Source organism: Zingiber officinale, chromosome 5A (assembly GCF_018446385.1).
Source record: "Zingiber officinale cultivar Zhangliang chromosome 5A, Zo_v1.1, whole genome shotgun sequence".
Taxonomy (NCBI): domain Eukaryota; kingdom Viridiplantae; phylum Streptophyta; class Magnoliopsida; order Zingiberales; family Zingiberaceae; genus Zingiber; species Zingiber officinale.
The window spans coordinates 29,948,660-30,020,748 of record NC_055994.1 but is presented as its reverse complement, the minus strand read 5'-3'; the positions used below and the strand labels follow the sequence as shown (position 1 = coordinate 30,020,748).

Sequence of the window (72,089 nt, the reverse complement as noted above, 5' to 3'; positions counted from 1 at the left end):
GAATATGATCAAAATTCCTCTTACTCGGATTCTAGGTGCGAACTTAAAACAAGGTAGCCGGGTGGGCAACACGTCTAGTAGTTCTAGCAGCAGATTGTCAGTGCCTCCAACCCCTCGGAGTGAGGATGAGATTTTGAAATCATCAAATGTAAAGAGTTTTACCTTCAATGAGCTGAAAACCGCCACCCGAAACTTCAGGCCAGACAGTGTCTTAGGCGAGGGAGGGTTTGGCTCAGTTTTCAAGGGGTGGATAGATGAGCACACATTTGCACCAACCAAGGCTGGAACTGGTATTGTCATTGCAGTGAAGAAGCTCAACCAGGAAGGATACCAAGGTCACAGGGAATGGTTGGTTAGTATTAGTTTCTTCTTAATCTCTATTACTTTGATTTTACTTTAATAAAATCAAGGTTCATATAAGCATATATATGCATTAAAGATGGTACTCGGATGTGGTTTTTGCTTATGTGCTTACCCTTTTTTTTACCTGATCATGGTTTTTGGAGATGTACATACATTTTTTGTTTCCTTGGATATGATTTTTTCCCCATTTTACTTTTAATTTTGATCACTAGTTCTTATGTTTTGCAGACAGAGGTTAATTACTTGGGTCAATTAACTCATCCTAATCTTGTAAAGCTAATTGGATATTGCGTGGAGGACGAGCAACGGCTCCTTGTCTATGAATTCATGCAATGCGGCAGCTTGGATAATCATCTTTTTAGAAGTATGTCCTTTTATTTGGTCAGACTGGCATACTTTGTCTTCTTTTCTTGTTGATTGTTAATGAGATTATTTATTATTCTCTGTGTATATATTAAAATGTCTACGGAAATGCTGCCTTAGGGAGTTCAAGCATTCAACCACTATCTTGGAACATTCGTATGAAGATTGCTCTTGGTGCCGCTAAAGGACTTGCCTTTCTGCACAGTGAGAAAGCAAAAGTCATATATCGTGACTTGAAAGCCTCTAATGTGCTTCTGGACTCGGTAAGTTAGATTATGGTTTGTTCTAGGCTAGAAATTCGATGAAAATTCTATTTGATCAGTAATCATATCACCATATGCACAGAACTACAATGCAAAACTTTCAGACTTTGGATTAGCGAAAGATGGTCCAAGCGGCGATGATACCCATGTCTCTACAAGGGTCATGGGTACCCATGGATATGCAGCCCCTGAATACCTTTCAACAGGTAAATCAATATAGTTTCTGTCCATCTCAAGTGTTTATGGTTTTTTGAATTTGAATTGAAGTGTTTTTTATTATTGAAAATATAAGTAAAGTGCACTTCCAGTGCATTATAGTCAAATCATTTAAATCGAGTGGCAAAATTTGATAAAAGAAAATATCTTCTGCTAAGACTTCATAGTGCATTCCATGCATGTAGCTAATTTGAACTGGCACTTATCTCTTATCCTTTAATTCATTAGCATTCTGATACCTAATCGCAGTACTAATGATAGAATTTATGAGCTAGTGTGTTTTACCTTAAACAAATTCAACGAGAATTGGATCGTCGCTTAACACTTCAAAGTGTTGTCATCTTTTCGCAAAATCTAGAGGAGTGTAGTGGCTGGAGAAGGTTAATATTTCTGCATCTTCTAACCTTAATCATTTCCAATTCAATTTTAGTGACCCTAGTTTTTTATTTGATTTTCTAGGTCATTTGACTCCCAAGAGCGATGTCTATAGCTTCGGAGTTGTCCTACTGGAAATGTTGTCTGGATGCCGTTCCTTGGACCGGAACCGTCCTATTGGACAGCACCACCTGGTAGAGTGGGCGAAGCCTTTACTAGCAAGCAAGCGGAAATTTTTCCGTGTCTTGGATAGTCGATTGCGGGGACAGTATCCGCAGCTGGCTGCCCAAAAGGCTGCCCTTCTCGTACTCCAGTGCCTATCAGCTGAAGCAAAGTACAGGCCAACCATGGACCAGGTGGTTTCTGCACTAGAGGAGATACAAAACATTAAAGATCCCAGCCGAACCGTCAGTTCAGAACATAAGTCACACAGCCAAAGCATGAACAACAAAGCTGGAAGGCCTCGGGCAACAAGTATAGAAGAATCTGGTAATAGAAAAGCTACCTATCCGAGGCCCTCAGCCTCCCCACTCTATACGTAATATACACACTCCCAGGGAAGCTGTAAGTAAACAAATTGAACAAGAGAATGTGTTTTTAGTTATGTTTTGTACAGCTTCTCTTTTTAATCATACTTGTTGACTCTGTTACAAACATATTTCATCATCTCTTGCCTGGTAAGTATTGTATTTTCAGTGAGTCGTAGGACATTTACTCATCTAAAGGCATATCTATCTCCCAAAGGGACAATGCTTTACCCTTTAAAAATTATAGTACTTTTAGTGGTACACTGGTATCAACTTCCAGTATTATAATCAATGTTATCCGTTGGTTGTTGAGTCATTATCGTAAAGTGTTGTGGGCAGGTATTTAAACATGCCCCTTAAAATAGGCAGGGCGATGGTTAAATAGTTTAGTTTTTTTATAAAAAAAAAATCAAAAAGGCAAAATCAACAAGGATGCTCCTCTTTCATTTATTTATCAAAATAACATTTATTTATTATTAAATAGCTATTATATATTTTATTTTCTAAAACTGTCTTTACTTTTTTATATGACTGTAGTAGTTATGAATTTATTTTTTATATTACTGCAGTAGTTATAAATTTATAGTTACTATATAATTATAGTAATTACAATTTTACAGTTGTTGTAACTATTATAAATATAAGATTGTAATTTTTATAATATAATATTGATTGATTTATAATGTTGATCAATGTTAACTGGTGCAGTAGTTATGTACTATAATTGTTAAAAGATAATGTTATTATTATTGTTCTGAATTTAAGATTCCAATAAAAAAAAATGGCGCTTTTTTAATTTTTACACTTTTGCTTTTTTCATTGTTAATGATTAGGAGTTGCTTTACTTGTAATGGGCTATGGATGCGATCCGTCTATGTTGAGACGTGGCACATTTGGAGCTGCCACGTGGTGCTTTATTTTTCACATTCTCATATGATCCTGTCTTAATATGTGAAAGTCTAACAGTAGTTAAATGTTTGTTTAAAAAATTATCAAAATATAAAAAATAAAATAACTTGTTACTTAAGGAAATAGATCATCTTAAGTAGTAAGTTAACTTGAATGACTCGACTAATCAAATTTAAATCGAAACTTCAACTCAAGTTAAAAAACTTGAGGAAGAAAATTTCGACTTGAAAGGTCAAGTCGAGCGACTCAAGAAAATGTTTGAAAAGTTCGAACTGGGATCCAAGTGTCTAAATATGGTACTTGAATCACAACGAGCTGTGTACAACAAATCAGGACTTGGTTACAATCCTAAACAAACAAACAAATCATACTTGTCATTAATTAGTCAAAATGTTAGAAGTCAAGTCCAAGCATGGATCCAAACAAAACATTTAACCAAATCAATTAAACCAAATCTATACTTAATCCTTAAAAGTCAAATTCATTACTTAGATAGACCTTATCTAAGCTATGACTCAGGGGGAGTAATTAGAAAGACAATTCAACCAACATGATTAACTGAACCCATACACTTAGGATTAAGTTTATTTTTTGCTTAGACTGGTTAGATAAAAAATGTTTACCAAACCCTACAACATAGCATCAGAATGGATTGGAATGATAGTATGTCAAGGAAGCTTTGTCAAAGGGATATCTAGGTTGAATCTTGTGTATTCTACCTGGTGCACTAGACTTAGTGGATCTGACCGAAGCTACTCCAGTCAAACATGGGCTAATTATACCAAAATTTAGTATTAAGTTTTTTTAACAGAAACAATTTGGAAAGTCTTCAGCAAGTGGTCCACCGTTAATACACAAGAAGGTAATATGTCTCGTCACTGAACTGAAAATTTATCCTTAATAAGCATGCTTGATTAACCCAAAGCTAAGTTTGAATCTCACATGGGTTCAATAACCTTTTTCAATAATTCAAATTAACTTCAAACCTAATTAACATCAAACCTAATTTAATTATTTATAAAAAATATTTTAAAAAACAAAATTTAAATTATTGTAAAAACTTAATTAAAATTATTTTTTAAAAAAACTTAATTTAAAATTATTTTTTTAAAAAAACTTAATTTAAATTATTTTAAAAACTTAATTAAATTATTTTAAAAAAACTTAATTAAATTATTTTAAAAACTTAATTAAATTATTTTTTTAAAAAAAACTTAATTTAAATTATTTTAAAAACTTAATTAAATTATTTTTAAAAAATACTTAATTTAAATTATTTTAAAAACTTAATTAAATTATGTTCCGGTGGTAAGAAAGGGGGGCCCGCCCGGATGATGGTCAACGACCCTGTGACGGTCGTAGTCAAAGTTAACCTATCTGAGCGATCGGTGTGGATAGCGCCCGAGCCGGCGCTTTGACAGCTCGGCCGTTATGCTGAGCCACCAATAGCAGTAGGTGCTTCGCCACTCTCACCTTCGTGTGAGCCGACCGGCACAATACCAAGGTCGGTCATCTCCTTAGCAGCAGCCGCTTCAATCTTGGTGACCCTCAACCTCATCCGCTCGGTAGCGCGAGCGCACATCATGATGTCGCTGCAAAAAGGGAAAACAAATCAGTTAGACCAAAAGGAAAAAAGGATCGCGAAAGCTCTTACCCATGCTGCTCGGAAATTCGAGCGGATTGGATTCAGCATGAACATATATAATACGCCCTCGCAGAGCAGTTTGTGGATGTTGAACTTTTGGCCGGCCAGCATGTTGGCTGCATGAAGGTAGGCTGGCTGACTCTTGTATTTACCGAGCTCTGGCGGAGAGGGTACAGCGGTCTGCCACTTGGTTCGGAAGGGCGGCAACTCGGGCAAGTGCAGAAAGAAAAAGTATTCTTTCCAGTGTTTATTAGAGGTGGACATTTTGTCGAAGAAGACAATGCCGATCCAAGACTGGAAAAGGAAAGTACCCCACTCGGACTGTTTGGGATAGTAGAAGTAATGGAAAATCTTGGGAACTAAAGGGATGTCGTGCAGCCTAAATAAGACAACTACGCCGCACAACAATCTAAACGAGTTTGGAACGAGTTGGCCGAGCGGGAGGCGAAAATAGTTACATACTTCAATGACGAGCGGATGTAAGGGAAAACGCAGACCAGCCACAAACTGGTCTCGAAAGAAACAAGTAGTGTCGGTCGGCGGATCATGAGGTCGATCGGACGAAGTAGCTAATATTAATTTATGGTCAGGGGGAAGTTCGAAGGTGCGGACGAGGCTCACCGCATCACCTGCATCAAACCGGCTCTCCATGGTGGTATACCAGAGGTTGGGAGCAGGGTCATATGGTTGTGACGAACTCGCCATCACCGGAACAGTGGAGAAAGCGAGAATATAGGAAGGTCAACGAAAAAGACGGCAGGGAAACACCAAAAGCTCAAAAAGGCGAGAGAAATAGAGGCAAAGATAAGAAGAAGCAATGGCCTTACTCGGAGGAGGGAAGGGAAGCGTGAATCTACGGAGCCCTGAGCGCAAATCGTCGACGGAGCGATGAGTATCGAGTAGCTGGAGCACCAAAACGCGAAGACTGTGAAATGAAACAGGAACAACGCTACGACTTTATAAAAGAGAGGATCGGCCGAGCGGAGCCGTTCGATCTAGGTCGCAAGCTCTAAGGCGCAAATCGCACCGTTGAATTCAAACCGCCATAGGTCATATCGAGCATGTTGCCTCGTGCGTGCGATGACAGCGGCGGTGCCACGTGGCCGTCAATCATAGGAGGGTATTTAATGAACGCCATTACGAAGGTGTGGCCGCATGCTTTGCCCTAATGGACGGGATTTGCGAGCATTCCGAGGAGAACTGAGGCAGGTCATCGCTGACCATCTTCAGACAGGCAGACCAATCAATAAAAATTCTGCCAAGTGATAGCGGGCACGCTTCCGTTCGGCGGTATGAGGTAATGTTATGGCCGCTCGGCATCCCTGACCGGTCGGTCCTGTGTTGGCATACTAGTCCAGTCAGTCGGACCTACAACCTCCTTCGACTAGACTTAAGCGGGAGGCACGTGATCCGGTGGTAAGAAAGGGGGGCCCGCCCGGATGATGGTCAACGACCCTGTGGCGGTCGTAGTCAAAGTTAACCTATCTGAGCGATCGGCGTGGATAGCGCCCGATCCGGCGCTTTGATGGCTCGGTCGTTATGCCGAACTTCCGACGCTCACAAGCCAAGCAGGACTCCTTTTGTTCAGAAGACTGCGCCAGTCGCCCTCAGCCGAGTGGACGACCCGCTCGGCTCAGCCGTGATGTCCACCGAACTACGGGTGATCGACGGGTCGAGCGTCTCTTCTGTTCAGTCCAGTACATATCCCTTCCCGGACGACAGTGAGTCCAAGCATCTCTCCCGTTCAGACTAGTAACAGACAAAGGGTGCAGAAGAAGACGAAGGGGGCAACTGGTGATATCCTTCTCGAGACATGTGTCGTCGACAAACAGCATGGTCGACGGCCGGGCCGGACAGAGAATCGTACGGTGGAAGTTTCCACTGCCCTTTCAGAGATATGCTCGGACGATTGCGGTATGACGTCAGACGTACTTTTCTGACACATACATTTTAAGATATATCTTGGGAAGCGTACACACCTCGAGAAGCGTGCACGCACCTCCTAGGGGTCTTATATAAAGACCCCCAGGCTTCGACGGGGGTATGCATTCTCATCACTGTAGCTATTCTTCATGCTCGTTGTTCTGCCTCAATCTCTTCTCGTCGGAGCTAACTTGAGCGTCGGAGGGTCGTCGTCGGGAACCCCTCCCCGCCTCGGTTTTGTGCTTGCAGGTTCTCATCGGAGGCTCACGCTAGTCGGAGGTTCATACGCCGTCAACGAGAGCACCACGTCCCCAACGTCTGTCGACTCAGCACCCGGACAAGATCAAATTATTTTTAAAAACTTAATTTAAATTATTTTAAAAACTTAATTAAATTATTTTTAAAAACTTAATTTAAATTATTTTAAAAACTTAATTAAATTATTTTAAAAAAACTTAATTTAAATTATTTTAAAAACTTAATTAAATTATTTTTTAAAAAACTTAATTTATATTATTTTAAAAACTTAATTAAATTATTTTAAAAACTTAATTAAATTATTTAAAAAAACTTAATTAAATTATTTTTAAAAAAACTTAATTTAAATTATTTTAAAAACTTAATTAAATTATTTTAAAAACTTTATTTAAATTATTTTCAAAACTTAATTTAAATTATTTTAAAAATGTAATTAAATTATTTTAAAAAACTTTATTAAATTATTTTTAAAACTTAATTAAATTATTTTAAAAACTTAATTATATTATTTTGAAACTTAAATCAACTACAATACTTACAACATCTAAAAATTTACCCACATACTTAAACTCATCCATTAACCAAACTTTGGCTTAAATCCTACGTTTTGTGTAAGAATTCAAAGCTTTGGATAAATGGATCTTGGACAGCGGCTGCTCCAGACACATGACTGGGGATCAACACAAATTTACCATTATCAAATTTAAAAATTTAGGGTCAGTTGCCTTTGGAAACAATGACAAACTAAAGGTAATTGGTACAGATGAAATTCAATTATAATCTAACATTTCAATTAAAAAAGTTTTACTTGTTGAATATTTTCATTCTAATTTGCTTAGTATAAGTTAACTCTGTGATTCAAGATTTAAGGTTAAATTTTTGTCTTCTAAATTCTTGATAAGTTACAATGACTCATCTAATATATCATTAAAAGGCTTTAGAGATAAAAATATATATTCAATTCATCTACCTAAAACACTACCCAAATGTTTTTTTATCAAATCATGATGAAACTTGGCTATGACATAGGAGATTAGCTCACACCCACTTTAGAAATTTACTAAAATTAAACAAATGTGGATTAGTCAATGGCTTGCCAAAATTAGAAAATCCTATAAATAAATTTTGTAATTCTTGTCAACAAGGAAAACAAATTAAATCAACTCATAAACTTACTAATCAAATTAGAAACAATAGAATTCTTGACCTTTTACATTTAGACTTATTTGACTCTCATGGAATAAAATCACTAAATGGAAGTCTTTATTACTTAGTCATTATTGATGACTACTCTAAATATATTTGAGTTAAGTTCTTATCTAATAAAATGAAACTTTTGAAACTTTTAGAAACTTCTGTAAACAAATAGAAAACGATAAAGAAATTAAAATCAAGAAAATAAGAAGTGATAATGGAGGAGAATTCAAAAATCAAAATTTTACTAATTTCTGCCTAGAAAATGGTTATCACCATGAGTTTTTGTGCCCTAAAACTCCACAACAAAATGGCCTAGTTGAACGCAAGAATGGAACTTTACAAGAAGTTACACGAACAATGTTAAATGAATACAATCTACCTAAATATTTTTGAGTTAAAGCTGTTAATACAACTTGTTATGTCCAAAATCGAATTATAATTAATAAAGATCAAAATAAAACATCTTATGAAATTTATTTTAACAAAATTCATAATATAAAATATTTTAAAGTCTTTGGTTGTCATGTGTATATTTTAAACCTTAAGGATTACTTAGGAAAATTTACTTCGAAAACTGACCAAGGAATCTTTCTTGGCTATTCATCTACAAGTAGAGCCTATAGGGTTTATAATAAATCTACTTTGAAAATTGAGAAAACCACCAATGTAACCTTTAATGAAAATGACAACATTTCAATTAATCAACATGGTTCTGTTGATCAAGAAGAAGAAGAAAAATTAACACAAACCAAACAATCTAAAAATTCTAATCCACGAATTTTTAAATCTAACCCTAATCATCCAGTTGATCAAATCATAGGAAATCCTGAATTAAGGGTTCAAACCAGATATGCTTTTAGAAACCTAAGTCAAATAGTATTAATATCTAAAATTGAACCTAAAAACATAAATGATGCATTAACAGAACCTAACTGGGTAATTGCAATGCAAGAAGAGTTAAATCAATTTGAAAGGAGTTAGGTTTGAGATTTAGTACCTCGACCAAAAGGTAAGACAGTCATAGACACCAAATGGATATTTAGGAATAAATTAGATGATCAAGGTGAAATCTTAAGGAATAAAGCTCGTTTAGTAGCCAAGGGATTCAGTCAGGTCGAAGAACTAGATTACGACGAAACTTATGCCCCGGTAGCCAGACTTGAATCAATTAGAATGTTGCTCACCTACGTAGCATTTAAAGGTTTCAAGTTATACCAAATGGATGTTAAATCCGTTTTTTTAAATGGACATATTAAGGAAGAAGTGTACGTAAGTCAACCACCCGGTTTTGAGGATATAGAAAACCCAACCTATGTCTTTAAGCTAAAAAAGACATTATATGGACTAAAATAAGCACCTAGGGATTGGTATAAAAGACTATCTAGTTTTTTAAAATCTAAAGGGTTTAAAGAAGGGCAAATTGATCCTACACTTTTTATTAAGACCTTTAACTTAGACATTTTCATAGCTCAAGTTTATGTTGACGATATTGTATTTGGTTCAACCAACTCAAAATTCTTAAAGGAATTTGTAACTTTAATGGAAAATGAATTTGAAATGAGTTTGGTTGGTGAATTAACTTATTTTTTAGGTCTTTAAATTATATAAACTAAAGATGGTAACTATGTACATCAAACTAAGTACACAAAAGACCTTCTTAAAAAATTTGGTATGGAAAACTCTAAAGAACTTAAAACACCTATGGCAAGTAACATTAATCTTGATAGTGATGAAAATGGTACACCCGTTGACTTAAAATATTATAGAAACATGGTAGGAAGTTTACTCTACTTAACTGCAAGCAGATCTGACATTTTATTTGCAGTAAGTATGTGCGCCCGATACCAAACTTGTACAAAAGAGTCACATTTATCCTTGGTTAAACGAATTTTTAAATATTTAAAAGGAACTATTAGTGTAGGAATGTGATACCCTAGAACTTCACAATTTGACTTAGTTGAGTATTCTGATTCGGATTATACTGGATGTAAGTTAGAAAGAGTACTAGTGGAGGATGTCAATTGCTAGGATCATCTTTAGTTAGTTGGTTTAGCCGTAAGCAATAATGTGTGGCCTTATCTACCACTGAAGCTGAATACATAGCGATGGGCGAATGCGTAGCTCAATTGCTATGGATGTCCCATACATTAAAAAACTTTAATTTAGATTATAAGAATGTAAAAACCTACATTGATAATATAAGTTCTATAAACCTAACTAAAAATCCAGTTCATCACTCTAGAACTAAACATATAGAGGTTAAACATCACTTCATTAGGGATCATGTGTCCAAAGGGAATATTGAACTTAATTATATTGAATCAAAATCTAACTTGGCAGATATTTTTACTAAACCATTACCTGAAGCAGAATTTAGTAACCTAAGAAGACAATTAGGGTTGTGTTTTATAGAATAGGTTTCTTAACATGCTTTCAAAATATTACTTAGTAGTTTTTCAAATTATTTTTGTAAACATTCCCATTTCAAATTTTGTTTTCAAAACCTATTTCAAACTTTTTTTCTCTTTCTGGAATAGCTAGGTTCTACCATAGAATTGCATGATCCTATAGTTCTAAGAGCCAGCATCTCACAAGCACAGTAGGATCCCTTGCTTGATAAATTTATTGTTGTCGGTATAAATTTTTAGTATTGCACCTATTGTAATACGTATTTGTAAACAATTTGTGTGATATAGTTGTTGCCCACAGTAAGCAATCAACGATCGCGGGCTTTGGAGTAGGAGTCGCCCTAGGCTCCAAACCAAGTAAATTCTTGGGTCGTTCTGTGTGATTGTTCTTTTGTTCTTTTATTTCCGTTGCTTAAACTCTCGAATGATTTTCGAATACGAAACGAGTGAAAGCCACGAGTGCTATTCACCCCCCTCTAGCGCATCTCGATCCAACAATTGGTATCAGAGCGGGGTCGCTTCGATTTGGTGTAACCACCAGTCAAGCAAATTTTTCGTGGTGTTTTTAAATTTTCAGAGTCGATCAGAATTAGTATAATTGCTATATTCCGATCTAGTTTTTTTATTCAAATCGATTTTTGCTCGAAGTTGGTGCAATACCACTCGAGTTCGTTCTTTTTCTATTTCATACCGCACTGCTAATCCAGGACCAAGTCCTGGGACATTTTTTTTATTTTTTCTTTGTCATCGATTTTAATGGCTTTCCAAGAAGGTCCTAGCACTGCTTGACCCCCGCTCTTCTCCGGAGATGATTTCGGATATTGGAAGAACCGGATGGAATACCATCTCAAGACGTAAGTCGAGATGTGGATTATTATCCAGACCGGTCTCGAGCTTCCACGCAACGACACCGGAGAACTGGTTTCCTGCATCAACTGGGACACCAGCATCATGAAAAAGGTGGAAGCTAATGCCAAAGCGACTTGCATGCTACAATGTGGTTTGACAAAAAAAGAACTGAACAGAGTCGGACCATTCTCAAGTGCGAAAGAGTTGTGGAACAAACTAATCGAGCTGCACGAGAGCACCTCCGATGCTAAAGTAAGTAAGCGCGATTTAATTTTAAATAAATTATACAATATTAAAATGCAGGAAGGTGAGACGGCTAGCCAACTCCATGCGCGCATCCAGGACCTCCTAAATGGCCTTCACGCAATCGACCAAAGAATAGAAAACCGCGATATAATAAGGTACGCGCTTAGCGCTTTTCCGAGGAACACCTTGTGGGCATCCATGGTTGATGCTTACAAGGTTTCTAAGGACCTTTCTTCAATCAAATTAGACGAATGTTTTTCTGAATTAGAATTGCATGAGCAGACTAATGCACGCCCGGTCGAGAAAGTGTTGCTTTGGTTGCAGGTACCAGCAGAACGCGCGAACCGACGTCGAGGCGCAAAACAAAACCCAAGTCCAAAGATGAATCAGACGCAGAGGATGATGACAAAGTTGTTTCTAAACTGATAAAGCTCATACGAAAGATATGCAAGTCGAAAAAAGCGACTCAAACAAACACGAAGGACAAGTCTGGAGTCACCTGTTACGGCTGTAACTAGAAGGGGCACTACAAGCTAGATTGTCCAAACAAGAAGAAAAGAAGGAAGGTGTTGAAGGCGACTTAGTCTGAGTCATCAGATGAATCCGAGACTGATGAAGAAGAACCGACGAGCTTCCTCGTGTTACCAGTGCAAGCGAACATTATCGAAACCGATTCAGAAATCGAGTTCGAGCGAAGCCACGGATCCGCATCCGTTTTCGAAAGACCGAACCCTACTGTAAGTGCCCTACTCGCCAAAACTCATTTAGATGAATTGTAAGAATTAGTACCTTACTTGTTAAAAAAGTTGGCTAAATCCAACGTTCAGGTCAAATCACTCTAAAAGGAGGTAACAACCCTTAAGGAAGCGACTTACTTGAGTTTTTTAACTGAGTCAGTTCAAATTGGAAACTCAACTCAAGTCGAACAACTTGAGGAAGAAAACTCCAATTTGAAAACTCAAATTAAAGAACTCAAGGACACGTTGGAACGGTTCACCATGAGTTCCAAGAATTTGGATCTGATTCTTGGAAAACAGCGAGTCGTTTTCAACAAGTCTGGACTTGGATTCAAAATCAAAAGTAAATATAAATCATATATATCCTTAGTTAATAGAAATAATAGAAACATAATTCAAGCATGGGTCCCCAAGTCAAACTTGGTTAATCAAGTTGGACTTGGGCAATATTGGGTCCCCAAGGATCAGATCCATTACCTTGATAGACCATATCGAGGCTATGATCCAGGGGGAGACAATAGAAAGACCATCTTTACCAATAGATAGAACTGATTGATGTTTGTTTATTTATTTTTTTTATGCATGTTTAGATTTAGGATAATTTAAGGACCTAGGCATAATTTACACTTGTTAGTTAAATCTAGGGGTTTCAAAAAGAAGATTAAATATGTAATTTCTTTGAGTGACTCTGTCTAGAAAGTGGTGGATGTTTTCATACCCAAGAAGGCCTAATGCATCGCTACTGACTGGGAACCAATCTTTGAAATGTATATTTAATTGACTAATTGAAAACCTAAGTTTAACTCAAATATAAATTAATCCTTAGACATAACCTAAATTAAAGATAATCATCTCACAAAACTACTTAAGATTACCTGATTGATAACTTAGAATCGGGTGAGATAGATCTAGGTTGAAATTAGTAATTAATTTAATTAATTCAAAATATTAACTCAATTTACTCAATTAGTTTAATTAATTCAACTTATTAATTAACTAATATTTAAAATTATTTGAAAAATCTTTAAAAAAACCTTAAAATTATTTGAAAAAACTTTTAAAAAATCCTTTAAATTATTTAAAAAATCTTTTAAAAATCCTTTAATAAATTGTTTGAAAAATATTTTAAAAATACTTTGAAAATTACTTCAAAATCATTTGAAAAAATTATTTAAAAATACTTTAAAAATTACTTCGAAATCATTTGAAAAGAAGTTATTTCAGAATACTTTGAAAATTATTTCAAAATCATTTAAAAATTATTTGAAAATACTTTTAAAATAATTTCAAAAATTATTTGAAAATTCTTTAAAAAATCAATTTCAAAAGATTTGAAAAATCCTTTAAAGAGCTCAATTTTTCAAAAGGCAATTATTTTCAAAAGCTTAACTAACCGGTATTGTACAAATTTAACTAAGTATCTTTTCAAAAACTGCTCTTCAAAAATTTAACTAAGTGTTTTGATATCACAAAATTAGCTAAGTTATTTTTCAAAGTCAAAATAATTTTATCTTAGATGAAAGTATTTCTCAAATTTAGAGAAAAAGTTATGTTTCCAAATATATGGTGAATTTTCTTCTCTAACTTAGCTAAAGGTTTACAAGAAAGTTAATTTTAAAAAGCTAAGTGTTTACTTCTATACTCATTTTTCTCTCTTATTTATTTTGATATATGGCAAAGGGGGAGAGTATAAGGCAATTCAAAGGAAATTAAAGAAAATTCAAAATAAAAAGAATTTTTTTTAAAGGGGAGCTTCTATTAAGGGGGAGCTTTAATATGCTTATGTTTTATTTATGCTTGTGCTCATTTATGTTTATCTTTATTGCATTTTTTACTTAACTTTGAATTTCGGTTGCCATAATCAAAAAGGGGGAGATTCTTGGTGCGAGAAGCATCCGACGATCGAACTCAAGTTTTGATAATGACAAAGGGATTCAAAATTAAGTTTAATTGTGATCTAATGTGTATGGATGAGTGTTTCAGGAAAGTCCTAGCTGCGGTTAGGCAAGTGGAAAACTCTAGGAGGTGGTAACCCTAGGTCATAGGGGGTGGTAACCCTATGCGTAAAGTCTTGGCGGGTCGAAGCTTTGGGCAAAAATCCTAGGGGTCGGTAACCCTAGGTTGAAATTCTGGTGTCGCGAACCGGGTAGAAGTCTGGAAGGGTCGTGGACCGGATGTCTAGCATGAAGACCGGAAGCATCGGACGCTGAGCAAAAGTTCAGTCGATTTGGAGGATCATATTGGCAACATGTAACTCTCCTTAGAGGAGTAGGTGAGAGCGCGTTCCCCGGAAAAGAGAACAGTAGGCGTCGGTTCGACCTAGGGTTTCCGGTCGGAAATTCGAAGTCAGAACCGGACAGTCCGACGACTGTCAAATATTTGTAATTATGTATTTATATGTGTACTAACTTTGTCTTGCAGGGTATGTGTGTATTTTGTAGACTAACACATTTTGCAGGGACAAAAGAGTACACTTGGCCTCAGATGAACAGTGTCCGAGGCGCCTCCATGGTGCTTGGAGGCGCCTCGGGTGCAAGCCAGAAGGAGTCTATGAAGCAGACTTAGAGGCGCCTCAGACAGAGCTGGAGGCGCCTTGGACCAATGCTTGGAGGCGCCTTGGATGGGTATGGAGGCACCTCCAAGTGGATCAGAGAAGAATTCTTCAGCGCTGATCCACGCATCTAACTCGGGGTATTGGAGGCGCCTTGGATGGTGTTGGAGGCGCCTCTAGCACTATATAAAAGAGGGGTTCGAGCAGCTCCTTCTTTAACAAGTTAAAAACACGATCTTTCATCAACGTGCTGCTCCAAAAGACGCCTTAAAGTGCTATTGCAAGTCCCCGACGACCCGAAGCTCCGAGATTCCGATTATTGTCGTCGGTATAAATTTTTATTATTGCACCTATTGTAATACATATTTGTAAACATTTTGTGTGATATAGTTGTTGCCCACAGTAAGCGATCAACGATCGCGGGCCTTGGAGCAGGAGTCACCCTAGGCTCCGAACCAAGTAAATTCTTGGGTCGTTCTGTGTGATTGTTCTTCTGTTCTTTTATTTCCGCTACTTAAACTCTCGAATGATTTCTGAATACGAAACGAGTGAAAGCCACGAGCGCTATTCACCCCCCCCCTCTAGTGCATCTCGATCCAACATACTCGACGCTTGGCGGTGTGATTGAGAGGTCTGGAGGATCGAAGATTAAGAGAAAAGTCCTGGCGAGTTCATCAAAGCTAAGTGAAAAGTCCAAACTAGATCTGGAGGATCTAAGTTTGGCAGGTAGGTTGAGGTAAATAACTGGAGGAGCGACAATAAGGTCGGCTTCCGAAGTGAACAACCTTAGGTCGCTGATCCAACTGAAGAAACTGGGAGGGTTTTCAAGTTGAGATCAAGACAGTTCTACTGTCTTTTATATTACTCATGCATTATAATATTATTGTGCTAACATCTGTTTTGCATGATGTTTTGTCTAACACTGTTTTATAGGTCCGGCTGGATCGGTCGACCGAAATGGTGAATAGGTTGACCGAACAAGGAGAGATCAAAGCAGTGATTAGATCAGACCAGAACAGACCGAGTCCGATCAAAGATTGATCGGTCGACCGAACAGTAAGATCGGTCGACCGAAACATGATGACTCGGCACAGGCCAGTTCATCAGCATCGATCAGAAGTAAAAGGAAAAAGAGCTGATCGGTCGACCGAACAGTAAGATCGGTCGACCGAACAGTAAGATCGGTCAACCGAACCAATCAACATTAATGTCACATTAAATGTGGATCTCGACAAATTTTGACGAACAGGGAAGGAGTCTGTTCGTTCGACCGAAAAAGAGGATCGATCGACCAAATCCTTAATGGACAGCTAATGCCGAAGATCAAATCAGCATCGGATCTCAGCCAGGAAGGAAGGGAGTTGGTTCAGTCGACCGAACATCAAAGATTTTATAAATTGAAGCTCGAGGTCTGAGGCTATACAACACTTACTGATCATCTCAAAGCTCTTCTCTGCAAGCGGACCGTGCTACAAGTTCTCTACGACTCTTCAAGCTACTCCGTCCGGAAGTACCGACCGAGCTTTAACCTTCACTTACGATTATCGGTATACTTTATTTGTATTGCACTTAAATTCATATAAGATAGTAGGATTGTTACTATCTTATATCATCACATACTGTACGCATTGCTTCTTTTCGAGGTTTTCGGGAAGAAGAATCTTAGTGGATTGCCCATCGGTGCGGTCAAAGATCGCGGGCCTTGGAGTAGGAGTCGATCTAGGCTCCGAACCAAGTAACCGAACGAGTCTCTTTTTACTTTCCATTGCACAACTCTGTTTTCTAGAGTAAAAGAAAAGTTTTAAAAACACGATATTCACCCCCTCCCCCCTCTATCGCACTCATCCGATCCAACATTTTGGACTAACATATCTTACAGGGAGCGAAAAGGACATAAAATGCTCGGATGAATAGTATTCAAGGCGCCTCTAGGGGTGCTGGAGGTGCCTCGGGAGGCTTGGCCGAAAGCCCACGGGGAGAGGCATGAAGGCGCCTTCTAGGTGTCTTGGAGCTGAGATGGAAGGTGTCTTCCATTCGTTTGAAGGCACATTTGAAGAGATAAAATTTATGGAAAGCAGATGTTATCGACGACCAAAGTTATGGGGATAAGATCTGAGCTGAAGGGGCCTTCAAGGAGGTTGAAGGCGCCTTAAATAGCTTATAAATGCCCTCTTCGAACAGTGCATCAACAATAACTCATTCTTATGTTTCTTCTCTTGCGCGCTGCTTCAAGGATGATCCTGCGACTCCGCGACGCGACTCTGATGACCAAAAGCAAGACTCTCTAAATTCCAAAAGTCATCAGTATAATTATTGTAAAACATTCAAATTATATTTTTATTGTACTCATCCTTGTAATTGGAATTTCCGAATTGATTGTGAATTGACCAACGGAAGTGATCAACGACCACGAGCCTTGGAGTAGGAGTCTTCACAGGCTCCAAACCAAGTAAAACTAACACTTGTTAGTATTTATTTTATTTTACTTTCTATTTCTGTTGCGTGATTCTGATCGACTATTTTCCAAAAAGTACAAAAAAGTTATGAGTGTTATTCAACCCCCTCTAGCAAGTATCGATCCTATAATTGTTGGTAGCAGAGTAGAGCCACTCTGAATCGATACAACTACCGTTCGAACATTTTTCGTCATTTTTTCGTCTATTTTTTTAAAATTAAATTCTTGTGCCTTTTTTATATTTTTAAATTTTTACTATAAGTCAGGATTGGTCTAATAATCTCTACTGACAAATTTGTTAATTCATTAATTTTTTTTTCTCGAAATTGACACAACACCATTTGAGCTGATTTATTATCTTATTTTCTTATTGCACTACTAATCTAAGACTGGATCTTGGAATAAGTTTCATCATTTTTATCTTTGCAAGATTTTTTTTTCTAAATGACCTACCAAAAATACTACAACACTGCAAGGCCACCACTGAGCCTCATCTTCTCAGTGAAGTACATGTTATAAATATCTTTTGCTATTATCTTCCGTGAAGGGATTCACAACATCGGGCATGCAATGGACATGAAATATCTAAATCCAGCATTATCTACAGTTTGGAATGCTAGCTCATCTGCAATTAACCAATGACACAATGCTTCTCTAATTTTGCTTTGGTCAAATTTCCAAGGCGCCATATGCATGGGTCTCTTTATACCCAATTCTTGCTGGTTGAAGTGAAATTCAAGTTTGACCAGTTGTAATTTCAATACTTTTCATTTTACAAGACTCAAAATGGTTCTTGGTAGGTTTAGTTCCATGCATATTTTTTGGATCAGCCTTAGTAACTCTAGAACAATACTTGCACCTAGCCTTTTGAACCTTATTCACTTCACAAAAGAATTTCGCGAAATGATCCCAAAATTGTCACTTAACCACATATTCTTTCTTACTTTTTTTTTATAGAGTTAGGATCAACTTCATCATCCTATCATTGCAATTATTTTCAAGTTCTATTGTAGCATCAACATTTTTATCTATGTTCTCACAATCAGCATTACTAATCAATTGAATTTTCATGGAGGATATCACATTTATCTTGCAAATTCAACATCTGAAATTTACACAAATTTATAAGTTGATTATATTAAATAATAATAATAAGAAGACAAATAAAAGTGTGGAGTGTGTTTTCCTTTGATGATAAAGAAAAAGAAACAAAAATGTTTGACCCCTACTCCTCAACAACAAAAAAATTTTATACAAAAATGTTTGTTCCTTGTGAAATAAGAAAGGTAACATATAATAACGAGCGGGCATTCGATTAAATTTTAAGTAAGAAAAATTTTATTTGACCCCTACTCCTCAACAACAAAAAATTTAGTAATATCTGAACTTGACTTTTTAAAATAATTATCCGACTCAATTGGGTAATACTCGATCGGGTCGGATTGAGTTTTAGATATTCAAATTTAAATTTCCACCCCTAATTCTGAGTCTCCTATATAAAGTTATAGTTCTTTGGCAATTTAATGAAACTGATGCTTTAGGGCATACTGAAACTAAGGGATAATGCAAAAACCCCATACCTTTGAATTGGATTCGGAATGCTATGGTTTGCGAAATCAAAACTAGTAGTGCTGATTTTGAAGGTTCAACAAGATATTAGTATTGATTTTTAAAGTTTAGCACTATTATATTATGTTGTTGGGTTTGAGAAATTAAAATATTATGGTATTAATTTTGAAAGTTTAATACCAGTTTGGTGTTGATAATTTTAAAGTTCAATAATAGTATGTTGCTGGGTTCTAGAAATCAGAATACTATACTGCTAGTTTTGAAGGTTCAACAGTACGTTGGTACTGATTTTTAAAATTAATACTATTGTGTTAATAGGTTCCAGAAATTAAAGCATTGTGATACTAGTTTTCAATATTCAGTATCGTTTTGGTATTGATTTTCAAGTTCAACACCATTATATTGCAGGTTTGAGAAATGAAAATATTAAAGTACTGATTTTAAAGGTTGAACACCACTTTAGTATTGATTTTTAAAGTCCAACAATATCGTGTTGTTGAATTTGGAAAATCAGAACATATGGTGTTGATTATGACACCATTTTAATGTTGATTTTCAAAATTTAGTACTATTGCATTATTGAATTTGAGAAATCAGTAGGATTGATTTTGAGAGTTCACAATACATTTGTTTGTAGTTGGCATCAAATAATTCTAAAATTATCAATTCAGTCCAATAATTTTTTTTATCAATTATTAAAATAAATCAAAAAATATTCATGAAAGTCTATATAAACGGCCATCATTATTAGACCCATTTCTTATTAAAGAAAAAATCTTTTAACAATTAAGATTCAAATCTTAAATCTTTTAATTATTAAAAAACTGGTACCATAATCGGAGGATAATTCAGACTCCAATGTTCAACGTTATTTTTTCGCTCGGATAATTAGAAAAATGAATTGATAATATAGCTGCTGGTGGAAGGGATAATATTGAAATTAGGCGTGTCTTTTTGATAAAAAAACAAAATATGACGGCAAATTTCAGAACTTCAGGTGCGCCATGTGAAACGCCGTACATATGTTGTTCAGCTTTCCCGATTTGCTTTTTTAGTAATTCGTTTCTAAACATTATCATACTTATCATATGCGATCGAACGCCTCGTCGTCTCTCCAGTTTTCCCAGCCCAATTCCTCGAGAAGACCGCCGACGGAGTAGAATCTTCCGGTGACGCTAAAGCAAATCCTAGGGCTCTTACCGTCCACCAGTATATCCGATCCAGGCGAGGCGGCCATTTTTTTTTTTCGATCATGAAGAAGACGAAATCGAACAAGGCTACTTCGCTGGAGCAGCAGAACGATCACACCCCATCCTCCAAGTTACTCAAATTGCTCGATCCCGAGGCCTCCTGGGATAAGGTACCCGGTCAAATTGCTCTGAGTCTCGTGTCTCCATAAGCTTCTAGGAACTATCTGATCGCACGGGATTTAGGGTCTTCTGCGAGATCTGGTCTTGATTGATCGTGAAATACGTGCCTCTCTTTGTTGTAGGATAATTTGGGGGATACCCTGCACTGGATCCGCCAGGGATTGGGTATTTTGTCCGGGTTGTTGTGCGGCGCCGTACCCTTGATTGGGGCTTTCTGGATTGTTGGGTAAGTACTGCGATTGTCCACTCCCTGAATGACTTGCTTTGATTTTCTGCAAATGATTTTCTTTGATTATCCTACTATAGTCATCTGAATAACTAAGTCCACAACTCCTCACTTCTATGTGATATTTTTGTTCTCATACTCGTTTTTACCAGCACAATCGACATTTAGTTCATTCTTATTTTTCCAGAAAAAAAATGAAAGAGGAAAATTAATTTAGTCATTTCTAGGGGCGGTAACAAATACCTTAGAGTAGAGTATCTGCCTGTACCCCTGACCCTATTATTTCAGATTCAGATAGTTATTACTATATTTGTAATCGTGTTCAGGTTCAGGTAGTTATATTATTTGTAATCAGTTTCAAGTTTGCTAACGTATTTGGATAGGGTTTAGGTAGTAGAATAAAGACAAAAAAGTGAATATTTAAATGGATTTGAATAATAGGTAGTTGTTTGGGTACAAGTAGTACCTGAAAATTTGGGTACTTAATCACCTAACCCACTCTTTTATTGACATTTTATAAGGGTAATCAAGTTCGTACTCCTCGCATCATCATCAAATTGTGTTTGCCCCAATTATTTGGGTTCGCCTTGTTCCTCCATTGAGCTTAATATAAGGGTATATCAAGGTTTTAAATATAGTTTTGTGCTAGTTGGCACGGATGGAACAAGATGTTTTGCTTCCCAATCGACATGTGAAAAGCCCAAAACCCTCATTACACAACTTGCCTTGGTCTTTATAGACTTCGGATCACATCATGCTTCTTTTGGGAGAAGTTTTGAACCATTATTGAGGGATGCTCCAAATCAAAAGCTTATCCTTCATTGTAAAAAGCTTGAATGGTTCATTTATCATGAAGGGGAAGCTTCATGTAAGCTTCCTCGAACAACGACCATGTGAGCCCTCACATAATGCATCTTTGAGGCTTTCATAGGGTATTCAACGATGACCCACCTCCTTCATGTAGTTTATGAAAGACAAAAGCATTGCGACGATGCAAGACATGGTGAGGTTTTCGATCATTCCATGATACTTCTAGAAATGTGAAGTTTTCATCCTCTGTATTGGGTTTTCTCCTCCCTTGCCACTCATGATCCTCCTCCTCCTCTGCATCAAGTTTTCTCCTCCTTCACCTAGGGGGAAACAACCACTAGTACTCTCACCCATGCTAGTTGGCACATCATGTATTTGGATCAATGGCCTTGTCTGGAGAAGACTGCAACTCGACTAGAGGGGGAGGGGAGCATAGTCGACACCCCTTAATCAATATTTTTTGCAGAACAAACACAAATAAATGCCAATTTCACATAGGGTCTTCGTGTGCGTTTGGTTGTTCATTTAAGTATAGATTACTTGTCAGTGAGTCACATTTGAAAGATTCCATTATACCTACCCCTTTATAAGAGGTAATGGGGCAATCCTTTTATAATTCATACAAAGGATATTTACACATAAAACTCTCCTCTCAAAGATGATAAAATATAAAGCTAAGAACGATAGGCTTACTAAGATCTTGAGTTGAAGCATTCAACCTTGTTCAAGCCTTGGAGGCCTTTAAGCAATGTAGACACTTGTTTAAAGCAATTTTAATAATGATTTTATGGGCTCTTCAAAAGCTTTTATGAATAGGTCTCTAATGACTTTATTTGACCTACCTTCAATTGTCTGATTGGGCAAATGCAATCGTTGATAGCTAACTACTATATTGCCAGTTGACTGGATTAAATTTTAAGTTGACTACTCATGCCTCTAGTCAACTGGAAACTAATGTAGTTGACTATTGCTTAGACAAAAATATTATGTTCATTGAACCCTCACATTTGGCTTTACTAAACTTCCATCATTTGAGTTCGCCCTCCAGTCGATTGGATTTTGTGGACTTCCACTCAACTTTTTGTGCCCTTGTTAGCCTATCTAAAGTTCCGGGATAGAGCTAAGTTGCAAACTTTGAATCAGGACCTGATGTTCCTTAATCGAATGCTTCAGCTAAACCACTAGTTAATAGTCTACCCCTACCTACTTAACCACATCATCCCCAATGATACTACCCAAAAGCAAAAGCCCAAGATTTTACGTCACTCTTAATTCCTCACAAATTTCATGCCTTTAGGTCTCTTTAACTTTATTGACGTGCCTTTTTGCCCTTGAGTTCACCTCATGTCAATCCTTTAGTTTCTCAAATACATTAAGCTCCACCTTCTATTCTTCTTCCCTCGCATGCGAGACTACTTGCTTTGGGCCACCCCAGAGTACACCTTGTGTTAAGTAATCAGTACCTCGGATGCCCTAAACTACTTTCTTGATCCATATGTCATCCTTCTTTCCTTGCATTCTGAGTTTACCTCAGAGTACAACTTGCCTCAGGTCTTTAGTCCCTCAAAAACGCCAAGCTTTGTGAGTTTGTTTCACATAACCTCTTTCTCCCTTTGTCTTTTGAAACTACCTGTGTGTGCCTTTCGAGCCATTGAACCTAAACCAACAAACTTGACCACATCAAATCATTTAACAAACCAACTTGATCACATTGAGTTATCAATTGAAGTTTCATTTCCCTAACATCTTGTTCTGGTTGGAGACTGAAACTCAATTTGGAATGAAATTTCAAATCTTGGGTTATATTTCTTTGCTCTCTCTTTTACAGGTTTATGTGCTCTGATAGATGACTCTTCTATATATAAGTTATTCGTCACCTTTGAATATGTTTATACCATGTAATTTATTTTCTCTCATGTTATCATCTGTTTGAACTATACCTAATTGCTCTTGGATATTAATTTTTTTTATTTTTTTTAGCTTTACATACTCATTTTAAGTTATTCTCATCTTTGCTACATTAAATTTTTGTGTGTTATGTCTTAATAGGCCAACACTCTAACCCATAAAGTATGGTTGGTTTCTCTACAATCTTATAAAATTTTCCTTTTAGCCTAAAAATCATTTAGCAATCGCAAACCACTTAGTCTTACTCCTATTAATATTATCTTTACCATTTTTTTTTTTGCTGAATGATGGATCAAAGATATGTTAAACTCTTAGTTATCTGAATTTCTTGACTATCCATTTTAAAATTGATTCATTTCTTATTGCTGAAACTATATTTTATGTATTAAATTTTGGTTCTACTGATTTTAAGACCTTTAGCTCATAAAATTTTATCTTTAATTCAAGCTTGAAATTTTAATCTAATAACACTCAAAATATAAAAAGTTCTATAAATGACTTACATTAAAGAAGCTTATCTTTTATGTGGTTGTCTGGTTCATTTATTACTAATGCAAACAAGTAGACTTAGAGATGACTTTTAATATAAGCCCATAACTATTGAAAAATCTTTTATTCTCGCTATCAGGAGATTTACCACTAGTAATAATATTAGGGTATGTTTCTTTTATGATATTAGTGGAATTACTAGAGATTCGTATCCTCTCTAAGATCCACCTTCTAGAGACTTTATAAGAGTTTGCTAAGTCAATAGAAATTATAAGATCCGGTTCTATATTTTCTTATTTGTTATCTTATTGAATAAATGACTACTACGGTTAACAACAACAACAACAACAACAACAAGCCTTATCCTACTAGGTGGGGTCGGTTATATGGATCCTTCTATGTCATTACGCCCTATCCCTTACTATATCATCATTTATATTTAAATAAATTTTATTTTGTTCTATTGTTGCTAACCAAGTCTATTTTAGTTTTTCTCTTTCTCGTTTGATGTGCGTATTTGTCATAATTTCATATCGCTTAATCGGATATTTATTGGCCGTCTAGGTACATGTCTGTATCATCTTAAACGTGTCTCTCAGAGTTTTCCTCAATAGATGCAACTTTGACTTTCTTTCTAATGCTCTCATTTTTTATTCTGATTTATCCTTATATGTTCATACATCCATTTTAATATCATCATCTCTGCTCATGCCTTATATGTCCATACATCCACCTTACGCTAACCTCCATTTCAACCATCCTGCTTGTATTCTATGTAAGATATCTCTTTCAATCCCTCCATCATTTTAAAAAAAAGATCCTAAATACTTAAACCTCTCAATCCAAACAACTCGTCATCTTCTATCTTAACAATTATCTCATTACGTCTAATATTGCTAAATTTAAATTTCATATATTCTGTCTTTACTTTACTAAGCCTAAAATTTTTCATTTCTAGTATTTTCCGCCAAGATTCTAGTTCAACATTTACTTCTTCACGTGTCTCATATACTAAAACAATATCATCTACAAATAAAATGCACTACGGTACTAAATGTGTTGAGTCGTCCATGTTTAGTGTAAAAGATAGAGACTTAGAGCTGATCCTTGATGTAACCCTATTGGTTCAATATATGTTATGTTAACACCTCTCTTTTTTAGAATTCTCCATATAATTTCTTTGAGACTTTATCATAAGTTTTTTCTAAGTCAATGAATAACATGTGTAGATCTTGCTTTTGCTCCCACTACTTTTCAATTAGTTGTCTGAGAAGATGTATAACTTCTATTGTCGACACTTCAAGCATGAACCCAAATTGATTTTTGATCATGTCCTTAATCTTTTTTCTACTATTTCTCAAAGTTTCATGGTGCATACTTTAGAATGGTGCATCTAGGTGTTGGGTTAAGCCTTGGTATGCCATACACACGGTTGTGTCCTTAAAATTGACGATTGGAGTTATCAAATTAATGCAGTCCCTCTTATGAACAATTTGAATGCTCATACTTAATCCATAGTTTATGCTTTTACTTCAAAAGTGAATTAGAATGATAACCATTCAATTTCTTTTCTATTTATTCTTTTTTCTAATGCTATTCAACGAAATTCTAGTAAATAAACAAAAAAAGACCATAGATTCACTCTACCACTTCCTTATTCGGTCTTTGCATAATATAGTCTTTTTAAGCTTGAGCTTTTGCGCAATTTTGATTTGGCAAGGTTTTGAACGAGAAACGAGAATTACACTATTTAGCAAGACAAGAGGCTTAATTATTCAAATGTTTTAAGGAGTTTAAAGCTATGGTTGACTTAACTAATTTTTTTTTGTGTGTATACTATTTGATTTTTATTGTATATAGCCTCTTCCTCAAACGCGATCATTGTTGAGACCGACATTTCAAACCTTGAGCCATGGCAGTTCGCACAGGCAAAACTTTTCGTTCTGTGCTGACCGGCATGCAGGAAGGTCTCAGTACCTTGATACATTAACAGACAAATCTTCTTTCCTCCATGTCTTCAACCATTCAACACATCTTCTCCCCTTTGATAGACCTGGAGATGAACTCAACGCTCACATGCCATGTGACACCATTGCTCAACGTAGAGCAGACATTGATTTCATTGTTTGTGCGTCCTTTTCGAAGCCCTAATGCCAAACACATGTGTTTTGCCTTCCACACAGCTGTTGCTCCTGCAACTTCCACTCATATGGGATCTCCTTCCACTGCTAGGAAGCTTATTTTTCTAGTTTGGCCTGCTCCTTCTGCATCTGTCCACTCATTGGGTTCTGTACACTAAGTTCGTCTTCCTCCACCTCTACTTCTTTCTCCTCATCCTCCTTGGAGCGACCAACGCTTGGCCACTCTTCTTCCTCCACTGCCTTCTCTTATTCTTCTTTTCTTCCTTCCTTTGGCATACTTCTGACACTGATGCAACACCGATGACACTAACTCGAGCCATTGAGGATCATAACCTCTGTTCAGTTCGAGATTTCAAACATTGTTTGAGAAATAACCACTTTCAAAACCTTACCAGATTAACCAATTCAACTAAAAGCAGTCCTGTTCAAGTCCAAAAAATTGTAATTATACTAAATTTGATGGACCCATGTTACTTCACCTATTCTTCCTTTCCCAATCTTGTTGAGAATAAAAAAAAGCATTTTATTAGTCAAAGAAAATAAATAGAGAAATATTACGTTTGTATAGCTAAGAACTACTTGGAACTTCATGGATAAATATAAAATGTAAAATTATATTATTAACTCCAGGCTATGGTTACCTTAAAGAGAAGGGATAAAGAGAGGAGGGAAAGAAAAGGAGAGAAGGGGATGAAGGGAAGGAAGGCATAAGTGGATGAAGCCATAAGATTGATTACTTGATGAAAAAGAAAGGTGGAAAAAGAGATAAAAAGGTTGGAAAGGACCGATTATCCTTGTTATCTATCCATCACATCTCTGCCAAATCCATCTTCTTCCATCACTTCTTCGAAGCCACCCGATTGCTAATTATAACCTTCAACAAGCACCACATCGACATTATCACAAACATCTTCCCCCTCAACCTCCAATCTGTCACTTGAGGTCACAAGATTCCTTGTGGTCTCTTAATTCTCTCCCCCTTGTCTTTGACCCTTTACAGCTCGTCGATCTATTTAAATGTTGCATCCTTGGCTTGTTTGTTGATCATAACAACATGTAAGAGACTAAGAGTAGAGATGCCCTGTCCATCTTGAATATATTTGGAATGACAATGCCGGTAGAAGTTTTGGTTTAACTTCTCCAGTTGCTACAACTTCACGTGGTTGAGTCTCCTCAAGGACATTGGCTGGCCGTCACCCTTGCTACTTTGGGTGGGACTTCTTTGGGTTTTTCAAGGTGGCCATGCTGGTCACCTTGTGTACCAATGTATTGATGTCTATATAATGTTATGAATGATGAGCATCATATTGGGTTATAGAGGTGAAGGACATGGTGGTCTTTTATCATTTGCAGACTACAATCCATCAGAGTTTTCAACAAAGAAGGGGTATGTAGTTCTCTCCCTTTTCAGGAAATTAAAATCCCTCAAATAATCATACCCCTAATGTTCTTCCTTAAACTGGGGAATACACAACAATTGAAGCATAGTTTGTCACATGAAATAGAAAAAACATATAAGATGTAGCACATGTGATATGGTTGAGTGCTTTGGTGGTGGTCTGGTGCAATGTTGAAGTCATTCTATTTATGTGTTACATAGTATAATCTTCTCCACCCCACAAGCCAAAGATGCTACATGAGTTTGAATTTGTGATGATAAAAAAGGGCGCTCTGGTGCATGGAGCTCTTGCCAATGCGGGGTCTCGGGAATGGTCGGACCACATTGGCTCTATTGTTCCCACTGTGAGAGAGAGAAAAAATTTAAAGGTTGTAAATGAGAGATATAAATTGAGATTGAGATCACACAAGATAGAGGTGAATTTTGTGTACAAAACATTTTAAGATGAACTTAAAAATTTTATTCAAAAATCAAATTAGATGTTTTTATTTTGCAAGGATTGAATAATGGTAATCAAAACAATCCAGCACAAAATAAGATCACTGTAAATCCAAAATATTTATATTTAGACCTCCAATGGCCCACCCAATTTTATATGAGTTTAGGAATTTTTATCATGGTGAAGAATTAGGATATAGGATACAAAAATCCCACATTGTTAACATCCAGAAGGGACCACAATTGCAAAGCAAATAGTGGAACAAGGAAATTACACTTGCTCTTCTTAAGAGCACTTACAACACGTCTAATCAAATATATAGAAATAACTTTACAAAACAGTAAAACAAAATGCCATAGGAGAAATAAGTAACACAGAATTTTACTGTTCCTTCAATCACCGCTAGATGAATATTAAAATGAACACAACAAGTGATTCTTCTATTTGAAGTTTCTCTTGCACTGTAGTACGAGGAGGATATATGACAGTATTTTTTAAAATTTGTTTTCAAATCAAGGTTCCAATATTGGTATAGAAGGAGGTCTCTTCTTTCATACCAAATTAATATAGCACCAAATTGAATTCTCAAATCACAAAAAATTCGGAATACTAGGATGAAATTGTGAAACACTAGATAACTATCATACATAGGAACAAGCGTCATACAGAGAATTAAAGAGGAAATTTTATTAATCGAAATTTGATTACTACATAGAACATGCCACTTTTATAAACTCAATACCAACTAAATTTGAAAAGAAATATCATTAATTGGGAAACACGATATTCCAATGTACTCTTGTCAAATTAAGAACTTCTATCAGACTAAAATACACCCATTAAACTCATATTATATAAAAATTGTTAACACCTAAAATAAGACAATTACTAAAATCAAATACAAAGGCAAATTTTATATTTTAAACAAAATGAATTTGATTTTAGTAATTGTCCTTTTAATGGTAGAATTATTATGCTTTTCAATTCGTAAAATTTCTTTCTTGTTTTCGTTGAATCTATAAAAGTTCTGTGTATGTACCATACTAGTGTATATCCTGATCAATTCTCTATGTGACATCTCTTCCCTGTGTGACATAGTTATTCAGCGCTTTATTAAGTTTTTTCCAAATTTTTGTGTGATTTTAGGGGTCAATTTTATGTTGAATCAATTTGGTATTAAAGTCGATTCCTATCTTTGTATTCTATCCTCTGCCATCACCTAAATTGCCTTCACCTTTACGAATCTACTTATCCATCACCCCCCCAACTTCCGCAAGATGTCACCACTTTGTCCGTGACACCTTCTTAACCCAACGTCATCATCCCTCCCGTCCGTTTGCTCTCTCGCCGCTATCCCCTTTAGAAAACACCCTTCCTTTTGATTCTCATCATCATCCTTATTCCTTATTCTTACAGCCAGAAGGAATGCTCACTAAGCTTCAATAATAAGCTTCTGCTAAAGAGTGAAGACTTCGGCCTCCCATGCCTACTATGACCCTCCAGTTTTGCATGTTGCAAATGACCCTCAACCTCCAATAAGCTTCATAAAGTGCTTCCTTAGGAGTTAAACTTCCATTTGTCCTTATTTCTAGAAAGAGTTTCTCTTCTTTTTCTTTCCCATTTCCAAAAGAATGAATACCATATTCACATTTCAAATAGCATAGATACAACATCTATAGGATAACTTCCATCTTGAGAGTAAATTGTTGGTTTTGTCCGCAATCCCTCCTTATTTGTAATCCAATACATAAATCAATTGGTTTCATCAGATTAGCTATATGACTCTATATACCTTTAAGTTGTATGGCATGATTTGTGGTCCTCTTTGCGAATCCAATGCACTTACTTCTCCACTGCTCATATTTGATTGCTTAAGGTATGTCACGACTCCTCTTCATCATTTCCTTCACGATTTTCACCTACCATCAATGAACTTTTAATTAAAATAAAGGAATTGAGCTTAAAAACTCTATTATAATTTAACCCTACAAGAACTCTTACCAAACTAAAAGATACCCATTAAACTCTTACCATATTAAAAAATACCAACGCCTAAGATAGAAGAATTATTAAAATCAATTATAATTTTAAGATTAAATAAATTCTTTTTGCAATATATATATATATTCTTAAAAAATATGTGCCATTGGGTTTGATAAAGCTTATTCAACAATTAGAAACGGTATAAAAAAATGAAATTCAAATAGTTGTTTTCAAATTATTGTTATGTGGTTTCTTTTATATATTAAAGAATTTTCTAGTTCTACAATTTGAAATCATTTTAATATTAATAAAGTTATAGCATTAGCAAATATTAGAAAGCGTAATCACATAATATGGTTAGATTTAATTAATTTGAAATGCTTGAGTTAAAACTAATTAAGGGTTAGAGATGCGCACTTAGAAAGAAATGGAGGCTCAAGCATCCCCCTAAAAGGGAACAGAGGTGCTTGAGAGCTCCTCATGATAGCTTTGTTTGTGTGCTTCAGGGGGTGCAAGGAAGGATGTAGCGAGGAAGGGTAGTAACACCAGGCTAAAGTTTGAGCTCAACCTGAATGAAGAGTGTTAGGCAGATGAATGCCATTATTGTTTTCTCCGATGTTTTGTCTGCTTGATTTATGTTGAACCAAACAAGAATAATAAAAACACCTCTTCTTCCCTCTCATCAACTTTCCTTTAAAGAAATGATCAAGTTTTAACTATTCCAGATTTTGTCAAACATATTTAAATTCTCGTCTAAGCCTAAGGCTATGGAAACTTCTAGAAATACAATATCCAAATTGACATAATTTTTTTGGGAAAAACAATGACCCATATTAATAATAGCTTTAAGATACAAATAAACAAATATCATTGAAGCTCTTATTTCAAAAAGAATCTATTTCCTAAAACCAAAAGATTTTTCATCAGAAGTCTTAGCAAGACTAGATTGGACCCTCAATTTAGAAACTTAACCACAAATGCTTCAACCGATAGATTCAATAATCTATAAAGATAGATATGGTGGCCTAACTACAAACCTTCTACTTCACAAAATGAAGAAAATGAAAACTTTAACTTAATGAATATTGAAGAACTTGAAGATGAAACCTTACCAGGAATACTATGCAAACATTACAATAGCTAGGCAGATACAACAGCTAGGCAGAAGACTCAGTTAGCCGACCAACTCTTATACCCGACAAATAACACAGATTGTATGTTTCAGCAAGATTTACAATAAGGATTTTTTGATGACTTAGACGAATACTTATATATAATTGCAGAAATAACAACTCATATAATCCCAGAAGAATTAATAGAACAAGAAAAATTTGATAAACAACAACAAAACTTGATATATTTTGGTGAACAAAAAAATACAATTGCTAGAAAACAATTCAATGAGATCAATCTCATGAATCTAGCACAATCTACCACTACATCTGCTACATCCAGGCCACTAATGATCCAGGATCCCGAAAGTTCTATGCAAACTATGGATTATGGACATGGCCACCCACCAAGGACAGAAATAACTCCATACGCAAACAACAATCCTTTACTTCGAACTATAGGGTAAAGAAGGCCACTTGAAATTACTTATTTCGGGAAAAACTTAGTACTAGTGAATATAGCTGAGTGCGACAACCCCTAGATGTATGATACTTATTTAGAACAATGGATTGTCTCTGTTCAATGAGATTACCTAGCTAGGCATGAACTTGATATAGAAACAGGCGAGGCTATGATGCACATAGGAGAAAATTATGTAGATGACGTAGCTAGAGTTGCATGGGCAGTCTATACAGAGGAAATTGTTATACCATTCACAGATTTCTAACAGCCAGAGATGGCAATAGATGATTAGATTTAAGACAGAGAGAAGCAATGAGAGATTTAGAACAACTTCGACTATTTAATTGGAATTAGATTAAACCTTTCTGCAATGATTTCCTAGCACTTACTACCGTCTTAGGAAATTATTGTAATCCCGAATTAGGTGAAAAACTATTCAGTAAATTACCAGGAGACTTAGGAAAAGAAATTTACAAAGCCTGGATAGACATGAAGTAACACCCCAATTTAACAACATAAGGGTATGAATACAACATATCATCTAGGTAATCAAGGAAAAATGTACTTATCCAAATACAGAAGCAACTTAAAAACCAATAATATGTTTTATGTAGTCAAATATATACTCAACAATGTGGATCAAACCAACATAAACACAAACAACGAAGAAAGCCAGAAACGACTAGCCATCCAAGTTACTACTTAAGAAAAAGTAAGGAAAAGAAGCTTTATTTAAACAAAGATAACCATGTCAGGAGATTTAAACCAAAGAAAACATATACCAATACTATAACATGTTTTGCTTGTAATGGACATTTATCCTCAACATGTCCAAATAGGAAAAACTTTTATACAAGAGAGACTAAATTAGTCTCTTATACCAATTTAGACTTAATAGAAATACAAGAGGATATATCTGATACTTCCTCTATCTACTCTATCATTTCAATAGAAGACAGAAGAAATAACGACCTCCTCTAATTATAAACTAATCAACTCGTTCATAGACATCTCATATACCTTGGCAAAATAATATGGAATCTCTAGTAACCCTTTCCCACTATAACTTGACGACTTAACAAACCAATGGGAGGACTTAGATGACTTCAACCTTATGTATACCACAAACTACATCAATAAGACTTGACGTGCCCAAATGTTCTCATGATTGGATGTTAAAAGATCCTTGTTTTTTATGCAGATTTTATGTAGCCATAGACAAAAGAGGAACTTGTAAACTCTACAGAAAATAAATCTACAATCTATGCTTACAACAAACTTTTAATAGTCTTATACCTACTACTCCAAGTACGAGACACTACACAAATGTGCTCCTTGAAACCAGAGTCTATAGAAGTTGAGCTTGCTAATCGCAATGAAAGCTCTGCCCCTACACCTGATCATCGAGGCAAAGGACTTGCGATAAATGAACCTACCTTTGAGACTAACTTGGTTTTCATTAAAAAAACTCAGTATTTGCAATATTGGATGAACTACTAATATAAGATTTTATTGTTTAGTCAAATATTCATGGACATAAATTTACACTTCATGCTTTACTTGATAGTGGGGCCACCAATTCCACCATTATACTATCAATAGTCCCTCCATAACTCATCAAAACTGCTACTCAACTATTGATTAATACCCAATTTGATCATGAACAACTATCATGCTACAAGTTTGTAACGAATACTCACAATTTTATACCATGATGATTTTGGTTCCTCTCTTTCCCTCCCTAAGCTTTGGATAAAACCTCTCCTACATCCAAATATTCACTTAATCTTTGGATTTAATTTCCTTATTGTTCAAGATAGAGTATTATTACTTACAAAAGACTATTCTATTTTTCTCTCTACACCCATAGTCTCCCCATTTGTTTCTGATTACCCTTCTACAATGTGTAAGTGTGGTGACACCCATAACCATAAACCACTAAAACAACACCTATTCCTACAATTACTAATAAGGATATCAACTCTACATCTACCTCTACCACTAAGAACAATAGATGTACACACAAAACCACTTGTAAAGGTTCTTGTTTACGAAACCAAGAACTTTTCTATTCATTAGCATTGTAGGAAAACTAACACTACTTGGTTGTACAAACCCTTATATGGGAAAACTTGTATAAAAGACCTTAGTAGCTCAGACTTAGCCATACCAGAAGATTTATTTACTCCCACATATTTGTCTCACTCGATAAATATCCAACTAGACTTGGACTCTCTAATATTTTGATTTTTAAAAAAAATCATAGGCAAAAACCCTACAAAATATTAGGAACGGGAAAGATCTATTATAGATTAACAATCATAAACTCAGATCTTACCATCAAAGCTCAAGACTTAAGATATACAAATTGGGAAATGGCAGAATGCACTATTCATATCAAACAATTACTAGCCCTTGGTGCAATCCAAAGATCCACTCGTAGGCATAGAAGTCTAGCCTTTATTGTAAACAAAGAGTCAGAACAGAAACACGGACAATCTAGGATGATTTTCAACTATAAAAGATTAAATGACACTTTCTAGGAGGATGACTATAAAATATCAGATAAAAATCAACTCCTAAATAAGATACAAAACTTAGAATGATACTCAAAATTCGACATGATTCTGGCAAGTTAAAATGAACTGTGATGCTATAGAATGGGCAACCTTTTCGTGAAGGATACTTCGAATGAGTAGTCATGCCATTTGGACTTAAGGTAGCATCTCAGATCTTCCAAAAAAAAATGAATAATATTTTTAAAGATGTTTCTCTATTCACATGTGTGTATATTGATGACATTCTAGGTTTCTCAAAAACAAAAGATTAACACTATGCTTATCTCCACATGGTCTTCAACTTATTTGAAAAACATGGCCATATAGTATCTCGCAAGAAGATGAAACTAGCCACTAAACACAGAATTCTTAGGTGTAGAAATCGGATAAAGAAAATTTTCACTCCAACCTCGTATTACTTCTAAAATTCTTACTTTCCTTGACAAAATGGAAGAAACAAAAACTCTTAGAGCATTTTTAGGACTTCTTAATTACGCTCGACATTACCTTAAAATTATAGGAAAAATCAGTGGACTATTATACAACAAAATGTCAAATACGAGAAAAATATTTTAGCCATATTGAATTAGTCAAACAAATTAAAGAAATGGTTAAAACTATTCTAGTCCTAACTCTTCCACTAGATATAGATTGTATGGTAATTGAAATGGATGGGTGTGACTCAGAATGGAGAGGAGTGTTATTAAGAAAAACTTCAAAATATGATCCAAAAACACCTGAAGCTCTACGTAGATTCGTTTCATGAAAATACAAAGAAAAATGTAACTTAAATTTTCCTAGATTATGGAATTCTAGCAGTAATTTATTACTTTGATACATTTATGTTTTTTATCTGCAACAAGCAAGAGATTACAATAAGAACCGACTGTGAAGCGATAGTTAAATAGTAGCAGACAAAGGGTTTAAGGAAAAATTTAAGCACAAAAAGATGACTTAAATTTAGTCATAAACAGAGGATTAAAAATTCACTAGGAACATATAAAAGGAATAAATAATTCTCTTTCTGATACTTTATCTAGACTTTTATATTAACATCACTTAAATATATTACAAGACCTATGGATAGACAGAAGAAGGTAAGAACGTTCGCAATGAAAACCATGAGATTTGGGAATCAAGAACTCCAGCAGTTTACTAGACATGAGGATCAATTCCATTTTATCTCAGGTATACATATATACCCACAAAGACTTAATTAGATGGAAAACAAAAAACAGATTAGTATAGTTACCCTAACAGTTAGTGCTCACTGTTAAAAGGGGTTAAGAGTCAAGATAGGTGGGTCTGGTTGGGAAAGGTTTTACAGAAAAGCTTGACCTGCCCAGTTTTATTTGGGGTTATACAAAATTTTCAAACACCAGTGCAGACTCAATTTATCAAAAAAATCTCTGAACATAACATGTTCAGGTCGTGTCAAATCTGATCTTGGTTTGGTTTTTTTCTAACTTGAAAATTCTCTGAGTTTCCTGGATGTGAAATATTAGGTTTCGAGTTCCGGGTCAGACTTTTGAGCTTTATATATAAAAGATGAAAATAAAAATTCCAAATTGGTTGGGTATATAATTATTAGATAATACACAAATATATAATTATATAATATGTAGTTATTACTTGACAGCAGTAAAGAAGATTAAAAAATAATGAATGAATCAGCATTGGTTTACCCACATTGAACATGAGTAAATTTTCCATAATTTGGTAAGCATAAAATCCCAAAAATTCATCAAACCTGAAAAATCAACTCCTTTAACAGCTATGCTTAAATTTGTATATGGATTCGAGGTGGCAATGTTTACATATGCATGCCATATTAGATATATTATATATACATATGTCCACACCAGGTAAAACATTCTTGTTCAGTTTGGTTTACAAACATGCATCTGTCCACACCAGGTAAAACATTCTTGTTCAGTTTGGTTTACAAACATGCATCTGACTGTTGGCTTAGCAGTTAATTTCTTTATCATATATCTTCATTTCTTAAACATGATTTTTTTACAACTTGACACTCAATCTCATTAAAGTTATCCTTATTATCTCCAGATTTCTGGTGATATCGACCAGCATTGTATATTGTTATTACACCTATGTACTAAAAATTGATGGAGAAGATTTTGGAGGTCATGGTGCATTGCTTCAGGAGGGCCTTTTTGCTTCATTTACCCTATTTTTGGTACGATTCCTTGATCATTTGCTTTAGTCGATTATTATCCGATTCACCTATTTGAATTGTCATGGCATTTTGATGCCACATGACTTCTGTGATGCCCTCAAAGGGCGATAACAATTTAACACAACAATGTCTTGTTGGATGCAGCTCTCATGGATTGTCGTATACAGTTTACTACATTTTTGAAGACAGTCGTGTACACACTTCTCTATGGAATCTGGATTTAATGCCCCATCGTTTTGGCATTGGAGTGATTGGAATTCTGTTAGGTTACTTTTTATCAAGAATTGTATGGACAGGTGCGCACAAATGCATCACTGCTTAGCGTGATTCGTTTGGTGTGGTGACTTGGGTTGTCGACCTATACTTTTGTGTTTGACTATGCTCGACGCCCATGATTTTGCAATAATAAGGTGCAGGAGTATTTAAGAGAGGTTCTTGAACTAGAACGGGTACCATTTGCAAAATGTGGCCATCTGCATCATCTTTGTTTTTAGCTTTTATTTTTTATATGGTAATAGTGTGATTCAAACATAGTTTAGCCGTGACGTTTTACTTTCAGGACCATGATGTATGATCATTTTGCTTCAAGAACTAAAGAGTTTTAACTTTTTCCTACCCCTGCAAAATTGTTTTGAAATGCCCATTGTTCTCATGATCGCAATCAGTTGCTATTTTTAGTCATAAATATGAATTCCGAGTCTTAAATTCCCAAATTTAAGGCGTTTGCTAATATTCGAAAGTTACCACAAACCGTCAAAATTTGCTTGATAACACAATCTTGAATATTCCAACACTTTCAAATAAGTGAGCTGCAAATAGGAATTTTACCAATGTGCAAACAAGCAAAATTTTCTCAGGAGAACGTCTCCATCGGTCACAAAACACAAGTTACACCTTGCTACTAAATTAGCTTCAATGAGAAGTACAATTGAAGGAAGAAATCGCTGCAGTGCAATTGAAGAAGTCAGCATGCGCTAATCCTTTTGATTGTATTTTGGAGGTCTAAGAACATTCCAGTCCAGTTTTTCACGTTTCTGTTGCTTATGAGAACCTGCTCTATTGCTCGACGATGAATGTTTACCCTCTTCGCCATGGATTTTCAGTATCTCGTTGGGTGTTGTTTTGTCGCTATCCACTTCTAGTTGCTTCCTCTTGAGGTCTGTATCCGAAGCATTGTTTGATCTACCTATTCTCGAGTCCATAGAACCTACTGATGTGGTTTCACCTGGTCTGCAACAGCCAAAATAAATTTATAAAAAAGGAGACAGTCCAATGCAAATGGGAAGCTGAGGTCCGGACTATAAAAAGTTTGGAATTACATTATATCCGACTCCTGACCATCAATACAAACAATGCAAATCCTCATGAGCAAGAATCTTTATTGTATCGAATAATTGAACAGCTATTTGAACTTGAGCAGTTGCAAAAATAAAATATCAAATGCAATAATGAGAATCCTAAAATATGTAGACCACGAGTAGTACCTAACTGAATCTCTCTTATTATTTGAAGCAGTGGCAGCATTTTGTTGATTATTTGCAGCCACTTCATTTAGTTTCTGCAAGGAGAAAATATATTAAACGAGGAGGTGAAATAGTCTAACTTGCAAAAAATGTAACTCACGTCTACTGAGGGATTGAAACTCTGGAAAGACATTCGACCTTTTAAAGCTCCTGGATGAGGATCACCTTCCATTATAACAATGCTGTGGGAAGAAATATAAGTAGAAGAGGTTCTTCAAATGTTAAATAAAGAGGATGATAATACAAAAAAAAGAAATGGATAGCACAACCTCAAAATTGAAGAGGGAGTCCTAAAGACTAGAGAGCACAAATATGTTAAATTGAAATCATAATGAACAAAATTGAACAAACTAAAAGGTTAAGCAAATAGGCATAACAAATATAATCGCAATGTTGGAAAAATAACATATATTCAATTAAAGGATCGACATAATATACAATATGGCTATGAACATATAACACCATAGGTCATTGAAACGTATAATCTAAAAGCATTATTGGTTCACAGGTTAATTATTTCATCATTCATGAATTCTAAAAGAAGAGAGCTATTCCTAGCACCCTACATATAATTACAAGATGAAACTTGTTGGAACCCCAAGGTGTTTTGATATGATCAAACAAGCTAAGTTATGTCCTGCGTTTGTTTAACCCTTGTGTCTAAGTGTGTAGGAGCTTAGGAACACAGGAAGTCGAGCGGAAGACGTGACTAGTGAGAAGGACGGCACGGGAAAGAGCTGACGGGCTCGGTGCGTCCGAGGGACGAGGTGTCCGCGGAAGAGTACACTGGTGGACGAGAAGAGCGTGCGCGACGCTCGAGGGACGAGAAACCGGGAAGGAAGGTTACTCGAGGAGAAGGCCGGAACATGGGTTCGGGTGAGCCCTATTCCGGAAGGCCGAGATCACCCAAAGAGCCGGAGCGAACAGACCCGGACCAAGACGAGTCGAACTGAGACGAGCTGAACCGGAGCAGAGAGCCTGGACCAGAGTCAACTTTGTTGACTTGACAGGTCCAGGCGCCCGGGGGTTCATATTTGACCAGATCGAAGCTGATCGCGAGCTGACCGTTGGGGGATAAAATTTATCCCCCCGGGGGGCGCCCGGAACCCCTTCCAGGCGCCCGGACCAGTACTATAAATAAAGTACTGATCCGTACATTCAAAACAACGAACTTGTAATCAATTCCTTCTGTGCTTTCAATTTTGTTCTTTTCACTTGTGTTGTCAACGTTGTAAAGAGGCTACTCCGCCCAGAGGAGAATCAGATAGTGCGCTTACATTCCTTGGATTAGCAATCCCCTGATTGCAAACCAAGTAAAACTCTGGTGTCTGCTTTTCTTTACTTAGTCTCTTTTATTTATTTATTACAAGTGTTCATTATATAATTGAAATCCGAGAAAGGTTCGAGTTTTAGTTTGTAGGGCAATTCACCTCTCCCCTCTTGCCGGCCTCCAAAGGGACCAACAAGTTGAAATACCCATTCTGAAATAATTGTCATTTCTCTTAATCTTGTTTAGGTATCCCTTTTATCAATTTTAGAAATATCTTCGCTATTCCTTTTATGAATCTGAAAAAAAAATATTTATTTTAACATAGTCAAGTTTAACTGACGGGGTATTTTGATCTTCCCAAACATAGGAATGAAATGAAACATCCATTCAATAAACCAAACTGAGAGGTACATATTCTTATTCTATTCCTACTATATTCTTTCTCCCAAGAATTACTATTCGACTCATTGTCAATTCCATTTCTGCAACCCAACTTGCTATAAGAGAATCACTATTATACATCAAATCTGTACACGCTTAAATTGCAAATGGTTTCACTAACTGGACAGCAAGATTGACATACATTATAGCAAGGGTTAACTCTTAATGATGGCCAAAGCAACAATAACCAACAATATTTCATCAAAATTTTCAGTTCACACCCATATGATAAAACAATTATGCAAATAGTCGATGAATTAGTGAAAAGGAATCCATGTGGGTCATTAAAACTATCGTCACAAGTTAATTAATTACTCATTACTTGCAACAAAACTCCAAATTCTTCAACCAAAAGCATTCATGTCACCTGAAATGAGGTTTGCACACAACCAAAAGCCTATATGAGAAAATTCTTTATGGCCCTCACATGTTGATACGCTTACAAGAGGACTAAAGAATAAATATCCATTGTGTAAGAACATAGGTCCTAAACGAACAGAACAAAGGTAAAATCTAGAAAGAGAAGGATAAACTAATACACCAGCGGCATAATACTAAAATAGAAACCTGATAAGGATCAATTCATAAGCAAAGAGAAGTTCTAATAGCAAGAGGGGAAAAACCCTAAAAGTGCACAGTCAGCATACCATCTTCTTGAAGGGGCTGGGGCGGCGGCGGAGTCTTCGACGGGCTTGTAGTTGTCGACTTCCTTAGACTTATCTTCCTTCAAGGAAGCCCTTTGCATGAACTGAAAACCGAGAAAAAAATAGATCCATGGCTGACAGATTATCTCGTGGAAGAGGCGTGAAAGGAGAGAGAGTTTGGTGGTGGCGGAGGATATCGAGGACTCACCTTTAGGTTCTTAAGGGTGCCGGAGAGCTCACGCTTCGCCATCTGATTTTCTCGCCGCCGGCGAGATCCACGAGGGCAAGAAGAGGGGCGCGGTGGGGTGGAAGCGGCGGAGAGCAGCAGCCCGGAGATAGCGAGCCGTATTCCGATTGGATTTGGATCAGCGCATTCTTATGAACACCGATCCGAATGGGTCTGTAAAATCCGGAACCGGGAAATCTTGGGGCCGGACCCACTGGAAACCGAACCCTCTCACTTTGGTGACCAAGGCGGTAAACCAAGCAAGTCAAGTTAAATTTTTGGGAAAAAAATAAAACCCACAGACCATCTGTTTTATGAGAATGATAGAGGGCGCCCCTTTTTAATTTTGCAGACCTTATTCCATTGTGGGATAATATAGGGAATTGTGGGATAATATAGGGAGAGAAATTTAAGAGGAGAAGAATGGACCTGTACAAACTAGTTTTAATTTTTAAATATTATTTTTATTTTTTATTTTTATAGAGCAATACTTTAATATTTTTATAATTTTATACCCATCTAAAATACTTACAAAAAATTAAGACCAAAATTATACATGACTCCGTCCCTGATAATGACTCTCCTCATAAACAATTAATTTAATTATTTATATCAAATATTAAATTGATAAGAATAAATACTACACTTAATCTTAGCTAAGAGATCATCCACAAATTGGGTAAGGGTGTATCAGACTCATGCGGTAGTGTAATGCTAAGGCGACGCTCGAGAATCCTAACAGCAAACTACTAGAACAAACTCTCCTTTATAAAAAAAGTAATTTAATATCATAATTGATTTTAGTCAAAAAGCTGAGAAAATTATATTTTTTAACATCGCCGACTCAAGGTATTTATGTGAGACTAAAGAAAACTCTAGATTTTTAATTGATTAATGGAAAAAATTTTCAATAATAGGCCACAACTGAATCTCAAACTCTAGATCCCTGATTGATTAATGAGAAAAATTCTTAATAATACGTCGTAGTTGAGTCTCAAACTCTAGATCACTGATCAATGAGAAAAATTTCTAATAATACACCGCAGTGAAGTCTTGAACTCTAGATTACTGATTGATGCGTTTTTGAAAATTACTAATAAATTTTGAAATTATTTTTGGCATAAAAATAAAAAAAAGATATTAACATAATTTTATTTTGGATTTTATCAAAATTAGTTAGTAAAGGAGATAATAAAATAGTAAGATTAAAGAGAGCCTTATTTTTCTTTTTATAATGAGCACCTTATTTGATTATTAATATTTTTTTCTCTATATTAAGTAATATTATATGGATAAAAATTAAAAGAATTTTTTTAACAAATCATTATAAAAGGATTCCCCTACTAAAAAGTAATAATTTATTCCTATTATTATCTCTCTACTATTTTTCTTGTCTAAATTGGCATATTGTAACCACTACAAATCCGTATCTGCTACACAATTGTAATAGGTATGGTATCGTAGTTGTTACAATTGAGCTGTCACACAGTTGCAGCAACTATAGTTCCATAGCTATTACAACATGGAAAACAAATTTAAGACAAATTATTTGGAGCGTCCAAAAAAATATTTAAATGATATTTTTTGAGCTTGTAACTTGGTTGCTACATGCTCCACCCTATAACAAGTTGTATATATTTGAACGAGTTTTAATTTGATATATTGTGCGTCCCGTAGTCCAACCTGAGTTAAAAGTTATGATCTGTCAAAATTTAAGGTTGAACATTCAAGTTGTAATAGTTACAGTTTTGTAGCTGCTATCTTCAATTTGATATATTGTGCGTCACATGGTTCAATCTGAATCAAAAGTTATAACCTCTCAAAATTTATCCACTATTCACGTAGTAGTATGAACTGTAGTTACTACAACTACAAGTTCAACTTTAAGATATTATAACTTTTGATTCGGGTTGAATAACAAGATGCACAATATATCAAATCAAATATCTTTAAACAAATTTTGATTTGATATATTGTACGTCTTGTGGTTCAAATTGATTAAAAAGTTATGGTTTCTCAAAGTTATAACTTGTAGTTGTAGCAATTAGGATTTTGTAGATGCTACAACATATATAGGATAAATTTTGAAAGATCATAATTTTTGACTTGATTTGAACCACGAGATGCATAATACATCAAATCAAAATCTCTAAATAAGTTTCAATTTGATATATTGTGCATCTCGTAATTCAATCTGAATTAAAAGTTATGACTTTTTAAAGTTGAACTTGTAGTTGTATTTTGAGAGGTCATAATTTTGACTATGATTGAACCACGAGACACACAATATATTAAATTGAAGATCTCTGAACGAGTTTTGATTTAATATATTGCATGTCTCGTGATTCAATCCGAGTCAAAAGTTATTGTTGGTGCATTTAACACTAATAGTAAAACCTAAGTTTTGATTAATAACAAGTGATTCAGATTGGATGTCGAAGCCTAGTAGTTCAGATGTGTGATTTTGGTAGGAAGACCAGGTGGGTTAGATTGGATGTCGAAGTAGTAACTCGACATTTGGTAAGTGGGTGTAAGTCACTGGAGGAGAGTGACTCAGTGAAGACGCACTCCTTTTGAGGGGATAGTAGGCGTCGGTCCAGTTTAGATATATTTTAGAAACCTAAACTGAGACCATGAGTAGATCCAGGTTTGGCGGATAGGATCTAATTAATGCTATTTTTATTGTGCTAACTTTGTCTTGTAAGGTATGCTTTGTTTATGTTAGACTAACACATTTTACAAGGCAAAAGAGCACAAAATGTCTTGGGTGAATAGTATTCGAGGCGCCTTCCAAGCGACGGGAGGCGCCTTGAGCTAGGCGATGGAAGACGCCTTCATGGGCTTGGAAGGCCCATTTAGTCGGATAAGGAAGAAAGTTTCATCGACGATAAGCGTTAGCTTTTAAGGGGTAGATGTTGCAGTTGAGGCACCTTCAGTGGTGTTGAAGGCACCTTCAATCCCCTTTAAAAGGGTTATTCGACCAAAGCTTTACACACACCTCTATTACAAGCTTCTACACAATCGTGCGACGTTCTGACTGCTCCAACTTTGCGCTGCTGCTCTACTATGATGCTACTGCACCCGACTACTGCTGAGGAGCTGACCAACATCGAGTCAGATCTGACCATCTACAAGTGTTGGGTAACGAAAGTGATTTTGTACTTAAATATTGTTTAAAAGGAAAGTGTAGCTTGCTACATTCATCCTCATCTTTTTGTACTTGAAGACCCTCTTTTGGCGGTTCTGGAAGAGGTCTTTAGTGGATTATCCGTCGATAGGTCCATGAGACCTGAGTCTTGGAGTAGGAGTTACCAAGTTTATGTACTTGTAATTTTTACTTTTTATTTCTATGTTTAATTCCACTGCGTATTTTGATTTCAAAAGGAAAAGATAAGTTTTTGAAAACTATGTGATTCATCCCCCCTCCTCTTTCACGTGTGTCTTAATCCAATAAGTGATATCGAGCCAGGTTAACACTGAATTGGTGCAACCACCAATCAAGCAGGGGTTTAATTGATGTTATTTTTCTTCTACTTTACTTTTTTGATTTTAAGTTTTTCAAATCAATTTGAATTAGTACAATTACCTCTTTAGATTAGTTTTTTGCCACGATTTCTTCGAATTACTCGAAATTGGTACAACACTACTCGAGCTTTATTTTTGTTTTATCTTTCTCATCCCACACTACTTACCCTAAGACCTAGTCTTGGAATTTCTTTTTAATTGTGTTGTGCAAGAAAAATAGAGCACAAAGAGACGCTCGGGTGAAATGTCAATGAATCACCTCTATACGAAATGGACTACTACAGAGTATAGAAGTATTATATGGAATGTTTCATAATGATGAATGACTTCGATTGCAGTATAGCACTAAGGAGATCCACTCAAGACATAGAAATAAACACAAAGGTAATAAATTTAATTTTAAGTTTATTACTTAACGAAATTACATACAGAATTGGAGAACACCAAGATGACTACAAGTTTTGGACTCACATGACCAAGTTTCATGAGGATCTATCAAAACTGAAAGATCAAGTCAAAGTTAAATCCAAACACGAGTTTGAACCAATATGAAAACTTACAAAATTAGGGGTCGCGCTTAAAGTTAATAATATTTATCAAAATATCCTTATCAGTAATAATTTAAATAATGTAATGATAGCTTAGAAAATTTTTCTATAAATATGATAATTTAGATATTTATAAAAATACTCCCGTAAACATATTAATAATTTAGATTTAATTAATTCAAAAAAAATCTGAAAAATTCATATTTAATTAATTCAGAAAAATCTAAAATTAAACCATTTAATTAATAAAAATTTAGATTTAATTAATTCAAATATTCAAATTAAATAAATTAATTAATAAAAAAAATCTAATTTAATTAATTCACCAAGTCTGAATTTGAATTTAAATAAATTAATTAATAAAAAATCTTAAAAATTCAAATAATATCAAAATTTAAATTTAAATATATCTAAAAATTTAAATAATAATTCAAATTTAAAAAATCTAAAAATTCAAATGATAAAATTGACGAACTTAATAAAGATTTTGATAAAATTACTAAATTTCTTAATAAAATATTTGATAATCTAGATAATGTCAATTTAGACATTTCTATCCAAAACAAAGATAATAATGAAACTAATCTAATAAATTTAATTAATAATATAAACTTAAAAGATAAAGAAAATATAAAGATAAAATCAAATACTTTGATAAATTAAAATCAAATCTAACAAATTTGGAATTAAATATCAAATATAATATTTTAAACAAAGATAATTTAAATAATTTAATAAATTCAAAATTAAAAGAAAACTTAAATCTTGAATACACTACTTTAAATAATAAGGAAAATTTAAACAACTTAATTAATTTAAAATTAAAAACTTGAACTTAAATTATAATTAATTAAATATTAATTAAACATTAACTAAAAATTTATTAAGCTTAATTAAAACAAAAATTAGATGATTTAGGGGAGACTCTAAATTAGTTGTCACCTCTAAAATAATAGTTTACTCGTCTGGGTAATTAGGACGAGTTGAGATTCTCTGTCCCCAAAATGGTATGTCCCCATGTCCCCTCGTCGATTGGGCGGTCATGATAGCCTCGTGATGTGCACTGCATCCTTGAGATATGATTTAACCCGTCTGATCAGCGAGGGGACATGGGGACACACGATTTTGGGGACAGAGGATCTCAACTCAATTAGGACTAAATAAAAAGATAATTTGACTTTTTATCCAACCTAGTACCAGAGTATGACGAGATGATAGTATGTTAGGGAAGTTTAGTTTAGGGAGTCAAGTAGGTTAAGGCGTACCCTGCTTGGTCTACTTAGCTAAGTGAAACTAACCGAAGCTAACTCGTCAAATGCTACACTAGTTAGACCAAAGTTTTTCAATAGGAAAATTAAATGTAAAATTTCTTAAAAAGGTTTTGTCTAGAAATGGTTATTGCTCCGATACTCAAGAAGACCCCTATACCTCGCCACAGCATGAAAGCTGATTTATGAAATGTGCATTTAATTGACTGACAGTTAAACCTGAATCTAACACAAAATCAAACTATCTTCAAATGAAAATTTAACTAATTTATCTCACGAAACTATAGGAATATCTTGGCTGATAAATTAAACCGGGTGAGATGATTAAGGACGTAAATTTAATTTTAAATATTAATTAAACGTTAATTCAATTCCACTTTGAATATTAATTTAATTAAATGCTTATTTAATTAAACCTTAAATATTAATCCACTTAAACTTTAAACTTTAAAATTAAGTTAATTAAACATTCCAAATTAAATTAAAACTTAAAATTAAAATAGAATTAAATGTAAAGTTAATTAACTTATTACATTAAAAAAAATTTAAAATTATTTTAAAAAATCTTTTATTTTTTTAAAAATTATTTTTAAAAATTATTTTTTTAAAAAAAATTTAAAATTATTTTGATTTTTTTTAAATAAATAAAAAATTATTATCTTAAAATCTTAGTTAAAATTTAAACACTTAGTTAAAACCTCAAAATTTAATTAAAACTTATAGTTAAATTAAAACATTAATAAAATCTAACTTAAAATAAAATCTAAAATCAATTGCTCATCCTAAAATTCCTCAACGATAGTTAGTTTTAATTAATTAAAATCTAAGTTTAAACCTTTTTAAATTTATAAAATAAAAAAAAATAAAACTTTAACTACAAACTATAAAAACTTTAATGAAATCCTAAATTAATTAAGCTTAAATTAAAACTTAATGAAATTAATTTAAACTTAAATTTTAAGTAAATTAATTAATTTAAAACTAAAATTAATTAAATAAATAATTAAAATTTAATTAACTTAAACTTCTAACTGAATTAAATAATTAATAAGTAAATAATTAAAATTAATTTAATTAAACTTAAAATATTAATCTGACCTTAATTGATAATTTAGGATAACCTCATTTAAAAACTTAATTTATTAATACCTTAATATAATTTATCCTAATTAAAATATTAAACTAACTTAATTCAAATCAATCAGATTACCAGTCAATTAACTTAAATCTTAATTAATAACTAAGTATTGTTAATCCAAAATAAATAAATAATTTAATTATTCTAAAAATAAATTAATCAATTTATACTTAAATTAATTACAACGTAATCATTAATTAATCTAAATTACAATATAATGAAACTTAACTTAATATAATTAAAATTTTAATAATAATTAATCAATATTGATAATAAACAATCTAATTTAGTTTCAAGTAAACTATCAATCCAAACATAAACATATTAAATACACTTAATTTGAACTTAAAATTTTTTAGCTTATCTTATCTTTAACTTAATAAAATATTAGTAACCAATTGAATCATTTAGTTTGAAAATTAATTAACTTAATCCTAGATTAATTCTCTAGGAATAATTAATTAACGATTAATTTAAACAATCTCAAATTAATCAAACTTAACTTATATAGTTTTTCAAAGTTACATATTTTCTAAAAATCAGTATTCTAACACTAAGCCCCTTAAACAATTAGATAGAGCTTCTTAATAACCATAGGTGTCAGGTTAAGGGGGAATGTTAACTTAAGAGAGTGGAAGAATTAAAAAAAACTTAGAAAAACTTTATAAAACTCTTGAAAATATTTTCAAAATTATTTTACTGAATCTTTTTGAAAAATGCTTTGAAAGTCACTTTATAACTTTGAAAATTGTTTCAAAAATTATTTTGAAAAATCTTTTAAAAATAAAAATACTTTAGAAATTACTCCTTGAAAATACTTTCAAAAATTAAGTTTTATGAAACTTCGTTTCACAATATTTTGAGAATTACTTTTAAAAAGTGTTTTAAAATTTACTTTGAAAAAATTAATTTTCAAAAGTTGCTATGAAAATTATACTTTAAATCACTTTTAAAAAGTGTTCTAAAAGTTGCTTTGAAAAATTAACTTTCCAAAGTTACTTTGAAAGTTAAACTTTAAAAAAATTATTTTGCAACACTACCTTGAAAATTATTGTGAAAATAATTTTTGAAAAGTGTTTTGAAATTTGTCTTAAAAAGTAATTTGCAAAGTTTATCTTTACAAAATGTTTTGTTTTTAAAAACTTTTTTATTTTTCCTTTTATTTGCTTACTTTGCATAATTTTTTTGATGAATGTCAAAGAGGAAGAATTTGAGTTTAAGTAAGAAAATCAACGAAAATCTAAAATACTTAACCCTAAAATGATCAAGAGAATAAAACTTATCTATTTCATGTTAGTTTTCTCTTAAAGTTCTTTTTTGTTACTATATATGCTTGTATATTTTTTTTCTAACTTTAACTCAAATTGTCATTATATCAAAAAGGGAGAGATTGTTGGTGCATTTGACACCAATGGTTAAACCTAAGTTTTGATTAATGACAAGTGAATTAAAGTTAAATATATTTGTGATCTAACCTTATTGCCGAGTGTGTAGGGTTGACTAACTTGACGAGTCAAGAGGTGTAACGACCCAACCGCTCTACTACTCTCTAGAGGTGGACGCTACTTAACTACTAACTCTACTTAACTGGTATGATCACAACCCAGAGAAGTCCCTACCGAAAAATTCCGGCAGCATCTCCCCTGTACCAGTGACCATAAACTTTAATACATACACAGTATACATCAGCCACAGGTGGCTGGAATATATATCAAACACCCACGCAGTTAAATGGAAGAATTTTAAAGCATAAAAACATTCTATGAACAAATCAATAATATAAAAGGATAATTCCAACAGTGCAAGTAGGACTTAATCCACCTAATTTCACTAACAATCTAAATACAAAAATCTTAATGAACTTCTTAGCAAATCCCCACATCTCTCTCCATAGTCCAGGCATCACACACTTCTCTTGCATCTCCTTGTCACCTTCCTTCTGGCTATAGCTTTCCTTTACTTTTATCTGCAGTAGGAGGAAATGCAAACTATAAGTGAATTGCTTAGTAAGCGCTATCTAACTCACAAAACTCGAAAGTGCATGTAAATACAAATGATACTGAAACTGAAATGCTAAAAAGAAGGCTACTCATGCTCATCTAATAACAAAGAACTAGAAATAAGAATCTATACTGCTCATGCTAGAATCAATAGCAAATGGAATAGAACTAAGAACTCAATACTGCTCATGCTCGAAATAGCAAAGAAAAGCCTAACAAGAAAGGAAAGACTAAACAACAAAGGAAAGTCTAAACAACATAGGGAAGTCTAAACAACATGCTAGAAATAAGACTAATCATGCTCAATAAACTAATAAGGGAAACAAATAAAACCAATACTGAATGCTTAGAATTCTAAAGAACTAAACTTACTGATTCTAAGCATCTTTCAAGCTTGTTTCATTTGTTCCAAAAACTTATACTTTAATACTTCAAAATAATAATAAACTTCTTCTTGGGCCCAGGCGTAGTACCATCTTATGCGCGCTCCCTAATAGAGACTGTGGTAGCTAGTCACCAATCCTACGAGGGTAAAGACCTTGGTCTTACCAGGGCCAAGACCTTGGAATTGGTCACCTGGATTTGTTTAACGACAACCTTGGAAGTCGGGTACTAGCCTCTTCAAAGTAAAATATCTTAATTATTTTTTCTTTAAATGTCTTGACATTTTAACAAGCACCTTGTGTGCAAAAATTCCTAAAGTCTTGATTTTGGGATCTATTTAAGGCCTTGGCATTTTTTTTTCTTTTCTTTATCTTTCTTATACTTTTCTTAAACTCAAAATACTGTTAGGGTATTTTTTCCATATGCATCTATAAGTGAAATCAACTAGGTAACACATAATCATGCATATTTAAGGGAAATCTAAGCCTTGTTCTACAATGCTATCCATAAACTATCTATTAGCAAATCTGCACTACTAAAGAAACTAAATACTTAAAGCAAATCTACACTACAATGCTTAACAAAATTCTGTACTGCAATGCTTAACAGAAATCTGCATTGCAATGTTAAATAAAAATCTGCACACTAATGCTTAATAAAATCTGCACACTAATACTTAATAAAAATTTGTACTAAAATTTTGCACTACAAGGAGATCTAAACTGCACTAAAATTCTGCACTACAAGGAGATTTCAACTGCATTAAAATTCTGCACTTCAAGGATATCTAAACTGCACTAAAATTCTCACATGGCAATTATTAACCTAGAATTTCATATTCTAGTAACCGGCTAAGACCAAATGGAATCCTTGATATTGACACATCCAAGTACTTTAATTCTGAACATCAATTATGCCATTAAACTTATGGTCAGAAAGGAATTCTCAGTATAAAATCTATATTGATCAACATATAAATATCTTTTCTCATCTTCTAAACTAAACTTCTACTCTGAACTTACTACTTGCATATCTAAATTACTCACATACTTCTCACCTGTTAAATTCATTACATCAATTCAAATCATCCTTAGTCTTAATACATGATACTCACCAAAACAACATATTACATATGCTCATCTTCACTCTTTCACCCACACTTCTGCACTAAAGAGATTACACTACCTACTTCATCATAAAATAAACCAAAATCACTGCCGGATCAACCTCCAATTAGCCTAATAAACCAATACTTAATCCAAGCCATTCTATGTTCATTGCCTAATAGCAGAACAAAGGGAAACTAAAAGCTTAAAGAAAAATCTAACTATATACTTGGAATAAAAGGCAGTTCGTTGCATATATATATATATATATATAACTAAAACTGAAAATCTACATCTGAAATGTTTTCATGAAATCTGAAACTAACATGCTAAACTTAAACTATAACTACAGGTTAAAGGATCACTAACAAAGAATCTAGTAGCATCTTAAACAATTGATAACAAAAGGGTCTAATTAAGCCACAGGGAACCAACAGAGCACTCCCAAAGGTAAAGCTATTCATGCCTTTTGCATAACACGACTCAAAGCTCAAAACTCCTGTTCAGTGCCATTGTAAGAAAACAAAAAGGAACCGAGAAGGCTACATACTCAAACAACTATACCCTTCCATGTTAAAATCCCAAACCTACTAATCTGGATTAGGTTTTCATGGCAACAAACTCCAAACAAACCGAACCACTACTCTTCCTCCCTTAACTGATCAGTGCCACGCAAGGAAACCAAACAAGGAACCAGATACTACACCACATACAATGACTCCAAACCGTATGTATAAGGAGACTAATAACAAAAGATAACCATATTTCAAACTAAGCCATCCCCTTTCATTTCCTTCATGAAACTCACGGCAGTAAGCACAACATCTTTACTGCATGCTTCAGAATCAAGAAGAAAGCAAAATCTGAAATAATACGAGGCTACATAGACTAAACTAAAGCACTTCCATAATTGAAACATGCACCTTTCATTAAAATCGAAATATCTTAACAAGGAAACAAACCTAAATCCCTTTAAGCTTCTAATTCTTTAAGCATGCTACTGCCGAATTAAACAGGAGAAAGCAAATCTCAGAATTTCTCTTAAATCCCTAGCAACAGTTCTTAAAGCATGCTACTATCGAACGCAAGGAAGAAAAACCAAAACCACAATTAATTCTCCTGTTCTGTGCCACGGCAAGGAAACCAAAAGGAACCAAAACCAGTCGAAAACCAATCGAAGGAACTACTCTTACTGCAGGTGAGAGCACTTACCTTGCGTTCTTGAACTCACAGCCGAACAAGAAGCTTCTAGGGTTTCGGGTGAGCTCCAAAACTCGGCGATTCCTCTGTGTCCACGTGTTCTCTTCGACGGGAGGGCTCGGATCCGAGAAGAGCTTGTGGAGAAGTCCCTTTGGCCGGCCGCCGGAGAGGCCCTTGCTTTCCCTCTTTTCGTTTTCGCCCAAGCAGCCGTCGCCGACGCCGTTCGTGAGGGAGAGGAGAGAAAATTAGGTCACGACAATTAACACCTAAGTTTTCCTTTTAATACTCTAATGTTTCTGTTAACTAGTACTACTTAAATATATTTCACTCTCTATTTAATCAGCACCGCCTGCTTGGGCTCCTGGTTAGCCGAGACAACTTAAGGCTTTGCTTAATCGGAGGTCTCCGGTTCGAATCTTGGCTTCACTTTTTATTTTTTTAAACTCCTTCCTTTTGGTAAAAATACCAAACGAACTCCAAAAATTACGTAAAAATACTCTAAAAATTTCTAAAAATCTCTAGAATATTTCTATGGCATTTCTAAGTTTTTATAAGCATGTTTAAAACTCCAAATGATGAAATTTGGGGTGTTACAAGAGGACCAGACACTAGGTAGGAAGTCTTGTCAGGATGTGAGATTTCCAATTGGCAAAGTCCAGATATAGGATTCTGGTAGGAGATCGGGATGTTCAAATCCCGATGGGTTAAACTCCAGATGTGCAATTCTGGCAGAAGGTCGGGATGTTTGATTCTCGATTGATGAAGTCCAGATGTGTAATTATGGTAGGAAGACCTGGTGGGTCCGATTGGATGTCGAAGAGGTAACTCGACATTTGGTAAGTGGAGGTAAGTCGTTGGAGGAGAATGATTTAGTGAGGACACGCCTCGTTTGAGGGGATAGTAGATATTGGTCCAGTTTAGATCCATTTTAGAAACCTAAACTGAGACCATAACTAGATCCGGGTCTGGAGGACAAGATATAATTAATACTATTTTTATTATGCTAACTGATCTTGTCCGAAAAGCTAGGGATGTGGCTGCTGCGTTGACTGGATGTAGACCACACTCCGATTTGCAAGCACAAGAAACGTCAGTATCGAGCCAGGGAAGGAGTCCCCAACGTTGGCCCTTCGACGCTCAAGTCAGTCACCGGTACGAAGAAGAAGAAGCTGAAACAACAGTAGCACAAGCGTAACCAGTGAATAATGCGTACCTCCGTCGGTGTATGTACCCCCTTTATATAATGCCCTGGTGGGCAACATGCACTCTTTTCGAGGCATGAGCATGTTCTCTTATTGGTTGTGGACACGTTCTCCAATTGGTCCTGGGCACGTGGTCATGGACACGTTCTCTAATTGGTCGTGGACACGTTCTCCAATTGGTCTTGGACACATTCTCTAATTGGTCTTGGGCACGTCCTCTGATATATCGTAGTACGATCTTCTTGTTGACCATGCCCCATGTCGGCGGTACTATCTTCCAAAAGGATATCCCGAGATAAGTCAGTGATTCCATTGATTGGCCAAGCGGGGTAGTCGCTTGGCTAGGGACTCCTCTACTTGGTCGGCCTCGGCTGTTCTCCTTTGCAGCAATTGGATATAGTAGACTGCTGCTTCCTGATTGGACAAGCGCTTCAGTCTTCCTGGCATTCTGCCGCTCCATACGGATGTCTGGCGATCTTACCATATTATTCTAAACTAGACTAGCGTCAGCTCGGACAAGCCTATTGCCGATCAGACATTATCTGGCCCGACCGACCATTGTAGTCGACCTTTGCTCGACATCCATAGACAGGCTTGTTATCGACCGACCAAAGGTGGTGACCTCCTCTCGACCTCCATAGAAAATCCCTTTGACACCTTGGCATTGACCACCTTGACTTTGACCTTTACTTGGGCAGTTGACCCATACCGAGCGGGCCCCCTTTATCACCACATCACAAGCCTTTCTCTCAAGTCTAGTCGAAGGAGGATACAAGTTCGACTGACTGGACAAGTAGGGTCTTCGGTGACCTCTATGTCCGATCGGACCATCTGTGCCCTCGAGTTTCTGATCGACTTACATATCTTCACCGTTCAGCTTCATTTCGCTGCCCTGGGTTGGTAGTTGCCGCTCGGGTCATACCTCATAAGACTGATGGTGAATCGGTCGTTCAGTTGTGTGATAATCAAATATTTGTGCTGCTTAGGATGGTTGATGACTACACTTAGCGAAATTTCTCTTTTCCCTGCGCTCTCTCGGATGAGCGCCCTGTGATAGTGGCTGACATTCTCTAAATTTCTGGGAAACTGTGCAAATCCTCGATAATTATGGTCGAACACGCGGCCATATCTTTTAATTAAGTCTCATTAATGCTTTCCCATAGCAGACTACCACGTGTCCCACTTTCTACTGCCGCACGTTTGACATGATAGGCAGATATTTGCTGATGATGTGACAGGCGCCTTTTCAAATTCTACGGCCAGATTTCATCTTAATTTTGTGCAACCCTTGATCGGACGACAATGGGTGATCGACCATGAGGTTTACAAACCTACCTTTTGCTTGTCGTCGTCTTCACCATGCATTGGTCCTTCCTCTTCAAGCAGTCTCTGTGATGCTTCTTATCCCCTTCTTCTTCAGCGACCTTTCTCAGTAAGGTTCTTTTCTCCTTCCTTTGTCGAATCCTTGTGTTGTTTCTTCTCACTTTCTTTGTTTTTGATGGCTAGTTCTTCGCAACCCCCTATGCTCATCCCTAGGCTCTGGTATACTTCCACCGAATCTAGGTTTGACGGGGACAATATAGAAAAGATGAAGTCCACATATCATTTTCCCTCTGCTTATCAAGTTGCTATCCCCTCTGCTTACAACTGGCCACATGAACCACCAGTCGACTTTTTAACCTTTTTCAAGGACCAGTTTAGTGCAGGCCTCCGATGAGTGAGGGTAGAGCGAGTCGGATGGCAGCTAGTGGGGCCGCTACAATTGACCTTCCTCTAGAACAACCTTCAATGCTGTTGATCGCGGTGGCTTTAGAGTTGACCACTTCCAGCGAACCCCTACAACAATGCAAGAGGTGTCGTGGGGAAGCTGTAGGACCGTTACGGCCGGCTAGAAAGGGGGGGTTGGATAGCCTACAAAAATAAGACTACCCTTTCTCGAACTCTCAACAGTACACTTGTATAAAATTAAAGCAGTAAATAAAAAGCAGAAAGAGAGAGGCAGAAGGTTTTTACTTGATTACAACCAAGGAGGTTGTTAATCCAAGGAATGTAGCACTAGTATCTCCTTCAGGCGGAGAAGTCTCTTACAGCAGTGAAAGCGTAAAATAGAGAAGCTAATCTAGAATAGTAGCGTACAAGTGTTGGAAATGGAATGCACTGAGTTGATCAAAAGCTTCTGGACCAAGGCTATATTTATAGCCTTGGTCGGGGCGCCTGGAAGGGTTCCGGGTGCCCTAGGGGGGGATAAATTTTATCCCCCAACGTTCAGATCGAGTCAAAGCTCGATTTAGCCAAAAACTCACTTCTGGACGCCTGGAAGGGTTCTGGGCGCCCCGGCTGGTTCGGGAACCCTGGACAGTTCCGGGCACCCCGGACAGTTCCGGGCGCCCCGGATGCTTAGTCAACTCTAGTTGACTTTCGTCCAGGTCCTCTGCTCCGGATTCGCTTGATTGGGTGATCTCTTCTATCCAGAATAGGGCTCACCCGAACCTAAGTTCCGGTCTTCTTGAGCGGGCTTCCCTCCGGCTTCTCGTCCCTCGGAATCACCGCGTGTTCCCTTCTCGTCCATCGGCATACTCATCTGCAGTTTTCATCCCTCGGACGCACCGCGTGCCGTCCTTCTCGCTAGTTGCGTCTCTTGCTCCTCGAGCAATCTTTCGCTCCGGCTTTCATCCCTTGGAACCACCGCGTGCTTTCTTCTCGTCTGTCGGTGTACTCTTCCACAGCGGCTCATCCCTCGGACGCACCGCGTGCCGTCCTTCTCGCTGGCTGCGTCTTCCACTCGACTACCTGTGATCCTAAGCTCCTGCACACTTAGACACTATGTTAGAAACACACATGACCTAACTTAACTTGTTGATCACACCAAAACAACCTTGGGATTTCAACAATATCTTCCTTTTTGGTGTGATCAACCCAAGTTAAGCTTGTTGGATCGAGACGCGCTAGAGGGGGGGGGGGTGAATAGCGCTCGTGGCTATTTTGATCGTATCGGAATCGTAAAACTATCAAAGTAAATATACGCAGCGGAAATAACGAATGCAATCACAGAGGGACACAAGAAGTTTTACTTCGTTCGGAGCCTAAGGCGACTCCTACTCGAAGGCCCGCGATCCTTGATCGCTTTCCGTGGGCAACAACTATAAGCTCGTAAAATGTACAATAAGATATTACAATTGAAAGAACTAAAACAAATTATACCGACAACAATAAAGTAGCAGAATCTGAAGCTCCGAGTTGTCGGGGACTTGTAACAGCACTTCTGGGTGTTTCTAGAGCAGCTTGTAGCGTAAGGATTGCTTGGAATTCGTTGTACTGGTGCTGCTGCTCGAGACCCCTTATAAAGGGTGTTCAAGGCGCCTTGAAGCCCTTCAAGGCGCCTTAAACAGGCCGAGTCACCCGCGGAGATCAGCACAGACTTGGTCGAACTTCATCCAGTTCAAGGCGCCTTCAGCCTACCCAAGGCGCCTTCGACCTTCGACCCAAGGCGCCTTGAACTTCATCTAAGGCGCCTCCAACCTTCTGCGCTTTCTCTGCACCCGAGGCGCCTCAAGCTCCATGGAGGGCGACACTATTCATCCGAGTTGTAACTTGCTCCTTTGTTCTCGCAAAATGTGTTAGTCCCAAACACATACCCTGCAAAACAAGTACAGAAACATAATGAATGATAATAATGAAAGTTTTGACAACATTCGAACTGTCCGGACTTCGGGTTTCCCCGAAACCCTAGGTCGACCCGACGCCTCTGTTCCTCATGGGAACACGTCCTCACCTACTCCACTCGGAAGATACTGTTGCCGGTCGATCCTCCGGATCGACTGGACTTTTGCTCAGCATTCGACGCTTCCGGACTTTCTGCTGGACATCCGCTTCCCGGCTAGTCCAGTCTTTCACCTGGTTCGCGACACCAGGACTTTCCACCTAGGGTTACCACCCCCTAGGACTTTTGCCTGAAGCCATCGACCTGCCAAGACTTTCCGCATAGGGTTACCACCCCCTATGACCTAGGGTTACCACCCCCTAGGGTTTTCCCTGTGCCTAACCGCAGCTAGGACTTTTCCTGAAATACTCATTCAACATGTTAGATCACAACACACCTTAACTTTGAATCCTTTGCCATTATCAAAACTCAGGTTCGATCGTTAGATGCTTCCCGCACCAACAATCTCCCCCTTTTTGATTATGGCAACCCAAATTCAAAGTTAAGTAAAAACAAATGCATAAAAAGGTTTTAAGTGAGCAAGCTTAAGTATATAAAATCAAATCAACGCCTAACTTAAGCTAACACTTAAACTTTTGTGAAGCTCCCCCTTAATACGGGGTTTCCTTTTTAAATTTTTACATTTTACTTTTAAAGTTCACTTTTGAATTTTCTTATTCTCCCCCTTTGCCTTTATCAAAAAATAAGCCAGTTTCAATATTTCTTTTTGAAAAATAAATTAGATAAAGAAACAGGATAAGTGCTAAGTTGAAAAATAACTTTTCACCTAAAATTTTGAAAGCACTGAGTTAAAATTTTGCAAAACTATCTGAAGGGTAACCTAGAAAATATCTTAGCCATAATATATAACGTTAGATTTCAAGGTTGGCTAAGTTTGAAAAAAAATTTGAAAGTTGCTCTATGAACCACTTAGCTAAGCCTTTTGCAAACAATGAATTTTGAGAATGTAGGTTCAGTTTAAAAGGTACTTAGCGTTAAAACTTAATTTTGAAAAGATAGGAGTAAGAATTTGTTAATACAAAGAGGGAGTGACTAAATGCTTAATTTAGGTTATTTATTTTAGCTGGTCTTTAAGTCCAAGCATGAGGTTAAATAGATTTTAAGTTATCCAGATTGTTTTGTTCAGGTATCAGAGCCCTAAAGTATGAGCATGCTCAAACTTTAAATCTCCATTTTCTTCAGGGCTAATTCCATGTTTTTGTAAGTCTAGTAAATTTAGGGGAGCAAAGGATTTTGAAATTAGTTTTCCAAATATTTTTCAAAGGATTTTGAAATAAGTTTTTCAAGTATTTTTCAAAGGATTTTGAAATAAGTTTTTCAAGTATTTTTCAAAGGATTTTGAAATTAGTTTTTCAAGTATTTTTCAAAGGATTTTGAAATAAGTTTTTCAAGTATTTTAAAATGATTTTTGAAAAGAATTTTTAAAAGATTTTTCAAATTGATTAATTGATTATAGAATTATAGTTATGAGTTTAATTTGAATTTTAAATTCCTTAGTTATCTCACCCGATCTAAGTTTTTAATCCGGTAATCCTATAATTTTTGTGAGATGAATTGAGGTTCAATTTCAGGGTTTGGTTTAACTTTGTGTTAGATTTAGATTTAGTTTTGGGTTCAACAAGTAAGCATTCTTTGGATAAACTTCTAGGCTATGGTGAGTCACAAGGAACTCATTAAAGTAACCATGCCTTCGAGGTTTTCCAAATAGTCCTACCCACTGAACTTAATACTAAACCTTGGTCTAACTAGTTAGGATCCATTTAAGGGTAGCTTCGGTCAGTTCCACTTGACCAAATGCACCAGGTCGAAGCCATATCTTCCTAGACATGCGATGCCCAAGCTTCCCTAACGTACTATCATCCAAAAACTTCACCAGTACCGTGGGTCAAGTTAAACCTCGCCCATTTATCTAACCTTAATTACCCTGTCGGGTAGTCTACTCTTGTTTACCCATTTCGGGTAGATTAAGTTGGGTTACCCTGTCGGGTAGTTCAGTTGGGGGTGCCAGCTAGTTTGGATCCTCCAGCTATTTTTCAATTTTTTAATTTAATTTCGAATTTAATTTTGAATTTTGAATTTGTAATTTAATTTCAATTTTTTAATTTAATTTTGAATTTCAAATTTCAAATTTTGAATTTTGAATTTTGAATTTAATTTCAAATTTTAAATTTAATTTTGAATTTTAAAATTTGAATTTAATTTCAAATTTTAAATTTAATTTTTAAAATTTTAAGATTGTTTTTCTTTTTGCTCCCCCTGGATCATAGCCTCGATCTGGTCTATCGAGGTAGTGTATTTGATCCTTCGGGACCCAATATTGACCAAGTCCAACTTAATTGACCAAGTTGGACTTAGGTACCCATGCTTGGACTACCTTTATATTATTTCTATTAACTAATGATAAATACGATTTGTATTTCGTTTTGGTCTTAAATCCAAGTCCGGCTTTGTTGTAAACGGCTCGCTGTTTTCCAAGAATCAGATTCAGATTCTTGGAACCCAAGGTGAACCGTTCCAATGTGTTCTTGAGTTCTTTAATTTGAGCTTTCAGATTGGAATTTTCTTCCTCAAGTTGTTGGACTTGAGTTGAACTTCCAATTTGAACTGACTCAGTTAAAGTACTCAAGTCAGTCGCTTCCTTGAGGGCTGTTACCTCCTTTTGGAGCGACTTAACCCGGACGTTGGATTAGGCAACTTCTTTAATAAGTAAGGAATTAAATTTTCTGAATCATCTAAGGTAATACTGGAAATTAGAGCACTTACAGTGGTTTTGGGTCCTTCAGAAACGGATACAGATCCGTGGCTTCGCTCGGACTCGGTGTCTGATTCGCTCTCGGTTTCTGAATCGGGCTCGAACTCGGACTCGGTTTCAACAACATGTGCTAGTACTAGTAGAGCGAGAAGGCTCGCTTGCTCTTCTTTGTCCGATTCGGATTCATCTGATGACTCGGACCAAGTTGCCTTTAGTGCTTTCTTCGTCTTGCTTGTTCCTGCAAATACCGCAACACCTTCCTCGGCCGGAATAGCATTAGTCTGCTCAAATAATTTGTTTATTAAAACATGCTTACCTATTTTCGTATCACGAATACCTTCGTGTAGCTCAATCAGATTCTCCCACAGCTCCTTGGCGCTTGAGAATGGGCCGACGCGATTTAGCTCCTTATTCGTTAAGCCACACTGAAGTGTATACGTTGCTTTTGCGTTTGCTTCTACCTTTTTGATAAGGTTCGCGTCCCAGTTCTCGTACGGTAGTGGCTTGTCAGTTGGCAGTTGAAGCCCGATTTTGACGATCATCCAGACTTCAAAGTGAGTCTGGAGATACGCCTCCATCCGACCCTTCCAATCTCCGAAATCATCTCCGGAGAAGAGCGGTGGGCGAGCAGTGTTATATCCTTCTTGTTGGGCCATTTAGATCTAAAAGAACAAAAAACAACAAGATCTATTCCAAGACTGAGTCTTGGATTAGTAGTGTGGGAAGAGAATAGTAATAATTACGAGCTCGAGTGGTGTTGCACAAACTTCGGGAAAAAATCGATTCGTAAAAAGAAATTAGAATATAGCTATGAGGCTAAATTCTAATTGACTCCGAACAAAACCACGAAAAGAAAATTATCTTGAATAGTGGTTGCACTGATTCAAGACGACCCCGCTCTGATACCAATTGTTGGATCGAGACACGCTAGAGGGGGGGGGGGGTGAATAGCGCTCGTGGCTATTTTGATCATATCGGAATCATAAAACTATCAAAGTAAATATACGCAGCGGAAATAACGAATGCAATCACAGAGGGACACAAGAAGTTTTACTTCGTTCGGAGCCTAAGGCGACTCCTACTCGAAGGCCCGCGATCCTTGATCGCTTTCCGTGGGCAACAACTATAAGCTCGTAAAATGTACAATAAGATATTACAATTGAAAGAACTAAAACAAATTATACCGACAACAATAAAGTAGCAGAATCTGAAGCTCCGGGTTGTCGGGGACTTCTAACAGCACTTCTGGGTGTTTCTATAGCAGCTTGTAGCGTAAGGATTGCTTGGAGTTCGTTATTCTGATGCTGCTGCTCGAGACCCCTTATAAAGGGTGTTCAAGGCGCCTTGAAGCCCTTCAAGGCGCCTTAAACAGGCCGAGTCACCCGGATCACAGACTTTGTTGAACTTCATCGAGTTCAAGGCGCCTTGACCTACCCAAGGCGCCTTCAACCTTCACCAAGGCGCCTTGAACTTCATCTAAGGCGCCTCCAACCTTCTCTGGCTTTGCACTCGAGGCGCCTCAAGCTCCATGGAGGCGCGGACACTGTTCATCCGAGTTGTAACTTGCTCATTTGTTCTCGCAAAATGTGTTAGTCCCAAACACATACCCTACAAAACAAATTTAGCACGTAAACATAATGAATGATAATAATGAAAGTTTTGACAAGATTCGAACTGTCCGGGTCGACTTCAGGTTTCCGAACCCTAGGTCGACCCGACGCCTCTGTTCCCTCTACGGGAACACGTCCTCACCTACTCCACTCAGGAGATTTACCTGTTGCCAGTGCGATCCTCCAGATCGACTAGACTTTTGCTCAGCACTCGACGCTTCCGGACTTTCTGCTGGACATCCGCTTCCCGGCTAGTCCAGTCTTTCACCTGGTTCGCGACACCAGGACTTTCCACCTAGGGTTACCACCCCCTAGGACTTTTGCCTGAAGCCATCGACCTGCCAAGACTTTCCGCATAGGGTTACCACCCCCTATGACCTAGGGTTACCACCCCCTAGGGTTTTCCCTGTGCCTAACCGCAGCTAGGACTTTTCCTGAAATACTCATTCAACATGTTAGATCACAACACACCTTAACTTTGAATCCTTTGCCATTATCAAAACTCAGGTTCGATCGTTAGATGCTTCCCGCACCAACAAAGCTAGGGTTAAAAAAAAGATATAAAATAAACTAACTTTGCAATTAAGTGCAAAAAATAACACAACTTAAAATTTAGTTAAAATTTTGGTCTACCTTCCCCTAGACTTATACTTTTCCTTCTCCCCCTTTGATCACAAAAAAATGGGGTTCCAAGAAAAAACAATCTAAGGGTTAAAGATTTTGAAAAAACATTCCTGAGTCAAAAAGTTCTAAGTTTAAAAAAATGAAAAAGTTTTTCTACATAATTTCTAGTTTCAGGAAAAAAATTTGAGTAAATATATTTTTGAAATAGCAAAAATTTCTAACTTAAGTCTTTGAGAATTTTTAAGAAAATTTTTCTAAGTAAAAAAAAAATAACGTAGTAAATTTTACAAAAAATTCTAAGTAAGTAAATTTCTAAATTAAAAAAATATTTTGAATAACCTTTTTAAAGCATTAATTAATTCTTGCATTAATACTTTATTAGTAAGTTAATTAAACATTTATTTCAATATTTTGGCTTCCAGGTCCTGGCGAGGCACTAGGCCTTCTTGATTATTGGAGCAACAACCACTTTCTTGACAAAGCCTCATAGAGAAATTCTTTGTTTAATTTTCTCACTTAAAGAGTTGATTTTAATTTTAAAGTTTTAGTTTAAGCATGATTTAGGAACCCAATATAGGTTCCAACCCACTGGATTAATTAAAAAGCTTTCAGGGACATATTTTCTTGAAATGTTCCTAATTTGTCCAGAGTGATATTTAAAGTACCAATTTAAATTATTAGATCTTCTAAAATTGGTTTTATTTTAAGTTTTCTACTTGAATTTTCAAATTTTGAATTTCTAACTTCAAATTTTCATTTTCTAGTTTTGATTTGTCTAACATTTCTAACGGGCAAGATTCAGCTAATATTCTTTTTAAATTTTTAATTTCTTTTTCTAACTTGCAGCCGTCTTTAGTTAATAATTTAATAAATTTAAAAAGTTTGTCGAGAGGAAGTGAACGTACCTGACTTACCTTGATTTCGTTGTCCATGTCTCCCCCTGAACTGCTGCTTTCTTCCAACGAAGCTCCCCCTTTATCGATGCTTTCGATGCTCATCTCGGAGGAACTTGAATCGCAGTCGTCGTCTTGATGACTTGCCATCAGTGCGAGTATGAAGAATGCTTCAACTTCCGATTCGGACGATGTATCGTCCCACGTCACTTTTAGAGCTTTGCGCTTTTGAACAGGTTTTTTACCTTTATTTTTATCCTTGTTCTTTAGCTTGGGGCAGTTGTCCTTGACGTGCCCTTCTTCGTCGCAATGGTAGCAGCGGATCGTTCTTTTCTTTCTACCCTGTGGATAGTTAGTTTTTCTAGAATTGTATAACTTCTTAAATGGTCTTACCATCATTACCATTTCCTCGTCATCGAGAGAAGATTCTGACTCAGGTTCGTCTCTCAAAGCTTTGAGGGCGACGTTATTCTTGGGCTCCTTCATTCCTGCACATCTTGACTCATGCACTTCAAATGTTGAAAAGAATTCGTCTAATGAATTTTTTTTCTAGATCTTTCGAAATGTAAAAGGCATCTACTAATGATGCCCATTTTGAGTTTCTAGGAAAGGAATTTAAAGCGTACCTTAGCGAATCTTGGTTACTTACCTTTTCTCCGTGATTCGAAAGTCCGGTGATGAGCTCCTGGATCCTCGAGTGTAGATGTGCAATTGTTTCACCTTCTTCAAAACGAAGGTTAGTGAGATGGTTGCGAAGTAAATCTCGTCTCGCAAGCTTGGCTTTGGATGTTCCTTCGTGTAGTTCAAGGAACTTTTCCCAAAGCTCCTTTGTTGAGTTGTAGGTGCCGATCCGGTTGACTTCTTGTGGCGGAAGTACGCTTAGCAGATGGAATTCTACTTTTATGTTTGCCACGTACTCGGCCTGCTCTTTCTTTGTCCATTGATATTTTGCTTTACCCTCGGGAGCTTCAAAACCGAGTTCCATTGTTAGTAATAAATCAAAATCGGTACCAAAAAATACCTCAATGTGCTTCTTCCAGCTTGTAAAGTCCCCCTCAAATTTTGGCGGGTGGATGTTAGATCCGGCCATCTTGTTGCTTCGTTCGGCGGTCAGTCCTCCTGAAGCATCTCGGCTCTGATACCATTTGTAGGACCGTTGTGGCCAGCTAGAAGGGGGGTTGGATAGCCTGCAAAAATAAGACAACCCTTTCTCGAACTCTCTACAGTACACTTGTATAAAATTAAAGCAGTAAATAAAAAGTAGAAAGAGAGAGGCAGAAGGTTTTTACTTGGTTACAACCAAGGAGGTTGTTAATCCAAGGAATGTAGCACTAGTATCTCCTTCAGGTGGAGAAGCCTCTTACAGCAGTGAAGGCGTAAAATAGAGAAGCTAATCTAGAACAGTAGCGTACAAGTGTTGGAAATGGAATGCATTGAGTTGATCAAAAGCTTCTGGACCAAGACTATATTTATAGCCTTAGTCGGGGCGCTTGGAAGGGTTCTGGGTGCCATGAGGGGAATAAATTTTATCCCCCAACGTTCAGATCGATTCAAAGCTCGATCTGGTAAAAAACTCACTTCCGGGCGCCCGGAAGGGTTCCGGGCGCCCCGGGTTGGTCTCGGCGCCCTGGACAGTTCCGGGCGCCCTAGATGCTTAGTCAACTTCAGTTGACTTTCGTCCGGGTCCTCTGCTCTGGATTCGCTTGATTGGGTGATCTCTTCTATCCGGAATAGGACTCACCCGAACTCAAGTTATGGTCTTCTCGAGCAGCCTTCCCTCTGGCTTCTCGTCCCTTTGAATCACCGCGTGTTTCCTTCTTGTCCGCCGGCATACTCATTTGCAGTCTTCGTCCCTCGGACGCACCGCGTGCTGTCCTTCTCGCTAGCTGTGTCTCTTGATCCCCGAGCAATCTTCCGCTCCGGCTTTCATCCCTCGGAACCACCGGGCGCTTCCATCTTGTCCGCCGGTGTACTCTTCCGCAGTGCCTCGCCCCTCGGACGCACCGCGTGCCGTCCTTCTTGTTGGGGATCGGTGGCCGTCTAGAAAAAGGGTTGGATAGATGGCGCCCCCAAATCACTCGCTTCCTACACTAGTTAGCTTGCGCAGTGGAAATACAAACTAATACAAACAAGCTAAACTAAATACAAGACAAGAAATGAAATGCAAATCGCTGACACGTTGTTTAACGTGGTTCGGAGATAAAGCTTCTACTCCACGGTTGTCCGTAAGGTGGACGATCCCGATCCGTCGGTATATGATTCCCCGGCAAACTCCGGCTAGCTCAAACCTCCTTGTGGGTGGAGAAACCTCACCACAACCCTCACAAGAGCTTCTTACAAGCTAGGGCACAGGTAGACTACTAATAGGGGTTAACCACCTCTATTTCGTCAACCTCAACCAAGCTCCCAAGGCTTGGTTATATAGGCCACGGGTTGGAAAACCCCGCCTCCCAGTCGACTGCTAAAACATGCAGTCGACTGTCCTCTGTGGAAATTCGACCGTTACATCCCAACGGCTCGATTCCACACTAACCGAGCGAACAGAGACATTCTGTTCGCTGCCAGTCGATAGCCCAAGTCGACTGCACCAGTCGACTGCTAAAATATGCAGTCGACTGCTACAGTATTGCTACAGTAGCGCTACATTACTGCTACAATAAAACCCTAAAACTAGGATTTTACTCCGAGTACAATCTCTCATGCACTCGTACCCTCACCCTTATGACTCATTTGATGCTTCATTTGCAGCTTTGATCTCTTGCCTTCAAGCCTACTTCCTTTAGCTCTCGTCCCTCGGATGCATTCAAGCCCGCGGCTCGTCTCTAATGCCATCCTTCGCGTATGCCTCAAAGTTGCTTCCCTCGGCCCTTGTCCTCGCTGCCTTGTCCACGGTCCCTCGGATGCTCCATCCTTCACCGGACCTGAAGGCATCAACCTGAGTCACATGTGTATCCTGCAAACCTGCACAACTCAAATACACATATCAAATACAAGGGTGAACCTAACTTAAACCCTTTTCCCAAACACCAAAACACATGGCCCCGCGGACCATCGGGATTGCTTCAATAATCTCCCCCTTTTTGGTGTTTGGCAATACGTTTAAGTTAGGGAAAACATATAGCAAATAAACATGCTAAAATGGACTTACGTTGCCAAGACTACACACTTGGACTTACGTTGCCGAATGGACTTACGATGCCAAGGCTACACACTTGGACTTACAACGCCAAAATAATGCATCATGCATTGGAATCCTATCCCAAGGCTCCCCCTACACCTATGCTTCCCATTGAGCTAGGAATTTTCCTACAGGGATTTTTAAGAACTTATCCCAAGGCTCCCCCTATGCAAAGACACTTTCAGGTTTTCCCAACTAAACCTTACTTCTCCCCCTTTGCCTAACATCCAAAAATTTCTCCAACAATATCCCAATTGTTGAAAACTTGTCATCCAAATTGACCCTAAACTCATGTATATATCCCCCATGGATCCCATACATCTATATGAGCTGACCCGGTTAAAATCCAGTGCTGAAAATACTTTTAAACTGGTATCAGTCGACTGCAAGAAGTACCAGTCGACTACCCCCATGAAAATGAGCTTACAGAGACATTATGTGCCCGTGAATAGTGTTACCAGTCGACTGGTAACTGTACCAGTCAACTGGTACACTATTCATGAAAAAATCAACCTTTTCTCGCCAACTTCAGAAATGCGCCAGAAATTCCACAGACCTCCAAAAATCTCCAAATTTTGTGGAGAGGCCTATTATATCAATATCTACTTGGAAAAAATATATATAAAAATATATATATCACCAATCCCAATATTGACACAAAACACAAAACTAGCTAAAAAGTTCAATTGAACCTTGACCTAAAGTCCTAGTTTTGGCTTCTTCTTGATGTATTTGCCCATACTAACCCACAATGCATCCCTAGCATTGGTTTATATGGCATCTATACATCCAAAACCAATTATCATGCTATATGACCCCAATGTCATATTTTTAAGCATGAAACACAACCTATGTGTGCCAATTCCCTAGGTTTGAGACTCAAGTCCGTCTCCCAACCACTTGGCACATTCCATGACCTAACCTAGACTCCCAAGTAAAGCCCACTTGAGGTCCATTGGCCATGGACCCCAAATTGATTCTTTGAGCTACCCCTAGAGCTCTTAGCCTTAGCCACCTCCCTAGGTGACTCATCCACAATGGCTAGGCCATTCTGGTGCACCTCCGGTGACACTTGGCCTACAAATCTAATTTTCTTAACCTTGGACACTTTTTCCTTGGTTAATTTCTCCTTACCATTAAATGGCTTTCCCTTGCCATTTATTGGCTTCTCCTTGCTATAGTCATATGCAACCCTAGCATAAGACTTTCCCTTAGCTTTGGAGGAACTAGATCGGTATCCCAAGCCCGATTTATCATGGTTGGGTCTTTGGCTACGCAACATCATATTTAATTCCTTAGATCCAACATTGAATCTCTTAAGGAATTGTTCTAACTTATCAAGCTTTCCCCTTAAGGCTTGATTCTCCTTCTCTAGGTTCCTAACCCTAGAGTTAATTTGTCCAAATTGGACATTCCTAGACCTACCCTTTCTAGGCATATGTCTCCCCTTCTTGGGATTAATGCCTTGGGTCTCCTTAGGTCTACCATTTCTAGATTTTTCATGAATGGGCCTCCTAGGGTTTTGATCTACAATTACCCTACTCCTATCATGATATTTGAAACCAAAATTATGCATGGGCATATAATGATTAACATTATTTTCCCTAACATGCATGGAGGAATTTAAATTTGACTTCAAATTTAAATTAGGGTTTACCTTACCCTTTACCTTTGGAGCTCCCCCTTGACTTGTGCTCCTCTTCTTTTCCCATTTCTTCAAGTGTGCCAATTTCTTGAGCTCTCCTCTCCTTGGGCACTTTGTGTGGTAGTGACCCCACTCACCACATGTAAAGCACCTAATGTGCTTCTTCTCCTTCTTCTTCCTACAACTCACATTAGTTTCTAAATTAACTTTAGTGAGTTTAGAGTTTACCTCCTTTACCTTCTTGAGCGAAGCACACCTACTCTTGTAGTGCCCCATCTTACCACACTCAAAGCATTTGATGTGATCCTTTGTGCTCTTCTTGGTAGTTGAGGTGGAGGGTTGAACTTCCAAGATCTCCTCTTCCTTGGATTGCTCTTCTTCCTCTTCACTTGAAGATGTGGACAGTTCCACTTCTTCCTCCCTTGAAGATGTGGATGATACCTCCTCATCTTCCTTCTCCTCCTCAAATGTTGAGCTTGTGTCAACATTCCATTGGTCCTTCTCTTCTTGGACTAATGAGTCCTTCTCCTTGGGTTCCTCCTCTTCTTGGATTTGTGTAGGACTTTCATGAAGCGCAATTACCTTTTTCCAAAGGTCACTTGCATTCTCGTATTCACCTACATTCAATATCACATTAGGAGGTAATAAATTAATTAAAATTCTAGTTACCTCCTTGTCCACTCCGATTGCTCCCTTTGCTCCTTGGTCCAATATCGACGTCGGAGACACTTTCCCTTGTTGTCCGTTGGAGCTTTAAATGGTTCCTCCAACGCAATCTATTGGTTCCAATTCATTTGGAACCACATCTCCATGTGCTTCCTCCAATAGTCGAAGTCCTCGCGCTCGTATGGCGATGGGATTCGGATGTCCCATCCGAGAGGTCCCTCCGACTCCATCTTCTTCCTCTAGCCGCTCTCTTGGCGATTAGTTCAACAAGAGCTCACCTAGCTCTGATACCACTTGTTGGGGATCGGTGGCCGGCTAGAAAGGGGGTTGGATAGACGACACCCCCAAATTACTCGCTTCCTACACTAGTTAGCTTGCGCAGCGGAAATACAAACTAATACAAACAAGCTAAACTAAATACAAGACAAGAAATGAAATGCAAACCGCTGACATGTTGTTTAACGTAGTTCGGAGATAAAGCTTCTACTCCACGGCTGTCCGTAAGGTGGACGATCCCGATCCGTCGGTGGATGATTCCCCGACAAACTCCGGCTAGCTCAAATCTCCTTGTGGGTGGAGAAACCTCACCACAACCCTCACAAGAGCTTCTTACAAGCTAGGGCACAGGTAGACTACTAATAGGGTTAACCACCTCTATTTCGTCAACCTCAACCAAGCTCCCAAGGCTTGGTTATATAGGCCACGGGTTGGAAAACCCCGCCTACCAGTCGACTGCTAAAACATGCAGTCGACTGCCCTCTGTGGAAATTCGACCGTTACATCCCAACGGCTCGATTCCACACTAACCGAGCGAACAGAGACATTCTGTTCGCTGCCAGTCGATAGCCCAAGTCGACTGCACCAGTCGACTGCTAAAACATGCAGTCGACTGCTACAGTACTGCTACAGTAGTGCTACAGTACTGCTACAGTAAAATCCTAAAACTAGGATTTTACTCCGAGTACAATCTCTCATGCACTCGTACCCTCACCCTTATGACTCATTTGACGCTTCATTTGCAGCTTTGACCTCTTGCCTTCAAGCCTACTTCCTTTAGCTCTCGTCCCTCGGATGCATTCAAGCCCGCGGCTCGTCTCTAATGTCATCCTTCGCGTATGCCTCAAAGTCGCTTCCCTCGGCCCTTGTCCTCGCTGCCTTGTCCACGGTCCCTCGGATGCTCCATCCTTCACCGGACCCGAAGCCATCAACCTGAGTCACATGTGTATCCTGCAAACTTGCACAACTCAAATACACATATCAAATACAAGGGTGAACCTAACTTAAACCCTTTTCCCAAACACCAAAACACATGGTCCCGTGGACCATCGGGATTGCTCCAACACTTCTCGCTGGCTACGTCTTCCGCTCGACTACCTGTGCTCCTAAGCTCCTGCACACTTAGACACTATGTTAGAAACAAACAGGACCTAACTTAACTTGTTGATCACACCAAAATAACCTTGGGTTTCCAACAGAAGCTTCCTCCCACTCCGCCATATCCACCCTATAAAAACCCACCCGACCCAGCTCACCCCCTGCTTCTGAGCAAGGTGAGACAACAATGCCCGCTCTTCCTGAGCAAGGAGCTATAGTGCTCCATACTTTCCTGTCATCCAACTGGACACTCTTGCTATCCGGGTTGTCGTCGGGTACTATCTGTGTGCCACCTACGCCTTCATGCCACCGCAATCCTCACCGGCTGCACAAGTGTCCATCATCTGACCATCCCCAATGCTCAAGTCCACGGACAAGGTGACTTTGGAGCCCTCTAGCCCGAGCGGCCAAAGACAAATAACCGACTATCATTCATTTGCCTATTGATGAATGGCGTAGTCTGAGCGACATCGCGTCCCGCACCCCCGAGTACTAGATTCGAATCCAAGGGACGCTAGTACAAATATGGGCTTATGCCAGGGCCCGTGCAACAGTCATCTCTCCGAGGGACTTAGCGAGCAGCCACACCCAGATGGGCACTGGGCATGTATATTGTCTTCATATTTACATGGTTTTCCCCGCTCGACCCTTGCAATCTCCCTATCGTCGTAGTACTGGGTCGAGAGCTTGGCCATGTGCCAAAGGCTAGCGTTTTTGGAGCATGAAGTCCAACAGATGTGCACCTTGTGCGGTTAGTCGGAGGCTTCTCAGGCACGTTTGGAGCAGCTGACTGCCGAGGGGGCCCAGCTAAGGGCTGATCTATAGAAGAACTCTGAGCTGCTGGAGCCACAGAGGAGCAAGAGTGCTTAGAAGGCTTCGCAGCCGACGAGGCTCAATAAGATGGCCAACTCCTTTAAGGCGAAGGCCAATTCGTCCAATGTAGGAAGCTCTGAGCCATTGAGGACTTGGAGATCAAGAACAAAGAGGCTCGCATCCTGGCTCAGAACTTGAAGGAGGCGGAGGAAGTTCTGAATGCCGAGCGAGATACCCGATCGACTGAGCAAGTAGTGACACAAGAGCAGCTGGCCATTAAGGATGCTGAGCTAGCTTCTATGAAGCCTGAGTTGGAGGCCTCCCGAAAGGTCTTGGAAGTTTATGAAGGCGCAAAGTTTAGCCGGTTCAAGATTCTGAAGCAGGATTACCTCCTATTGGACACCTTTAATGACCGGCTCTCCGACCGGACGCTCTGCCTTTTCAACCTCGCCATTGATGGGACACTCGACCAGATGAAGGGCGATGACTATATCCCAACCTCAGTGACCAATAAGGTCATCAGTCGAGACAAGCTGATCGAGTCGTTGCCCAATGACGTGCTGTATTACCTTGAGTGATCCCATCCCACTATGAAGCTCGCCTCCTTTTGTACCATCCCTTGCTATCTTGTAGAATATTTTCGAAGTGTTAATACATGATCACTCGTTCGGCGAATCTTTGTTTAGTTGCTTTCTACAGTGTTCTCTCATGCATACCATTCAACGTTTCTTCCCGATGTTGGGTTTTACACTTGTTAATGAATGCATTGCTGCTCGGCTTGAGTAGGACCATGAACCATTTATCAAATTTCTAAGTATGGTTCCATGCCCTCCCGATTGTCAATGTAACTGGTCGCTATGTTATTAGAGTAATCACTCCAGTCTAGTCGAATGACCTCATTTTAGCGGAGAATTGTTGCTTCTAGGAGCAGCATGCTTCCTTGTCAGCCTTATTTTTGGTTTATATACTCGTTAATCATCTTTATTTGTTGTAGACTTGGTTTTAGAGCTACCGCTTGACCGACATTCATTATAGACTCAGGTTTATAGCTACCGCTCAGCTGTTGACGAAGACTAAGGTTTATAATCGCCGCTCGACTGTTGACGTAGACAGGGTTTATAGTCACTGCTCGATTATTGACGTAGATAGGGGCTTATAGTCATCGTTCGACTGTTGAAGTAGATAGGGGTTTATAGTTATCGCTCGACTGTTGAAGGCTTAAATAGAGGTTATAGTCACCGCTCGACTGTTGGTGAAGACTAGGGTTTATAGTCGCCGCTTGACTATTGGTGAAGACTGGGGTTTATAATCGCCGCTCGACTGTTGGTGTAGATAGGGATTTATAATCGCCGCTCGACTGCTGAAGGCGTAGACAGAGGTTTATAGTCGTCGCTCGACTGTTGGTGAAGACTAGGGTTTATAGTCGCCGCTCGACTATTGGTGAAGAATAGGATTTATAGTCGTCGCTCGACTATTGGTGAAGACTATAGTTTATAGTCGTCGCATGACTGTTGGTGAAGACTAGTATTTATAGTCGCCACTAGACTATTAGTGAAGACTAGGGTTTATAGTCATTGCTCAACTGTCGGTGAAGACTAAGGTTTATAGTCGTCACTCAACTTTTAACTTGGCTGAATGACACAAGAGTCTGGGACACTTAGGATTTTTATTCATTGTCTTCCTGCATCCACAAGACATACATTTACACAAGTACATTTGGATTTAACCACACACCTCTCACCCGACCCTATATGGTTGGAGATGGATCACGCGCCAAGGCTTCTAGAGCTTTCTCCCATCCTTGTCCTGCAGGTAGTAGGCTCCTGAGCGAGACTTCCGAATGACTTTAAAAGGTCCTCCCCATGGAGCCTCCAATTTGGTGACATCGCCGGCTGGCTTTACTCTTTTCCAAACTAGGTCACCGACCTAAAATGACCTTGGGATCATCCTCTGGTGGTAGTTTTGCTTCATGGTTGTCTGTATGCCATCAGTCAGATAGGGGCCTTGTCCCACGCTTCGTCCACTAGGTCGAGCTCCATGAGCCTCCACTGGGCGTTTCCATCATCGTAGAGTTGTACCCGATCATACTCTACTCTGACTTCCACTGGAGCCACCGCCTCACCGCCGTACACCAGGTGGAATGGTGTGATGCCGGTTGCCTCTCTTGGTGTGGTACGATGAGCCCGCAAGAGGCTTGGGAGCTTATTGACCCAGCTACCTCTAGTATGGTTGAGCCTAGCCCATAAATTCCTAAGGATTTCTCGGTTGGTGACTTCAGCCTGGCCGTTGCTCTGAGGATAGGCCACTGAAGTGAAAGCCTGCACTATGCCATAGCCCTCACACCATTCCTTGAGTCTCCATCTGGCGAACTGCCTCCTGTTATCTGAGA

At 37.3% G+C, this 72,089-nt stretch overlaps 4 protein-coding genes and 1 pseudogene across 4 annotated transcripts in view; 2 read left to right on the top strand and 3 right to left on the bottom strand.

Moving 5' to 3' along the window:
- Nucleotides 1–2,279, top strand: part of LOC121980382 (receptor-like cytoplasmic kinase 176) — a 3,084-nt gene extending 805 nt beyond the window's left edge. The window contains exons 2-6 of the mRNA XM_042532394.1: nucleotides 36–352; nucleotides 592–727; nucleotides 847–989; nucleotides 1,072–1,195; nucleotides 1,665–2,279. Coding sequence (XP_042388328.1) covers nucleotides 36–352; nucleotides 592–727; nucleotides 847–989; nucleotides 1,072–1,195; nucleotides 1,665–2,122 — 1,178 coding nt within the window. The 3' untranslated portion in view covers nucleotides 2,123–2,279. The remainder of the gene's footprint in view (nucleotides 1–35; nucleotides 353–591; nucleotides 728–846; nucleotides 990–1,071; nucleotides 1,196–1,664) is intronic.
- A 17,628-nt stretch (nucleotides 2,280–19,907) lies between these two features.
- LOC121980381 (respirasome Complex Assembly Factor 1-like) lies at nucleotides 19,908–36,564 on the top strand. Its single transcript, XM_042532392.1, has 4 exons — nucleotides 19,908–20,214; nucleotides 20,347–20,450; nucleotides 35,820–35,949; nucleotides 36,094–36,564. The coding sequence occupies exons 1-4, from the start codon at nucleotides 20,107–20,109 to the stop codon at nucleotides 36,130–36,132; spliced, it is 381 nt and encodes a 126-aa protein (XP_042388326.1). The 5' UTR covers nucleotides 19,908–20,106; the 3' UTR covers nucleotides 36,133–36,564.
- Nucleotides 36,565–36,689: 125 nt separating this feature from the next.
- LOC121980380 lies at nucleotides 36,690–40,213 on the bottom strand. The gene is made up of 5 exons (XM_042532391.1): nucleotides 40,036–40,213; nucleotides 39,831–39,931; nucleotides 37,573–37,654; nucleotides 37,434–37,507; nucleotides 36,690–37,179 (listed from the first exon to the last, which is right to left on the bottom strand). The coding sequence occupies exons 1-5, from the start codon at nucleotides 40,075–40,077 to the stop codon at nucleotides 36,924–36,926; spliced, it is 555 nt and encodes a 184-aa protein (XP_042388325.1). The 5' UTR covers nucleotides 40,078–40,213; the 3' UTR covers nucleotides 36,690–36,923.
- Nucleotides 40,214–40,733: 520 nt separating this feature from the next.
- Nucleotides 40,734–40,878, bottom strand: LOC121983423 (annotated as a pseudogene).
- A 30,813-nt stretch (nucleotides 40,879–71,691) lies between these two features.
- Nucleotides 71,692–72,089, bottom strand: part of LOC121979498 — a 6,271-nt gene continuing 5,873 nt past the window's right edge. The window contains exon 2 of the mRNA XM_042531486.1: nucleotides 71,692–72,083. Coding sequence (XP_042387420.1) covers nucleotides 71,692–72,083 — 392 coding nt within the window. The remainder of the gene's footprint in view (nucleotides 72,084–72,089) is intronic.

What these genes read in the sequence shown, in the direction of transcription:
- LOC121980381 (XM_042532392.1), top strand. Translation starts at nt 20,107, where the DNA reads ATGAAGAAGACGAAATCGAACAAGGCTACTTCGCTGGAGCAGCAGAAC. An exon ending in CCGAGGCCTCCTGGGATAAG is followed by an intron (nt 20,215 to 20,346) that starts GTACCCGGTCAA and finishes TCTTTGTTGTAG; the next exon opens with GATAATTTGGGGGATACCCT. An exon ending in CTTCATTTACCCTATTTTTG is followed by an intron (nt 35,950 to 36,093) that starts GTACGATTCCTT and finishes TGTTGGATGCAG; the next exon opens with CTCTCATGGATTGTCGTATA.
- LOC121980380 (XM_042532391.1), bottom strand. Translation starts at nt 40,077, where the DNA reads ATGGCGAAGCGTGAGCTCTCCGGCACCCTTAAGAACCTAAAG. An exon ending in CCAGCCCCTTCAAGAAGATG is followed by an intron (nt 37,655 to 39,830) that starts GTATGCTGACTG and finishes TTCTTCCCACAG; the next exon opens with CATTGTTATAATGGAAGGTG. An exon ending in GTTTCAATCCCTCAGTAGAC is followed by an intron (nt 37,508 to 37,572) that starts GTGAGTTACATT and finishes TTCTCCTTGCAG; the next exon opens with AAACTAAATGAAGTGGCTGC.